Genomic DNA, 72,089 nt, shown 5'->3' on the forward strand with positions numbered 1-72,089 from the left:
TCAATACTCGATGTTAACAAATTTCTCTTCTTCAGAAACGCTTTCCTTGCCATTGCCAGTCTACATTTTATATGCTCTCTACTTCGACCATCATCAGTTATTTTGCTCCCCAAATAGCAAAACTCCTTTACTACTTTAAGTGTCTCATTTCCTAATCTAATTCCCTTAGCATCACCCAACTTTGTTCAACTACATTCCATTATCCTCGTTTTGCTTTTGTTGATGTTCATCTTATATACTCCTCTCAAGACACTGTCCATTCCATTCAACTGCTCTTCCAAGTCCTTTGCTGTATCTGACAGAATTACAATGTCATCAGAGAACCTCAAAGTTTTTATTTCTTCTCCATGGATTTTAATACCTACTCCGAATTTTTCTTTTGTTTCCTTTATTGCTTCCTCAATATACAGATTGAATAACATCGGGGAGAGGCTACAACCCTGTCTTACTCCCCTTCCAATCACTGCTTCCCTTCCATGCCTCTCGACTCTTATAACTGCCATCTGGTTTCTGTAAAAATTGTAAATAGCCTTTCGCTCCCTGTATTTTACCCCTGTCACCTTCAGAATTTGAAAGAGAGTATTCCAGTCAACATTGTCAAAAGCTTTCTCTAAGTCTACAAATGCTAAAAACGTGGGTTTGCCTTTCCTTAATCTTTCTTCTAAGATAAGTCGTAAGGTCAGTATTGCCTCACGTGTTCCAGTATTTCTACGGAATCCAAACTGATCTTCCCCGAGGTCGGCTTCTACTAGTTTTTCCATTCGTCTGTAAAGAATTCATGTTAGTATTTTGCAGCTATGTCTTATTAAACTGATTGTTCGGTAATTTTCGCATCTGTCAACACCTGCTTTCTTTGGGATTGGAATTATTATATTCTTCTTGAAGTCTGAGGGTATTTCGCCTGTTTCATACATCTTGCTCACCAGATGGTAGAGTTTTGTCAGGACTGGCTCTCCCAAGGCCGTCAGTAGTTCCAATGGAATGTTGTCTACTCCGGGGGCCTTGTTTCGACTCATGTCTTTCAGTGCTCTGTCAAATTCTTCACGCAGTATCTTATCCCCCATTTCGTCTTCATCTACATCCTCTTCCATTTCCATAATATTGTCCAGAAGTACATCGCCCTTGTATAGACCCTCTATATACTCCTTCCACCTTTCTGCTTTCCCTTCTTTGCTTAGAACTGGGTTTCCATCTGAACTCTTGATATTCATACAAGTGGTTATCTTTTCTCCAAAGGTCTCTTTAATTTTCCTGTAGGCTGTATCTATCTTACCCCTCGTGAGATAAGCCTCTACATCCTTACATTTGTCCTCTAGCCATCCCTGCTTAGCCATTTTGCACTTCCTGTCGATCTCATTTTTGAGACGTCTGTATTCGTTTTTGCCTACTTCATTTATTGCATTTGTATATTTTCTCCTTTCATCAATTAAATTCAATATTTCGTCTGTTACCCAAGGATTTCTAGCAGCCCTCGTCTTTTTACCTACTTGATTCTCTGCTACCTTCACTACTTCATCCCTCAAAGCTACCCATTCTTCTTCTACTGTATTACTTTCCACCATTCCTGTCAATTGTTCCCTTATGCTCTCCCTGAAACTCTGTACAACCTCTGGTTCTTTCAGTTTATCCAGGTCTCATCTCCTTAAATTCCCACCTTTTTGCAGTTTCTTCAGTTTTAAACTACAGGTCATAACCAATAGATTGTGGTCAGAGTCCACATCTGCCCCTGGAAATGTCTTACAATTTAAAACCTGGTTCCTAAATCTCTGTCTTACCATTATATAATCTATCTGATACCTTTTAGTATCTCCAGGGTTCTTCCATGTATACAACCTTCTTTCATGATTCTTAAACCTAGAGGATTTTTATTCTTTTAGCTATTTGTGTTGGAATTGCAAGTCATGTACTGCGACGTCACACATTGTAGGAATTCACCATACTGCATAGCAGAATTTCACAGAACAGCGTTTTTAATACACAGTTAGTTTTCGATTCACTCTGGTAAAGAAAATTAAAAATACAGTTTCACACAGTTTCGTCAATTCATTTATCAGGTAGTGTTTCAGTAATTACACCATTTGCATTGTTCAGTATCACAACAATGACATACGAGTTATAAACAATAGCAGCACACCTTAATCCATTTCCTGTTTACAAGCTTTGTTAAACATAGAAAAGTTGCGTCGGACTGATACCGGTGCCTACTTTATCTGCAAAGAAGTAATGGCCTTGTCACTGTAAGAGGCGCCACTGCACACCTTAAAGTGTCTTTAGCACTAGGTAACTGACACTGGTGAAGCACAGCACGATTTGTTTGTTATGTCCAACTTCGTGAAAGTGGGCTTCGTCCGACATTCGAAAATATTCGGTGCAGTTAGCATCCTCAGTGTTTTTAGCCAACAGGCTTTCACAAAATGGGACATACAATACAAAATCATATGATTCAGTTGTTCAACAATTTGATCTTCCAATGATGGAATTGAAGGCTGTGTAGTATTCTTTGCACGCCCCGACATCCGGGCCGCAATGATTAGATAGTTATTCGTACCTACCGACAAGGAATTAAGGAAAGAAGATTTGGTTTAACGTGTCGTCGACATCGAGATCATTAGAGATGGCTACCGACAAGGACTCCTTGCCACTGCAGCATGCACCACGTCGAAGTTTTCTGGGGTATGTACACACAATACATGAGCACTATTTTTGTTTTCAAAGCTGAATCAGTTTTTTTCAAAATTACGAACACACTTTTTGACTGCTTGTGAAGAACGGACGTGAGTGCCGCCGAAATTCTTTGTGCAGCTGTCACACTATCATCACGTGGGTAATACTGTCTTATGGCAACTGCTTGCCCTGCACTGCACGATTGCTCCACCACAACCACATCTACAAGGCTGGCTACATCAGCTTCAAATGTTCCCGTCCCTCCGCGCCACCCTGTGTTAGAAAACAGTGGGAGAACACAGTGATGGCTGGGAGCGCATTACGATATGAGTTACTGCAAAAAAAAAAAAAAAAAAAAAAAAAAAAAAAAAAAAAAAAAAAATTAAAGGATAAACCCAGAGGACAGCATGCAGTTACGAAGTTCCTTTACCACTGAATTCTTCCACGTACTTTCTGCTGCTAATCACCCTGCATGCCAATCTGCAGCAAGTCCTCATGGATTCCATCTCTTCAGCGTTGTTTTTTCTTTTTTTAAAAAAAAATCTTCCTAGTGTTCTCGTCCCGCGAGGAGTAGACTCTGTGGATTTCAAAGATCATGGATGTTATCCCTCCGAGTTCCGAGTTACATGACCAGCCCTTACAAGCAATTTGTTAATTATCCGGCCCAAAATACTTGAGCTGTTGTTGCAGGTCTGCAGCTCACGACTGTGACCAGTCCCCCATTCCACAGTGATCTCATTTTGTACCTGACCTTAGGTCTTCCCTTATTCCCCTCGGAAACGAGGACATCATACATTTTTTCCTAAAACACCAAGTTTTGCAGTCATACAGTTCTCCGTGTTGGATTGATGTTTTGTGCAGATAGAATTTGAAATTTCTTGAGATATTGCGTGATTTGAGTGCGACGGAAAACGAGCGCTTTGCTGCTTGGATCCTCGCTGTGAAGTCTGCCTCACTCGACTCGCACCCAGTAAATATCACCACCAGGTACTTAAAATTACGAATACATTTGTAGGATCGGGTTCCCACAACCAGCGGCTGGACTTGGTCTCTTGAATAGGCATCAGTTCTGCTCATCACCAGACAGGCAGTCTTAGAATCATCCCAGCGGTTCCGACCTTGTTTGCTGCTGCTTTCACGCTGCCGTTCATCCGCAACTGTTGACGAAGTCGGTTTATTCACCAGGGAGAAATAGGAACAGTTTTGCAAAGCCGTGGGTGCGCGCATGTGCAGTAGAAGAGATCTGTGCGCCCTTGCGTAGAACGTAGCAATTCGAGCGGGCTTTCTGCTCGTTACCGATTTGGTGCTCTGAGCACTATGGGACTTAACATCTTTGGTCATCAGTCCCCTAGAACTTAGAACTACTTTAACCTAACTAACCTAAGGACATCACACATCCATGCCCGAGGCAGGATTCGAACCTGCGACCGTAGCAGTCGCGCGGTTCCGGACTGAGCGCCTAGAACCGCTAGACCACCGCGGCCGGCGTTACCGATTTCGCTTGAGGTCAGCATACGAGAAATACGTGAGCTCTTGTTGACAATTTTACAACTGCGCGAGATATTCTGCACATTTTTGACGAGTAATTTTTTATAAACACAGTACTGGCTTTGAGAAATGCTATAGCGGGCACTACTTGCTTTGTAAATAAAACCGCCTTTTCCTGCTGCCACTTAATTTAGTTCTCACAGACGCGTTTCGCCTTTTTCTTGTTCTAAGGCAACATCAGTGGGATCTATAACGATACAGTTCTGTTATTTTTAGAATATCAGACAGTTCACGTAGCGACTTTTTCTTTTGTAAAAAAGTAATTACTTATGATTTGCTGCTCTGCGTTTCCTCTCATCTAGTGTGGAGGTCGCACTACCACTTTATTACCGGCAAACAAGCACAATTTTGAGTTATGACCTTTTTCACACTGTCCACCATGTTTCTCCCTCTTTTTTGGTGTACTATTTTACTTTTGCCACTCCATATAACTATTTCTTCGGACACTGTCCTTTTAAAAACGTAAATATTGCAACTCCATAACGTGCTTACCAACTATGTCATTTTTAGACATATTAAAAAATAAATGTATGCCTTTTTGAGTTGGAGTAAAGTATTTAAATTGTACTTATCCAGTAGTAATAATAGATCTGCAAAAAAATACGTTTACAGTATTTTATAAATCACATTGTGTTCGTTGATTTACAGAACGTATGATATTTTTAATGAAAATACTTTCAATGCCTTCTGCAAATGTAGCAGTTAAACATATTCTACTAAATAAAATATCACTCATTTATAATATAGTTTCAAAATAAGAAGTTTTTTATGTACAAAGTATTTCTTGAGTAGTAAACCCATAATTTGGTCATTAGTTAGTAAACCCATAATTTGGTTATTAATGTTCGTCGCTGCCGAAGGCACGAAGTAGCACTATGTGGCGGCCGAGACGTCACGGCCGAGGGTCGGTGTGTGGCTGGGAGTCGTTGGCAAAGTAATCAGTTATGTAAAAATGTCCTCATTTGTATTACAAATGAAGTTGCGAGTAGGTATATTAGAGGCAGCGTTGGAGTGAACAACGATTGCAGTCAGTACCTAATGAACAAATGCTATAGTCATTGGGCTGAACAGTGAAGCATTTACTTGCAAACAGTGGCGTCTATAAGACAAAGGTATTTATTATATTACTTTAATTAGTGCGCTTTATCTCGGAGCGATACAATGAGTTCGTCCGATTCCAACAAAAGTAATAACAGTCTTTCATTACTGAGCGATGAATCGTTTCCTCAGAGACAGAACATTTATAACCAAGCCGTACGTCGCTTAATTTTTGAAAGTGATAGTGATGGTGACGAAGAACTATCTCAAATTCGTAGTAGAGAATCTGATGACGAATTTAATCGTCGTTGTGCAGACTGGGCCGCATGTATTAACGAAAAAGTACCTGTATCTACAAGAGACTTGCAGTATGGTGGACAAACAATAGTATTAAAAGGTTTGGAATGGCCAAGCTGTTTATATGACAACGCTGTAATGAAATATGTACCAAATACCACTTATAAATTACTTACTAAAAACAAAGAATTTGAAAGACATTTTAAGTGGAGTGCTATCGATTTTAGAATATATGATCATTTTATGTGAATTTATTCATTAAAAGATAAAGATTTAATAACGTGGACACGATTTGATATTTTATTTTGTAGAATATGTTTAACTGCTACATTTGCAGAACGCATTGAAAGTATTTTCACTAAAGATTTAATAATTTCTGTAAATCAAGGAACACAATGTGATTTATAAAATACTGTAAATGTATTTTTTTACAGATCTATTATTACTACTGGATAAGTACAATTTAAATCCTTTACTCCAAATCAAAAAGACATGTTTATTTTTAATATGTCTAAAAAGGACATATCATCAGAATCTTCTGACTATTCAGATGATGACGATACAAGACCAACGTCAACAGCAAAAGATATAGACACAGGATGTAAGAGAAAAACTTCAGAAGAACAAAAAATGGTAATTCCCCTTAAGAATGCAAAAATAACAATTTTAACAAATGACAACGATTATACTGACAGACTAACAATAGACGTAATTGAAATTGTAAGTCTATTAGTTAAATTTATTAATTTATTTGACTATCCTCAAGAATGTCTTACTTCATTTGATGGTTACGTTCTCACTTTGAAGGGGGGAATGGGAAAAATCACCTCAGAAAACATCATTAATTACTTGTGTATCCAATTTAGAGAATTGGATTGGACACACTCTGTGTTCATCCAAAGCCAATACTCGAGGTGTTATAAAGACATTACAAATTGCATTACATTCTTTAGCAAACAAAATCAAAGACACAGATTTCTCTTCATCCTTGCAGAGAAATCAGAAACGAACTCAGAGCACATCCACGTCGTCCATTGATTGCTGTAACAGACGAAATGCATGGCGCAGATGTTACTTCAGAACATACTTCACTAATAGAGTTGGGAAGTCAGAATATACAACAGTCTTTAACACATCCAACAAACAAGGCTAAAGAAATTTATTGCAGTATTTCAGTTCAAAAAAACAATGCCATTGCATCCTCTTCATGGATTGAGGACGAACAACCATTTTATATGATTGCTCAATTTTATTCAACTCCAACAATAAAGCATATCAACAGGTCTCAATTGTGGAGACACAAAAAGAGGGAAATGAAATTATATGTAAATTCGGATTCAAGTAATTCTACCTTGAATCAAGCTGTAAGGAATCTAATAGTAACATCGCAACAACATCTCGACAGACTTACAAAAAGTGGACAACAAGTCACAAAAAAATTCCTTTGAGGAACTCATACATGTAGTAAAAAATAATTTTACTGTGCCAGTTAATAAAGTAATAGAAACTTCCATATGGAGATCCAATACAACACTTTGTACACTTAGTGATTGAGTGTTATCAAATGTCATTAAGCATATTCAAATTGAAACAAGTCGTTAAAGTGTACTTCAACTTTATGAATATATACGTAATGCTTATTGTGTATATTTTGAATCTTATGTTTCTAATTTCAATAATTTCTATTATGATGAAAATGTTAGTGGAGAAATTGTAAAATATCTCTTACGATACCAATTTGAAGATGACGAAGAGGTTATATGACACTTTATTGTTACATTATTTCATATACTTAATAGAAGCGATGGAAAAAATAATTGTGAAAATTTATAGGAGAACCAATCTCATTTAAAACCACTTTTGTTCAAATGGTTGCATCAGCAATTTTAAATACTGGTTGGCGTAATAAAAATAATAAACATGCATCAGAAAAATGGTTCAAATGGCTCTGAGCACTATGGGACTTAACTTCTAAGGTCATCAGTCCCCCAGAACTTAGAATGACTTAAACCTAACTAACCTAAGGACATAACACACGCCCATGCTCGAGGCAGGATTCGAACCTAAGACTTTAGTGGTAGCGTGGTTCCAGACGGTAGTGCCTAGAACCGCTCGAAAACAAATATGTATCATTTGGATTACAAGAATGTGCTAGAAAACGATTAATTGTCATGGATGATCCAAATTATGATCCTGGATGCTTTGAACAATTGAAAACAATATTTTCTGGGAATCATACAAATATACCTATTAAGTTTGAAGGAGATTATACACTAACTAAGACTCCAGTTACTGTATGTTCAAATTGTGATTATTTTAAAGGTCATGTATGGGATGAAAGAATTGAGAAAAATTATTGCAAAATCGTGGAATACAAGAACTGTAAAAGAATTAAATCCTTATACTTTGTATAATTTGTTTATTGAATATGAATTGTTACAATGAAAATATATACAATAAATGTTTGTAGAACATTAACGATGAGTATCTTTATTTAAATCCTCTATTTCTATACTTTCCACATCTCTGTTCTCATGTGTTTGCCTCTTCTTCTTTGGTACGTCTAATACAATACTGACAGTACGACTTGTACCTGCATTTATAGCAGTTGCTACACCTGTACCAGAGTCAAATGGTATGCTACTGTAAATTCAGGTTATATTTTCACTGTCGCCTTTCCTGTAAAGCTCTCCAGAATAGTCTAATGTTTCTATAGAGAATCCTATTTCAATTCCTGTAGTCATTTTTACAATCATTTTACAACTGACATAACTATTTGAATCTGCTGGTGCATTATTAGTAACTGGATTAATACCTAATGTAAACGAAGGCATTAATTTAACAGCTGTAGGTCTATTCAAATGACCAACAAGATGATACTTCTCAATAACTTGATCATAATTAAAATAATACAAATGAATAGACAAGGGCTTTGCAGTTTGTTGTGCAACTTTTTTTAATACTTATTACATAAACGTCCAGGGTAACCATGTGTTCCTAAATAGTATTGTGTTCCATTACCAACAAATCCATGAGCACATTTCCTACTTTTAGTTTTACCAATAGTTGGATCATATTCATAATTAAATGATACATTTTGATCAACAGCTCTTGAAGCAAATAACTACTTCATGAAATTTATGTAAATGATGAACTCCAAATACTTCATCTGTAGCAAATAAATTTCCATCATCATCAGATTTACCATGCGGTATTATAAAAGAATAATAAAATGGCCAGTTACGTGGAACAGTTAAACATGTAGAATAATCATTCATTGAACTTGAACCCCATCAAGTATTTTGTATATGGCCTTTTGCTGCCATACCACTAATACACATAACTTTATCTGGTTCATGAGCAATTGCAAGATTTGCACCTTTATTATAAATTAACATTGGAACATGAGTAATACTTCTGCTTGCACTTAATGTAGTTCATGTTTGAAAACTGGCTACTAAACCAACAGGAGTTAACGATATCTATGATTTCTTTACAAATGAATCAAATTGTGCTTTACTGCAAACTGACTTAATTCTTTGGTCATAAATTGAGCTCCGGATGTAACTAATCTTTTAGCTACAACTTTGTTATTATTATCAGGAGCAACTACATCAAACCATTTAAATGCATAACCCCATACAAAAAATACATGTGTAGTAATAATTATAACACTGTTTTGTTTAATTTGTTCTACTGTCTTCCATAACTGAAATGCAGTTAATTGTCCAGAACTTGTACCACCACTTGATGAATCAGTATTACTAGTACCTCGCCGTAATTGTTGAGAAGATCTTGGTTGTTCTTCTACTTAGAAGTACTGCGAATTTGTAATCCTTGCTCTTGAAACTCGTTGTCTATTATATTAGGTTGATTATCGGGGCTTGAAGATGGTCCTATCACAACGGAACAGTATAGTGTGACTGCAGCGTTCCACAAACAGAAATCCTGGCAAAGAAGAGTCATGGTCATTGGGAGGTTACGATGGCATGTTTTTATGATTGTAACTAATCTTACCAACCCATTTCAAGAGCTCTGGAAGTTAACAGCACTTGGTCCTCTTACTTGTTGAATTAGCTGATTGCGTTTACTCGTTACAACTGTACGAATCTGTCGCGAGAAATATTCACTTTCTTATAGAAATAGGCAAGGCATAGACTGTAAACGTCTCAAAATTTTGGGGCTCAGATGCTTAGGAATCTGTTGAAATACGTTACACGGAAAATCGTGCCTAAAGTGGCGATGGTCGATTGAATATGTAGTAGGACGTATCGTTTCATTATTCTCCTCTTAGTGTTATGATTCTAGGGTAACGACCGGCGGCGTTTAATTTGATGAATTTTAGCAGCACCTCTTAAACACGAGTGCGCCATCCGACAGAAAACGTGCGTCGACCTACAAAGCTAGACGCACAGTTCGACACACAGCGGTCACGCAACCGACACGCGGTCACCCCCGCTGGCCTTACCAATTCTGTGACGCACCCGCCTCCAAAGCCGCCGCCCGGACCACGGAATTCGACTTAAGGGATAGCTGACTCGAATCCTAATGGTGGAAGAAAGTTTACCGCCTGTATTTGGGCAGCTGGCGTAAGAGAGGTCTGTCATGAAGTTGCTAATCACCAGTCAGTACTTGAATAGTCTTGGTTACATTCATAACCTCTTTGCATTGTCTCAAGAAGAGTCAGTGTCGCACTGTAGTGGGGAATACTCCGTCCGATGGCCCCTTGGTGCAATTAAGAAGGAGCATCCCATGCCCATCTTTGAAATTCAGCCTCTCCCTTCTCTCACTGTCATGACGCCGCGCTATGTACATACCCAATACAGTCACCTACACTCAACATAATTAAGACCACGCCGAAAGTGGGTATTGTGAGTGGATGATGAATATCCTTTCCGATTAGGCAGCTAAACAACTCTTAGGATTTTCCCAGCCAGTAATGCAGCACTGCTCTTTTTCGATGCCACACATAACCTGCTACGAGCTTGTGTCTCACCTCCAGTCCAACAGCCGTCAATCCCCACCACGAGCAAAAATCAGTTACGTGCCTTGGCCATAACCTTAAGAATTAAACTGGACAATTTCTCCACCAAATCCATACAAATCCTTCCAGCTTTAATTAAATATTCCTTCTCCACATTTTCCCTCCTTTTCCAAAGTCTTGATTTACGCTCTTTCTTCTCATTTTTTTCATCCCACATACTTTCTAAAACATTCTCCTTCAACAACCCCCCCCCCCCCAATCCTACAGCTAACTTCCTGGAATTTAGTGTAGCGATGTGAAGTCTACGATTTTTTTTTTGTATAAAACTAGACTCTTACTTTTTTGAAGACAGCAATGTTTTACTTACAGTCTTCTACGCACAACCACTCGTTGTAATACTTTCATATTGAAGTAGCTGTTTTACTATTTTGTTTTTCTTGAAGTGTGCACGCAACACCTTACGAATGCTCCACGCTGAAGGGCGACAATGTACCGATACCAATGGAGCCTCACCCTGACGGCCCAGCTGAATGAATCACCAGTAAAGGAAAAAAATAATATTCTCCAACCCACAAATCAACTCCCCACTTTCATCTTCCACTTTCCTTCTCGTGTTCTACATGTCCGTCTGTTTCTACCCACGTACCACGCAAGCCACCGTACTTCGCATACAGGAAGGTAAGTTGTACCATTACTAACTATTTTGAAAGTTTCAACATTTCTAAGAGTGCCTTTATCAGAATTTAGACATTGAAAGTGGTTTACAACTTAATTAAAATGTATGGAAAAAAATTTACATAAAAATGTGGAAGTACTGATTAACAATACCAGACAATACCAGAGACTCCCATGTCAAGTATAAAGTAAATAACAAGCCAGAAGGGCTTTAGTCACAAAAAATTCAAAAGGAATGTGTGAAGGCGAGCCTCTAAGGGCTTCTCATACCCGTACAGCCACAGGTTGCAACGGATTGAGGCGTCCGCGTTAACAGGTGCGGCAGATGAACATGAGAAAACAGCGAGAGCGTCATCTAGTAGCCGCAGGTACAACTTGGTTACTTAACATTCAAATGTAGACAAGCGAAAATTATAATGACTACTGTTCAGTACATAACATAAAGGCCAATATTTCGTTTAACAGCGACAGATACAGTAACATTTTGCCTACATCAGATCTTAGAAGTGCAGCTTGGTTCATAAAAACGTCATCTTGGAAAACACAGAAAGGGCTGAATAGCACAGCTTGTAGAAAACGATATAACATGAAGTACACCCAATAAACCTTTTAACAAATGAAAAATTATGCTATGACTTAGATGGAAAAAAAACATTTTGGTGAACTGCACTAGGAGACCCGAAATTAAATTTCAAGTAACGGCTTTACACCGTTAAATAAATTTTTGTAACGCAACTGCAGCTGCTTACTGAGAATGAGACCATCATTTCGAGAAATATTTTTAAATATCTCTAATTCTGCAAGAATATCTAATTTACACCCCTTCTTTGCGGTGTGCAAGATGTTGCTATCGGAAACGGCTTTAGGCGCGTGACCTGTAGTCAGAAGACGGTCAGCAAAAGAGGAATTTTTGGGGCTAGTGCCATTTTTTGTACCTTTGGGTAGCTGCAGTGACAATAAAGAAGAAAAACGCTAGCTGAAACAGAGTGAGATGGTGACTTCCTCTGGCAGTAATGCAAAAACGTAATGATATACTTACTCTTCATCTCCTTATTCTTACTGAATAAATTCTGTGTTATAACATTAACAAAGGCACCTGCTTTTGAACAGTTTAAGCAAGAATTTTCCCAACTATGGCACTGTGTGAAGCTCGAACAAAAACTTGTGGGATCCTGCTTGAGATCGATTTGACATGTCCTTGCTAAGTTTCCAGACATATGTCGCAGTGGATGTCTACACAGGGGGCAACCAACTCCCGTAAATCCATGATCGGTAGTTAGTGGACGTGGAGCTGGCTTCCGATAGCGTCCCAGATGTGTTTCATCGGATTCAGATCAGTAGAATGAAAGTGAGTTCACTGTCATGTACCTCAAACAATTGCAGCATGATTCCGGTCTTGTGAGTGGACAGTTGTCCTAAAGGAAGCTGCCTTCAGAGAAGCCCGTTCCCGTATACTGCGGCGTAACAATTTGCCCTTTGTGGACGTCGCTCTGCTCCTCTCCTAGGTTGTCCTTACCGCCTAAGGTGACGCGACGCCAGCACTCAATCTAGAAATGGCCACTGGTCATCATGCTTCCGCTCATCAGCGTACGTTTTATTACGCTGCTGTTGTTCTACGGGTGTATTTCTTGTACTTGTGTCTACACCACTAAGAACACTGTGCAGGACACCACACAAATAGTTCAATGGCTCTGAGCACTATGGGACTCAACTGCTGTGGTCATCAGTCCCCTAGAACTTAGAACTACTTAAACCTAACTAACCTAAGGACATCACACACATTCGAACCTGCGACCGTAGCAGTCGCACGGTTCCGGACTGCGCGCCTAGAACCGCGAGACCACCGCGGCCGGCGACACTACACAAACTGGTCACAATTACATGCACCACGTTATTGCGTATAGTTTTCTATAGTGTTGCTAACTGTGCAAAGTTTTACGATATGTCCATCGTCAAAAGCGTGCCTGTACGTGCATTCCTGTCGCGTACGTGCGAGTGTGATGCAGGAGCGCGCGCGCGGGTGTGTCTGTGTGTGTGTGTTTCTGTGTGTCTGCGTGTGCGCGCGTATGTGTGTATGTGACCAGGTTTAGTATTGAGTTGTTGCTGAAGTGTTGTTTGTTATTTATCTGTTGCGTTTTCCGTGCTAAGGCTTTTTGGATAGTTTAGTCGTTTTCCATTGGGATGAGATATTCAAATAGCTTCAGCAGATAAACAGCGAGAACACACGATACATTTCAACTGTAAGTAATGAAACATTTCGACTGAACAAGGAAGATCCAGAGCCTGACTTGTGTGTAGCTTATATGAAAACACGCCGAACAGAAAATTCGTGATCCCTAGAAGACCTCACCCAAATGCGGCGCAACACCGCCTCTAGCCTTCATATTCACTTCATTTTGGCGGGGGTCAGAAAACACGAGTTGTCTCTTGTATGTCACATCCAGCTGAAATCTCTCATTCGTGATCATATCCCACTGAGCTAGCAAATTTTCAGGGACGTTCATTGCTATGTTCACCTGTTGTGCGAAATAGTTCCGTACATATATATATTGGATTAAGATCCATTCTTTTTGGTGTTGTTTGGCCCACTGAATGCGTGCAGCTTTATATGCTGCTGTGGAAAATGCCCTTTTGCGACGTACATGACTCCAAACTTCCATTTAACGCATTTCCCTTTGTAACATTCGTTCGGAAGCTAATTGAGACGAAACTACCTACATTCACTGACAGCTGTCGTTATTGTCAACTTTGAAACCGACTGCCATTGTCAAGGTTACGATGTTTTTACGACCACTGCTCTTACGCCGTGTTTCTCACCTGTTAGTGATACAACAATCCTTGTAAACACTTTGGCCAGAGCGCACTGACACACCAACAAATTGTGTAACTACATTCTGATGCCGCCATTAGAACGCCCAAACGCGGCAGCTTCTTGCTGCCAAGTCTCCACGTTCCTGCATGCTACTGCGCTCGTTCCATGCAACCGACTGGCGCGCGCGCGCACACACACACACACACACACACACACACACACACACACACAAACACCGCTTTATTGCCATGATTAATGTCAGCTGTGGAGGATGAAGTGACCGCAACGTTACTGTGCTACACCATCAGCAGCGCTCCAAAGCACCCAGTGCCCACTTCTGAGGGGGTGACGTACTTTGTCTGTTGAGCTTCACAACGTCACAGTTCTTGTGTAAGTAGACTGTTTAGGCTTTTATATTGGTAACGCCACGTAGCGCTCTATACGAAAATCACTGGCTGTGCTGTGTGCAGTCTGTGGCTAGTTTGCATTGTTGTCTGCGATTGTAGTGTTGGGCAGCTGGATGTGAACAGCACGTGGCGTTGCGCAGTTGGAGGTGAGCCGCCAGCAGTGGTGGGTGTGGGGAGAGAGATGGCGGAGTTTTGACATTTGTAAGACTGGATGTCATGAACTGCTATATACATTAAGACTTTTGAACAGTATTAAGGTAAACACATTGTTTGTTCTCTATCAAAATCTTTCATTTGCTAACTATGCCTATCAGTAGTTAGTGCCTTCAGTAGTTTGAATCTTTTATTTAGCTGGCAGTAGTTGCGCTCGCTGTATTGCAGTAGTTCGACTAACGAAGATTTTTGGTGAGGTAAGTGATTTGTACAAGGTATAGGTTAATGTCAGTCAGGGCCATTCTATTGTAGGGATTTTTAAAAGTCAGATTGCATTGCGCTATAAATACTGTGTGTCAGTTTAAGCACAGTAATTCATTAATTTTTCTAAAGGGCCGTTTCACTTCTTGTCGTCGTCGTCGTCGTTCTTGTACAATCCTGAGTCCGAAGGCTGAATTGGTGCAGCTATCTCTCCACAGTTACCGTACCTAAATCCATTTGAAATTACTTACTTAAACTTTGGTCTCCTTCTATAGCTATAGTTTCCCTCCCCCCCCCCCCCCCCCCACACACACACACATACACATACACACATATATAGTTCCTTCCTTTACTAAATTGACGACTCCTTGATGCCTCAGTATACAGGGTGAGTCACCTAACATTACAGCTGGATATATTTCGTAAACCACATCAAATACTGACGAATCGATTCCACAGACCTAACGTGAGGAGAGGGGCTAGTGTAATTGGTTAATACAAACCTTAAAAATGCACGGAAGTATGTTTTTTAATACAAACCTACGTTTTTTTTTAATGGAACCCCGTTAGGTTTGTTAGCACATCTGAACATGTAAACAAATACGTGAACAGTGCCGTTTGTTGCATTGTAAAATGTTAATTACATCCGGAGATATTGTAACCTAAAGTTGACGCTTGAGTACCACTCCTCCGCTGTTCGATCGTGTGTATCGGAGAGCACCGAATTACGTAGGGATCCAAAGCGAACGGTGATGGATCTTAGGTACAGAAGAGACTGGAACAGCACATTACGTCCACATGCTAACACCTTTTTATTGGTCTTTTTCACTGACGCACATGTACATTACCATGAGGGGTGAGGTACACGCACACACGTGGTTTCCGTTTTCAATTACGGAGTGGAATAGAGTGTGTCCCGACATGTCAGGCCAATAGATGTTCAATGTGGTGGCCATCATTTGCTCCACACAGTTGCAATCTCTGGTGTAATGAATGTCGTACACGCCGCAGTACATCTGGTGTAATGTCGCCGCAGGCTGCCACAATACGTTGTTTCATATCCTCTGTGGTTGTAGGCACATCACGGTACACATTCTCCTTTAATGTACCCCACAGAAAGAAACCCAGAGGTGTAAGATCAGGAGAACGGGCTGGCCAATTTATGCGTCATCCACATCCTGTGAAATGCCCGTCGAACATCCTGTCAAGGGTCAGCCTAGTGTTAATTGCGGAATGTGCAGGCGCACCATCATGCTGATACCACATACGTCGACGCGTTTCCAGTGGGACATTTTCGAGCAACGTTGGCAGATCATTCTGTAGAAACGCGATGTATCTTGCAGCTGTTTGGGCCCCTGCAATGAAGTGTTCGTTACAACACGCAACTGAACGTCGGGGTTTCAAGCGTCAACTTTGGGTTACAATATCTCCGGATGTAATTAACATTTTACAATGCAACAAACGGCACTGTTTACGTATTTGTTTATATGTTCAGATGTGCTAACAAAACTAACGTGATTCCATTTAAAAAACGTAGGTTTGTATTAAAAAACATACTTCCGTGCATTTTTGTATGGTTTGTATTAAACAATTACACTAGCCCCTCTCATCACGTTCGGTCTGTGGAATCGGTTCGTCAGTATTTGATGTGGTTTACGAAATATATCCAGCGGGAACGTTAGGTGACTCACCCTGTATATCCTGTCAACTGATCACTTCTCTTGGAGAAGATGTGGTACGGATAATTTTTCCTCACTTCGTTTCTGTACCTCACGATCAGTTGTTTCATCTACCTACCCTATCTTCAGCAGTGTGCTGTAGCACCACAGTTCAGAAGCTTCTATTCTCTTCTTATCTGAACTATTTATCATCCATGTTTCGCTACCGTACAGTGTTGCATCTTCAAAATTTACATGACCCTTTCTCTAGTCATATATGTAATACATACATACGTTATAATGGTGTTCTGTAAGTATATTTGGCAAAATGTTTAAAAATGTATGACATTTTTAGTGTCGTATAACAGTAATAACAATAATAAAGGGAAGGAAGGCTTCTTTGTCATCGGGCTTCTGACTCGTTTAGTGCCACGAATTCCACTTCTGTACCAATCTCTTTATCTCACTGTAGCACTTGCACCCTACATCCTCCATTATTACTTGGATGGTCTGCTCCTTAGCTGGGTGTCAGCGTGTCTGGGTGCCATGCAGTGGGCCTGGCTTCGATTCTCGGGCGAGTTCTAGATTTTCTCCGCTCGAGGACTGTGTATTGTGCTCTCCTCGTCATCAACACGCATGTTGCCCAACGCGGCGTCTCCTGAAAGGACTTGGCTGCCGAACATCACAATGCCATCAATTCCATAGGATGTATTCCAGTCTCTGTCTTTACATACAGTTTTTAGTGCTCAGAGCCATTTGAACCATACAGTTTTTAACTCTCTGTATTTCGTTCTAGTAACATCGAAGTTATTATGTGATGCGTAAACACATGTCCTATCGTACTGCCCCTGCATCCTGACAGTGTTTTCCGTATGTTCCTTCCCTAGCCTATTCTGCAAAGATCCTCTCTTTTTCTGAACTTGTCAACCCACTAACTTTTCCAAAATCTTACCATAGCACCACAGACTTTTCGATTCTCTTATTTTCTGGTTTTCACACAGTCTATGATTCACTACGATCAATTTTTTATTCCAAACGCATATTCTCAAAAATTGCTTCTTCATATTAAGGCCTATATTTGATACTAGTACGTTCCCTTTCACCAGAAGGGGAGCCGCTATTCTTTATAACTCGGATATCTTTGTTGTGATCCTGAACAATGCGACTGGTGTAATTACTGAAACACTACGTGATAAATGAATCAATGAGACTGTATGAAACTGAATTTTTAATTATCTTTACCAGAGTGATTCAAAAACTAAATGTGTATTAAATAACCTGTTCCGTTACATTACCCCACAAGATAATTTACTTCTGAATTAATGAATTTAAACGTGGTCGAGCAAGCATCAAAGACAAATTGCACTGCACTGCACCCGTCCAGTTGACATCACAACAAAGGAAACCATTGGCAAAGTCCATGATATGGTCATGCAAGACTGACGAATAGCAATTTGTGAGATTACTGAGACTGTAGACATCTCAACTGAGCGAGTGCATAATATATTGCTTGGAGAATTGGCTGTGGAGAAACTATGTGCGAGTTGGATGTCGTGATTGTTCACAGTGACCAAAAAAGCTTCTGGGACAACATTTCAACTCGATGTCTGGCGATGTCACCGTTGATGAAACCTGGATCCATCATTACACACCAGAGTCGAAACGGCAGTCAGAACAATGGACAAAGGCAGGTGAAAGTGCACCGAATAAGGGCAAAACCATATTGCTAGCTGTAAGGCGTTGGCCACTGTTTTTTGGGATTTGCAAAGAATAATTCTCTTAGATAACATGGAAAAAGGCAGAAGCGTAACTGGACCCTATTATAATTCATTTGTGGAGCCTTTGAATTTTGCGTAGGCTGAAAAAAGACCAGAACACGATGCCAATCCTGAGTGGTCCATTCGGCATGTTACTGGGCCCATCTGTACCGCGTTGCTTCGTGTCGCGGTTGCAAAGACGGACCTCACCATGGAAGTCGGAAGTGAAGTTGCGCATCATGCAGCCCATTGCACACAGTTTGAGGCGTAACATGACGTCCTGTGGCTGTGCGAAAAGCATTATGCAACATGGTGGCGCTCCTGTCAGCTTTCGTCCGAGCCATAATCCGCAGGTAGCGCTCATCCACTGCAGTAGTAGCCCTTGGGCGGCCTGAGTGAGGCATGTCATCGACAGTTCCTGCCTCTGTGTATCTCCTCCATGTCCGAACAACATCTCTTTGGTTCACTCCGAGACGCATTTATACTTCCCTTATTGAGAGCCCTTCCTGCCACAAAGCAACAATGCGGACGCGGTATTGATCGTCTAGGCATGGTTGAACTACAGACAACACGAGCCGTATTCCTCCTTCTTTGTAGAATGACTGGAACTTATCGGCTGTGAGCCGGCCGAAGTGGCCGAGCGGTTCTAGGCGCTACAGTCTGGAACCGCGCGACCGTTACGGCCGCAGGTTCGAATTCTGCCTCGGGCATGGATGTGTGTGATGTCCTTAGGTTAGTTAGATTTCAGTAGTTCTAAGTTCTAGGGGACTGATGACCTCAGAAGTTTAGTGCTCAGAGCCATTTGAACCATTTGATAGACCATCAGACCTCCTCCGTCTAAAAGGCGCTGCTCATGCAAGGTTGTTTACATCTTTCGGCGAGTTTAGCGACATCTCTGGACAGTCAAAAGGACTTTGTCTATGATGGAATAACCACAGTCAACGTTTATCTTCAGGAGTTCTGGGAAGCGGACTGATGAAAAACTATTTTTGATGTGTGTATAATCATGCAGCACTTCTCGCCTCTAGTTCACAAGATGCGTACCCTTCGCCTGCTAGCAACCAACTGACTCATGCCACAAAGGTGCCTTGTACTTTGACCGCCAGATCCACCTTTTCTATTCCCGCCTAGCCAGTTCCATTTCGGGGGGACTTCCATCCAAGTTTTATATGATTACAAACCTACTTTCCCTATGCTTGACCAGTATTTTTTGCAGAATATTACTTTTGAAATCACGGTCATAGATTAATAACATTTGCAGAAATTATCATAAACAATGAATAAAATATTAATATCGATGTTACATCAAAGGCGCGGTTATACAGGAATCACATAAGTAAAAAAACAGAGAAAGATGTTAGATAAGACCATGACAGGTAATATCAATAATAGTGTTACAATTCGTTGCAGATGAAGTTGTCAACAAGCATGGTCATTCTGTAATTACATTACCGTACCAGTATTGTCAAAAAAATGGCTCTGAGCACTATGGGACTTAACATCTTAGGTCATCAGTCTCGTAGAACTACTTAAACCTAACTAACCTAAGGACATCACACAACACCCAGCCATCACGAGGCAGAGAAAATCCCTGACCCCGCCGGGAATCGAACCCGGGAACCCGGGCGTGGGAAGCGAGAACGCTACCGCACGACCACGAGATGCGGGCCAGTATTTTTACTTTAATGCTATAGAGCTCATATGGGCCAAAATCAAGGGGAACTCACGCAAAAACAAGAAATTCACGTTTTCGGGAGCGGAATCACTATTACGTAAAGCTGTTTCTGAAGTAACTCTGAAGAACTGGAGCAATGTTTTAGCACATACAACAGGTGTTATTTAGGAAGCGTGAAAGAACGAATGAGTTCTGGAAAATAGTTTCTCTGAATTAATTTTTTTTTTTTTCGTTTGGCATCAAGGATACATTACTTGAATTGAACAGCAATGATGTTACTGGTAACACAATATGCATATACTAGAAATAAAATAGATTAAATTCATTTATGGTAATAAAAGTCTTAGATTAGATCGATATATCAATAATAAACATATGGATAAAAACACTAGGATGAGTTACATGTAAAAGAGAAAATGTGGTTTTTATAAACAGTAATATTGACAAACAGACCTTCAAGTTGTAATAAAAACTATAGGTTAATATCTAAAGTATCCAGCCAAGAGATTGCTTCCTCAGACACCTCATGTATGCTGGTCAGAGTTCCAGCATATTTCTGTAGGGGACACACTGTGACTATGTGACGTATTGTTTGTCGTTGGTGTCCGCAATCACACTTGGCACTTTCAGCGATTCCCCACTTATGCTTCAAGTCCTGGCATCTTCCGTGCGTGGTGCGTATGTGATTTAGGGTGGTCCACGACCTCCTAGGTAAGTGGAATCCAGGAGGGACTCGTGTAGCATCAGCAATGAGGCCTGCAGAATCGGGATTGTCTGCGAACCATTCTTCCCGCCATGCTGTTTCTGGTTTGAATCCTTCAGAAGTAAGCCTTTTTCCAAGTCTCCAGGAGGGTTTCCTGGACTTAAGGCGTTGCTTTGAGTGGCATCACAGTCCTGGTGTAGCAGTAACTCGGGATTCTTGGAGCATTTCTCTCATTCCCTTTTCAACGCTGCTTGACGTCGTAACTTCGGTGGTGCAATATTAGACAGAACAGGTATCCATTCTGTGGGTGTGGATTTTATTGTCCCGGATACGCTTCTCATGGCTACCTTCATCTGCGTGTCTGCCATGGCTGCATAAGCGCTGTTCAGCCATACTGGGCTGCAATTTCCCCAACAGAGTATACAAGTGAGAGGGCAGTTGTTTTGAGTACTGATGCCTTAGCTCCCCAGCTTGTTCCGGAGAGTTTGTGTAATATATTGTTTCTGGTTCTCATTTTTAAAGCTGTTTCAGTTAGGTGTTTTCTATATGTTAGCGAACGATCCAAGGTCACGCCGAGATATTTTGGGAATGGGTTATATAACAGCAACTGATTTCTAAAGGAAATTTGCGGTTTATAGCGAGCATTCCTATTACTCAGATGGAAGGTGGAGGATTCAGTTTTATTTCTTTTTACTTTGAGTCGTCATCCATTAAAAAATTCATCTAGAATTCGCAGATCCTGAGTGAGAGTCATTTATGAAGCTGTGAAATCGTTAGCCTGCGTCACCAAGGCTATGTCATCAGCATAGATAAATGTTCTTGCTTTAGTTTCTGGCAAGTCAGTGAAATATAAATTGAAAAGTAGGGGGGCCAATACTGATCCTTGTGGTAGTCCGTCATTTCAGTTGTATACCTTGCTCACTTGACCTTTTAGGTGAACTTGGAATTTCCTGTTGGACAGCATGTTCTTGAGTAGTTGTGCAATGGAATTAATCTTAAGAACTTAAGAAGCATGCCTTTTCGCCACACTGTATCATATGCTGATGTTAGGTCAATAAACACGGCCATTGTTTTCTTGAGGTCTTCGAAGCCCTTCTCTATGTATGTTGCCAACGCTAGCACTCGATCGCTACAACTGCGGTCTTGTCTGGAGCCAGCCTGTTCTACAGGAATGTGTTTCAGGATAGTTGGTGCAATTCTATTATAGAGTACTCTCTCCAGCAGTCTATAGCAGACACTTAGAAGTGCAATGGGTCTATAGTCTTCAGGATTGTTACCAGATTTTGACGGTTTCAGGATGGCAATTATTTTAGTTTTCTTAAAAAAATTTGGCATTCTTCCTGTTGCGAGAATTTCATAAAACAGTGCAGTTAGCCACTGCACTGCACCTTGGCCAGCATGTTTAAGGAACTCCGGGTATAACCATCACAACCAGCCGCTTTACCAGATTTCAGAGTATCTAGGGCTGAAACAACTTCGGCTGCAGAGATTTTCTGTGCAAATTCGGAAGGCTGTGCTTGAGGCATTTTAGACTTTAGCTCATGTTTTATTTCTTTGGCTTTCTGTTTGTTGCTGTTGCTTGGTGTTCTTGTTATATTAACAATCCTGGCTGCTATTTTGTTAGGATTTATTTTATCTTATAAGATATTAACTTTTGTGGCACTACCAAGCTTTCTTAATAAATTCCACGCTTTCTTACTCGAGTGTTGGAAAGACATGTTTTCAGTTAGTTCCATCCATTTCTTTTGCCTAGCTGAATCTAGGACCGAAATCAATTCATCTGCTACCTTGGTGTCTCGAGTCGTTTTAAATTCGTCTTACAATTCTTGACATCTAGGGCTCCATCCAGGAATGTAGTTCTCTCTGTAGCCTCTTGGAATATGTTTTCTGGCAATGGAATGAATTAGTTTAACAAAGCGGTCGTAGTGCCTAACTTTAGGTGGAATAAACTGAATAATATGATCAACCTCTTCAGAGAATTTTTCCCATTTGGCTTTTTGGAAGGTCCATCGTGGCTTTGGTATAGACTTCACAACTGGGATTTCGAGTCCAATTTTCACCAGTACAGGTCGGTGTTGGCTTCTAGGGAAATCACTGAGCACCTTCCTGCTGCTCTGCAAGGGTAATCTTTTGTTGTTAGTGGTAACGAAACGGAGATCGGGAGTGTAGTCCTGAGCCCATCTAGCTGAGCAGAATGTCCCTTTGTCCTTCCCGTCAAATAGTAAGAAAAGGCGTTCCATTTCAGCCCATTCGTGGTTCTGTAGCCCCATTGTGTGTTATGGCTGTAGAAGTCTCCAATTACTATTCCTGGATGTTTTGAGCAGCTTCATTTACCCATGGTTGTGCTGGGGGCTTATAGATGTTCACAATCTCTGTGTTGGCGACTTTCAGCCTGATGGTGTGGATGGTATTTTCCGTTTTTGTTTGGACATCTGTCGCCTCTTCAACATCATTCTTGATATATGTTGCAGATCCGCAACTTGCATGGTATGTCGCAGCAGCTAACGTGTAGCCAGCAAGCTTACACCTGGAATGAAGTTGGGTTTCGTCTGAGCAGTGGGTTTCCTGTAGTAGAACACCGTCCACCTTGTTTTCAATCAATATTTGAGTGAGATACTCACTTTTTGCTCTGCTTGTTCCCTCTATGTTTAGCTGTAAGAGCCGGAGGGTATTCCCTAAGTCCCTTGTCAGGTAGCTCTTGGTAGAACTGTTTTGCTTCATTGCTATGTATCCTCTAACAGCTGGGACATCCTAAGGTAATTTGCAACCACCAGAGGTCCAGCAGCCAATATCTGTAGACTATTTAGCCGTAACTTAGTTACGTTGCCCGGGGTACACCACTTGGAGGCTAGTCTACTTTGTACCCCTGAATTAATTATTACCGACGGGGAGTCATCTGAAATTTCGAGTGACACAGATACAAGCGGCATTTTCCAGCCGTCGAACACAGATCACGTCGAGTGATGATAAGTCACAATAAAACTTGTACCTTTTGATGGTGGTGGGGGTTTCGTCGTCTTGATATTCTGAGTTTTACGGTTTACTGCGAAATTCGTAGCATAAGATGAAAACGTAACAGTAACCCTTCCTAGGCTGTGGTAAAAGAACTGGTTAGCGTTAAGCTCTTTCAGCACTTCAGCGGCACCGTGCTAGCAGAAACATACACACAGCGACGGGTGGCACCGTTGCACGGCCGCTCACTGAAATGTCAAGTACAGATCAGTTTTAATCGCATTATACAGATTCGGCAGCTCATAGAGACGGCAAGGGAATGTAATATGAGAATGTTCATGTGCTTCGTGGATTACAAGAAAGCTTTCGACGAGGTGAAGTGATCAAAGCTATGGACGATTCTCATCGATATGGATACGCGAAGAAGCTGGGTGTGCTTTTCGAACACAGCGACAATAAGAATCAATAATACCTGCTCAGACATCTTTTCTAGTAATGCCGGCTTGAGACCAGGTTCCACTTTCTCTCCACTACTGTTCGATGCATATAGGGCTTGTAGTAAGCAAGTCACCTTTGCCAAGGCAGAGCTTCGTGGGGACCGATCATCAAGGGGCTTACCCAGGCGCGACACGTGGTTTAAAGTGTGGGGAAGGATGTGACATTTACGATTGGAACCAACCTATGCTTCGGGCTACGCTACAGATAACTACAGATCACTTTGTAACCACAGCCAAGATTTCAGGGGGGGGGGGGGGGGGGGGGGGTATCACACTCTAGCCAAACGTTTATGTGCTGTATCCTCTTTCCGTTTCATTATCAACAACTAAATAACATCAAACACTATCTCTAAGATAAAATCTATAGGTAGGTTACTTAACCCCCAAGGTCATATTTCCCGACAGTTTACCGCAACAATTTGTACTAAGAGATGTTTTTAGAGAGATCTTTATATTATGCATAACTATGGTATTTTAATTTCTAAATTTCAGACGTTTAATGTTTTGTGGTCTCAAACCGCAAAGTTTGTGAGTTAGTATGAGAAACAGTGATGTTTCGATGACGTCACGGATATTTTGCTGTGATTGACTGACATGATCAACCTGAGAAACCGCCATAGAAATTTACATCCCGAATTTGTAGTATTTATACTTGTGTAAAACAAAAATATGCATTTTAACTTGTATAGCGCACACAACCATACAATTGCATTCCACACCCTTCTGTTAAAATTGAGTGTATACCCTTGTCTGGATTTACAGCCGGCCGGAGTGGCCGAACGGTTCTAGGCGCTACGGTCTGGAACCGCTACTGTGGCAGGTTCGAATCCTGCCTCGGACATGGATGTGTGTGATGTCCTTTGGTTAGTTAGGTTTAAGTAGTTCAAAGTTCTAGGGAACTGATGACCTCAGATATTAAATCTCATAGTGCTCAGAGCCATTGAGGCATTTGGAATTACAATGATTTTTTTTATGTTGACATCCCGCCTGGACGCCCCAAGCTCCTTCACTTTCATCCTAGCAGCATGTTCCACAATTTTACCGGGTAAATTGAACACAGAACTGATATTGTGTTCTTTGCGAACTCGTGGTATGCTGCTGTTACTGGCAAGAAACACACTATGCGTAATACATTCACAAAAAGAAACTTGCTACAAACACACGTTATCTGCAGTAAGCAAGCAAGGAAACTAAAGTAAAGGGACATATTTCGCGCATGGGCTATATTTCGTACTCTACTCTGGCGAAACATTTGCAAACTTATTCCGGTTGGGGATAGAATAGCCTACGGCAGAAATGAAAAGCTGTATAAAACACTATCAAAACAATAATACTAAACGTTAATGACTCTTCAAAGCATATACAGATATACAGAGACAGGAATTCGACAGCGTGGTTTCAACAACTCTGCTCATTCCCTTCTGACCTAAGCAGTGTAACGTGAAAATTGTGTACAGGTTGGTTTATGACAACCTTGGGCTGAAACAGCAGAGTACTCTGAGGAATCCAGGTCCGCAAACCTCTGCTACACAGAGAAGCAGCCTTATCAGTAGCTACTACCTGTTCGGAAAACGTCACTTGATATCACATATCAATGGGTCCAAGAACGATGACCAGGACTGTTCGAATCCGTGTGGGAATTATGCGAAATCCTGTAATTTGTTGCTTGGAAATTTATTGTAATACAAATTTTGTGGGGAAGGGAACTGCCAATGAGGTGCAAGCTGGTGCTATACGAGACTTACTTCACACGCATACTAATTTACGGCTGTGAGACTTGGACTATGACTAGAAGGGAGGAGAGCAGGATACAATCCAGTGGGGTTAAGTTTCTGAGAAGTATGCTAGAGAAGACGAGGAGAGGCGGCGTGAAAAATGAAGATGTTAGGAAGGAAATTGGTGTGGTTGACTGAGAAAATTGAAAAGAATAGATGAAAATGGTTTGGGCACGTGAAGGGGATGGGAGAGGGAAGAATACCAAGAAGAATAATGGAGTTCAAAATTGAGGGCAAGAGGCCAAGAGCAAGACCGAGAACAAGATGTACTGATGCAATAAAGATGAGTTTAAGGAGGAGAAACCTGCTATGGAACCAAATTGTGGAACAAGAATGGTGGAAAGAGCGAGTAAAGACCATTGATACCCCAATCCGATCAGATGTTGGATAGAGGAGAAACGAAGATGATGATGATGACAACTTTTGGGATGGCTCCTACTCAGAGCCTTTAATTATGGTCCCCGCCTGGGCTACCATGTGACGGCTCTACACCTTTGCGTAGGGTTGTAGCAAAGAGAGATAAGTGTGGAACAGGTTTTTCAGAGACCGGCCTTTACTATTAAGGACTGTGTTGCATAAAACCAGTGTCCTTTATGCCTGTGTTTTAGTAGTCTACACTGCAGGCGGAGGCATTCGTAGGGCGAGACTGCAGTAAGCTCCTTAGAGCCGCACAGCAGACAACAGCAGCATGTGCTCTCACCTGCTGGCAGCAGGGACGGGAGAGAGCGCAGAGGGCCCATCTCATCACACGCGCCCCTGCGCACATTAGACGGATCCCTCCTGGGCGGGCCTCGTCATTAGACGGCCTAATCCAGCCGTCGCGCTGAGATTCCTCCGCTGCCTTTGTCGACGCTTCCACTCTGATTCCGCCACTTGTACCGGCACAATACTTTGCGCGCCCCGCATTGTCGAGACGGCCTCAACAGCCTCTGGCGGATTTAAGCAGCGCTGCGTGCATCCGAGAGCAGGCGAGAAGAAAGGATTTTATTCAGAGCGCCGGCGCACAATGGGGAACGGTGGGTGCCCCAGTCTCCCTGCAGGTCGGAGCCCGGTGACACACTTTACGGGGATTGTCTGGTGCGCGACGAGGTCGACTCCAGCGGCTGCCATTGAGCACCACTTTTGTCTGCAGGCATCACAAAGCCCGGCAACTACAGTGAAATTGCTACAGCAGGAGAGTCCACACATGTTTGCACTGGCACATCAGCAATGCGTGACCCGCCGTATTCGTTAATAGGCTGCTGTCGGGGTAAGTCAGTAAGTATTACACAACCTTCTGAATCAGAATAGCCGGCCGTTGTGGCCGAGCGCTCCTAAGCGCTTCAGTCTGGAACCGCGCGACCGCTACGGTCGGTGGTTCGAATCATGCCTCGGGCATGGATGTGTGTGATGTCCTTAGGTTAGTTAGGTTTAAGTAGTTCTAAGTTCTAGGGGACTGATAACCTCAGATTTTAAGTCCCATAGTGCTCAGAGCTATTTAAACCATTTTTTTAAATCAGAATAACAGCCTACTGGTCAAACAGTGTGAGTTGAGAGTAAAGGGTTCAAATGGCTCTGAGCACTATGAGAGGCGCGCTGCTCTCCGTTGGATCTTCTCCATCTCTTCTATCAACCCTATCTGGTACGGATCCCACACAGGTGAACAGTATTCAAGCAGTGGGCGAACAAGCGTACTGTAACCTACTTCCTTTGTTTTCCGATTGCATTTCCTTAGGATTCTTCCAATGAATCTCAGTCTGGTATCTGCTTTACCGACGATCAACTTTATATGATCATTCCATTTTAAATCACTCCTAATACGTACTCCCAGAAAATTTATGGAATTAACTGCTTCCAGTTGCTGACCTGCTATATTGTAGCTAAATGACAAAGGATCTTTCTTTCTATGTATTCGCAGCACATTGAGATTCAATTGCCATTCCCTGCACCATGCGTCAATTCGTAGCAGATCCTCCAAAGAGGAGAGTTTCTGTGAAGTTTGGAGTGTAGGAGACGAGGTACTGGCAGAAGTAAAGCTGTGAGGACGGGCCGTGAGTAGTGCTTGGTTAGCTCAGATGGTAGAGCACTTGCCCGCGAAAGGCAGAGGTCCCGAGTTCGAGTCTCGGTCCGGCACAAAATCTGTCAGGAAGTTTCATCGTGTGACGAAGTGCGCCGCTCTTCGTTGGAGCTTCTGTCTCATCTATTGATCGTGCTTCACAAGGGTCCCAGACCGACGATCAGTATACAAGAATCGGTCGAACAAGCGCTTTGTAAGCCACTGCTTTCATCGATGAATTACATTTCCTTAACATTCTGCCTATGAATCTGAAACTGGCGTCTGCTTTTCCTAGTGTTTGTTTTATGAGGTCATTCCTCTTTAGCTCTCTCCAGATCGTTACTCATAGGTAATTTACAGTAGTTATTGTTTCCAGTGATTTGTCATCAATAGTGTAATCGCACAATACGCTACATTTATTTACATCCAGGATCAGCTGCTGGTTGCTGCACCAATCATCGATCCTCTTCTGTAGGTCATTATGGATTCTGCTATAGTCTTCAGGGATTGCTATGACTCTATAGTCCATTGTCTTACACGCGAGATTACCTTTACATTTGTCTATTTTTTCCGTTTAGAGCTATGTGTTGAGCTCTATTTGCAAGGAAATCATGTATCCAATCACGAATTAATATATCTCTGTGACAAAATGTTATCTATTTACTACGTTTTTTTGCTGTGAACAGGAAAAAGAATTGCTTAGAACAAAAAGCTTTCGCTTCTCGTACTGCGTACTGCTCATTTTTCGTTAGACTGAGAGAGTAAATAGTAGTTCCCTCTTTTCCAGTGTGTACCGCTTGTCCTTGGCTAATACCACTGCCAAGTCACCAGTTAGTTTTCGAACATCATGACGAGTGGCTCGAAGTCGGTAATGTGTCAAAATCACTTAACTTTATATCGTAACTGTTTCGCCACTTTGTTTCCTCTTTTAATGCAAATAGTGTAAATTTAGTTTTTTTACACGCAGTGACAGAGAAATATGAAGAAAAACAGCTGTTTCGCTTAAAGTGAAAATAGATATCTTGGGTGTAGGTGATGTAATACCGAAGATGAAAATAGAAATCTGTCAATATCAAATTTTGACAATGTCTGAGCGCAGAGCGAAAGAAAAGGTATGAAAACTACTATACATGTAGATGTACAGACTACTATGCTTATTTCTCTCTAACAAACTAGTTTTCAGAATTCTTCAAAATGGAGAGAGCTGATGGACTTGGTAAACAAATAGGGACGGTATTTAATGTTCTGGTTGGAACCGTTCTACAAAAGGGACCATATAGTGTTTCGACATGTGCGTTTCTCCAAGAACCAGATTCTTTGGTGCTATAAGATATAGAGATTACTGAAACTGAGCCATGTTTAATGAAATATTTATCAAAGTTTCTGTATTGTTAGATCGTTGTACAGTACCATTGGTTGAATTTATTGCGGTCGATAATAATGTGTGCACACAGTGATTATGACAGACGACAATATTATGGAGGTCGTGGAGAGCTGAAAAGGTCGCATCGGTTTAGATGACGATGACCAAATTGTCAATAGTCAGCACTGATGTTCCTGTTCCCCTTACATCAGAAATGTAGAACATCGTGAAAAGTGTGCGCAACTGTTTAGCTGAGCATTCGGACGTGGAATGAATAAAAACATGGATGATATCGAAGAATCTATCGAAAATTTTGTGCTATAAACAGTACTAAAATATTATTTTCCTTTAAACAACAGCAGTATACGCTATACAGCATTTCAGCGAACAGCATTTACCCAGAAGAGAAAATTTCAACAAGTAATTGTATTACTGTGTCGTAATGAAATTTGACGATTTCGAAAATGTATTTTTTCGCATTGCAACATTTGACAATAAAATATATTTCATTGCCATCACTTCCATGTTCATCGTATTTCGTTGCATTTTGTGTAAGACGTTCCACGACCTTAGAGATTTGCTCCTCAATTTGGTCCTACGAAACATGACTTATAAATAAGTAAATAAAAAAACTAAGGCAATGTTGTCTGTCTAGGTGGTGGACATGATGGACGACAGACAGTTAAACTCGAACAAAAGACTCTTGAAAAGGTGGATGGGCTGTTGTAAGCATAGATTGACATGTCATGAATGATTACGACAGTATTTTCATGGTCTGACATTCATGAATCATGTGGGAAGCATATACTGCAATCTGCCCCTAAGTCCACGTGGCCGATAATAATACGACACACTACAAGAAAATTCATTAGTCGTTCTACATGTGTGACAACAATGGTGTCAACAACTGTACCCTGGTTCACTGTATTCATTGGGCAGCATTCTAATGTATTAAGGCTGGTACAACACCCATCAATTCTGAAGCCAACAGGCTCAGATGCACTCGTCGGATACGCACGGTAACAACGCATTTAAAATACACATAAAGTCTCATGTTTGTTTCTGTTTACGTGTACGTTCTCAACAGACAATCTCGAATAACCTTCTTGGCAAGAGAAGTCAGTATATGAGAACTCGAAACATAATGGGTGACAATTACTGAAGTATATGAGAAAAAAAGGTAAATTTCTTACAAACTAGCCGGCCGGAGTGGCCGTGCCGTTCTAGGCGCTACAGTCTGGAACCGAGTGACCGCTACGGTAACAGGTTCGAATCCTGCCTCGTGCATGGACGTGTCTGATGTCCTTAGGTTAGTTAGGTTTAATTAGTTCTAAGTTCTAGGCGACTGATTACCTCAGAAGTTAAGTCGCATAGTGCTCAGAGCCATTTGAATTTGAACTTACAAACTAGAGTGTTCACATACTTTATTCAACATGTAAATGTTACAAAAAATACTCGAATTTGCGTTATGAAATGTTCGATATGCCTGCCATCATTGGCGATGATGTGGCGCAGACAGCAGAATTCTGCATGACTCGCTTAAGTGTCGGAAAATCGATGCTGTCGATGACCTTCTGAATGGCTTGCCTCAGGTCAGCAACGGTTTTGCGATTACTGCTGTACACCTTGCCTTTAATATAGCTCCACAAAAAGGTGCCGCATGTGTTGCACATCAGGAGAATATGCCGGACATGCATGTGGCCTCTGGGTACCCAAGAGCCAGAATGCGGTCCCTGAAGTGCTCCTCCAGGACCTCAAACACTCTCCTGTTTCAATGGGGTCGAGCTCCGTCTTGTATGAACACCACCTGTCGAAATCGGAGGCTCTTTGGATAATGGGGAGGAAATCATCTTCCAAAACCATCACGTACCGTTCGGTAGTCACCGTGGCGTCAGGGAATGTCGCACCGATTATTCCGTTAGTGGACATTGCACACCACACGGTCACCCGTTAAGGGTAAAGAGACTTCTCGATCGCAAATGAGCCAATTCTGCTTGTTTTCACGAGTAAATGGCCGACAAGGACAAGGCGCAAGTTCATGCACTTACTAACTCCCACCATGTCACGCAAACAACCGCGCAGTTTGAACGTCCTAAACCCTGTAAATAGCATCTGGGTGTGTAAATGTCTATCATAGCAATTATAGACTACGGAGCTTTAACTCTCCAAAGCATGGGAGTTAACAGATGAATAATTGGAAAATTTAAGCTTGCACGAAATATTAAGTGTTAGTGGGTTAACTGGCATGGTTTCATATTTTCGCGACCATGAGAACCTTCGAATATCTCAGGGACATCAATATTGTTCACACTGGCGAATCGGACTACGCAAATTAAATAATAAGCAGGTTCTGAACAATTACTATCATCAGTAGCTATCTCAGTGAGGAGGCCAGAATGGCGGCAAAGCCGGTTATTTCGGTTAATACAATACGAGACTCTCCACATTTACACTAAAATACTTGTTAATAGCACATATTGGTTATTATTAGTAAGACATAAAAAAGTATTTCACAATGTGTGGCATTAATTTTGTTGTTACTATTGTGACAACATACTTAAATTAACGTACACGTCTTAACATTACAAGGCCACGAGGAAGAAAGGTGAAGAAGATGGTGACAGGTAAAGGATGTCAGACAAAACTCGAGTATGAATTTGCAGAGGCAGTCCGTCATTCCACACTTGCCTTCGAAATTGTAACACTAGCATTCTAGGACTTTATGTTTTACACACGTAAGCCCTTATTTTCTTATTTGTCATTGCAAGTAATACAGTTCGTGTAGCAGACTATTATACCTGCAGACAATAATTTCACTCAAACAAGAAAATACTAAAAAAAATATTATCATGTCTCTATAGAGCCCACGTAGTATTTCTTTCGCATGCGATGTAAAAATTCAGTGTAACGGAGCAACTTAGGTCTCATAATAAAGGCAAGCCTTCCGCTTCATATTGTATTAGATTCCTTTAGCAGTATGTTCATGAAGTGGCTCAAGCCGTGGCAGTCGCATAGTGCTGGTCGCTCGGTCAGTAATTCGTACCTAAAACTGCAAGTCACGTAGGTTATACAAATAGACAAGAGAGGAAGTAGAAGTAGTCCACTGAATTATATGCCTGTATCACTGACATCAATTTGTAGTAGGATTTTGGAACTTTTACTGCGTTTCTACGTCATGAGGTAGTTCGAAGAAAAATCTCTGTTAACATGATCAGTAAGGATTCAGAAAATGTTGTTCTTGTGAAACAGAAGCGGTTCTTTGTAGAAGCTGTGACATGGTCGCGAATAAAACAGTGACCCGAATACAGAGTAAATTTCCTTTTCTTCATGTCGATGGCCACAAATTTTTTTGTCATCATACTACCAGTTTCGGTCTGTAATGACCATCTTCAGATCTGTTGTATAAAAGCATGTCTTAATATACTGGTGCCACAGCTGCATCTTCAAATTTTGAACACAAAGACAGCACCGGCATCGTCAAATATATTTTAATAACAGCGTATGCAAGAGTCATCTTGTCAGTGAACCCTGCTGACAAGATGACTCTTGCATATGCTGTTATTAATATATATTTGACGATGCCGGTGCTGACTTCGTGTTTAACATTTGACGATGCCGCTATGACTCCCGTATATAAGGAAATGCTTTCATAGTCCTGAAGATAGTCATTATAGACCTAAATCGAAAGTCTGATGACAAAAAAATTTGTGACCGTCGTAAAGGAACACAGAAAGTAATGGGTGCTATCGACAGGGGATCTCAACTCGAGTTCATTATTCTAGATTTCCAGAAGGCTAATGCAACGTTCCTCGCAAGTGGCTTTTAATCAAACTGCGTGCGTGATAAGTTTCGTCAGCTGTGCCACTGGATTCGTGATTTCCTGTAAGTTCACAGTTCGTAGTAACTTACGGAAAGCCAACTAGTAAATACAAATTTGTATCTGTGATTCACGAAGAAAGTGTCACAAGCCTTCTGCTGTTCTTAATGTACATGAATGCGAGATTATGGTAAGCTGTTCATATCTTACACTTTACACTAAAATTTGATGTTTATTGTCATTTGACTGTTACGAAGGATTTATCTTTTACATATGACACGTTATAATCCAGTTTCCCTGCCTTGTAATTTTAACTTCACCCCTTTTACAACTTGGCTCGCTCTTGATGATGCTTTTAACTACTTACTGCCGGCCACTGTGACCTAGCGGTTCTACGCTCTTCAGTCTGAAACCGCGTGACCGCGACGATCACAGGTTCGAATCCTGCCTCGCGCATGGCTGTGTGTGATTTCCTTAGGTTGGTTAGGTTTAAGCACATCTAAGTTCTAGGGAACTGATGACCTCAGGTGTTAAGTCCCATAGTGCTCAGAGCCATTTGAACTACTTACTGCCCTAGTCTTGTTGGCCCACAATACGAATGCATGTCAGTGCATTACTGTTGCTAGCGATGATGTTTTCATTGTTTATTCAACTCGTTTTTTTACGATTTGACCGGTAGATCGCTGTAAAAACAATGACATATTACCTGTGCAGCACGGTTAAGTAGATTTGTTACAGGTTCACTGCCGCAGTTCAGTCCCATACTAGTCACTGTACTAAAATAAATAAACATTCCAGGTGGTGCCCATTTTATTTCACTAGACATCACAAACTATATTCCAGTACCACTGTTAAAGAAGCCATTGTACTAATAAAGAAAAACTTACTAAAGCACAAAAAATGTTCACAAACTGAAATTATTGAATTTACAGAATTAATAGAAATAATCCTCAACTACAGTTACTTTGTATTGAATGGTAAGCAGACGGGTTAACCATGGACTCATCTATATCTGATACATTTTCGTAAACCAACCAGAACAGAAAATATTCAGCAGCCAGGAACCATACTTAAAAAACACAGTATACTACAAGATATATTTAGATGAGATCTTAATTTTTCTCAGTTTTACTTAATTTTACCAGTAACATCGTCAGTTTGTTTAATAATGCACACAAGCAAATAGATTTCACAACAGAATACCAACAAAGTAATAGCATTAATTATCTAGATCTGTGCATAGAAAACAAAACCAACATACACAGATTCGAGACGTACAGAAAAAAAAAAATTCAGCAACTCAATCCCTGCCACATCATAGCACACAGAAGTACATAAGAAAACGACGATGAAGAACACAGCAAGCAAAATTCCAATGAACAAAGCGGACAGTGAAAAGGAATCAGACATTATTAAACAAACTGCAATGGCCAATGACTTCCTCAGCTCAATGATAGTATTCAGAGACAAATAACAATAAATTTCTCACTCTTTAGTACGAACCAATAATACAGTTAAGTGTATAGATGACATATCTTACGTAGGTAACGTTTCTCCAAAAATAGCAAAACCTACTTAGATCACTTAAAGTGAAAGTAGCTTTCTCCACAAACAACAAACTACAACAGAAGTTAGTTCCACCCTTAAACAAAAAAAGGTAAATTCGCAGACTCAGGAATATAGAAAATAAAGTGTAACACTTGCCCAAGCTACTAAACAGTACAAACTAGCAGAAATTTTCAAATGAGATATACTGAACGCATCAGATTTTACACACCTAACCAATTCACAAATTAACAATAGCAACACATACAAGCAACATAGAAGAAGACCTTAAGATACTCTATCATTTCCAAAATCTCATACAATGGATTGTATGGATGAGTTTTATATCTTTGTGCACTACAGAAAGCTATGGGAACAAATTCACATTGACAAACTACATAGTGAACCACTTAACGTTTCCAGATGTTTCTCCTACATACGATAACTGCAGTTATTTTCATAAATGTGTACTTTCCTCACTAAAAAAATGTCTTCGATAATTCAGTAGTCAGTAGCGGCAAAAATACATTTTGTAAGTGACGAACTTTAATATTATTACTTAAAAACACAGTTACACCTCTGACTGCGTACAAACTCTTTGTGAAACCACAGTGTCCAAATTTCTTTGCAATATGCTTCGATTACTAAAATAAGCAGTGTGTGTGATATTCTAAAAAAAAAACAAAATACTGCGTTTCTGAAAGTAGCAATTAAAAACACTGAAAGGTACATTTCGTTTGGTTTTACAACTGCAACAGATCCTCAAAAAAAGAGGCAGAAAATAACACATGCAAACATTGTCAAAAGTATTCATTTAAGCAAATACACTAGAAAATGAGAATAAATTCTCGAAACGCGTTGTGCTAAGCATGACAAAATAAGTAACTGGCGCAGTTTTCCTTATTTAAATCATGTCCATTTTTACAACTGGAGCTGGTTCTCATATATTTTGTTCGGTTGTTATACAATTTTCTAAATGGTGCTTCACTACACAAATTTTTATAGGCTATTTTTTCCTCTGCTTGATTACAGAGCTGAAGATGGTTGTAGAAAATAACCGATAGCAGTTATCATACTTTAATCGTGTAATGAAAAGTGCGGTCCAAGCAGTAAAATGTTCTCACATTTAAAATAGTTACTTAAGTATTAACCGCACTGTAACATTGAGAAGTAGGTTTAGCTGTAGGTGTTTGCGAATGATGAAACCGTAGGCTGTCAAGTTCTATGATTCAAAATGACCTTTACTGCACCTTGTATACATCACTGTCCAGTTTAAAATATATTTGCGTCGGTGATCTGTGTGTGTGTGTGTGTGTGAAATTTAAAACCTGTTTAGTGCTACATGAAAAACGACACGTGTTTGCAAACAAGCCCATCGAAAGTCTACGTTTATGGTCTTGTACCTCACAGACTATTCACTAGCACACATTTGTTTACTTCCTTGACGTATTACAAAAAGCGTGCTTGTAAGCTGTCTGCCATGTGCAAGACCATATGTGAACACTTTCGACATATGTATTTGGGAACAACGCATCACTAAACAGGATTTAAAAATGAGGCACACATTAATGACGCAAATACACTTGAAAATGGCCACAGGTCAAAACTGGCCACTAAAGTCGTATGCAGACTGTCCCACTAAGAATAGTCAGGCTCATTTTCTCCGATGTTTTGGCAGAAAACTGCAGATTTGCTTTCCGCAATGCATAGGCGGAGTCAGCCCAAAGACTACTCATTTATTTATTTATTTATTTATTTACACATGACCCCCCTTCATACGATTCGTAGTACTAACAGAAGGCATCAGTTGGTTTCCTGTTACAAACTAAACGATTTTTAAAGCGAAATTTTACGTGCTCATTCGATAGAGCAGTCCCAGATTAGTCTAGTGCGGAATTGATTTTGTAGATGTGTATTAAAAAGGACAATAATATAGGATGGATAACCAGTACTCTAGCAGTGACTTGTGTTGCCCCTGAGTAAAAATTCGCTCATATTTTATCAGCACAAGATGTACGTAGCCTCAAAATACCCGAAGTGGTTGGATAATGAATATATAAATTTTATTTGTTAAAAGGATTTCTGTTATATGTTATAGACCACACGACAAAGTGGTGGGCTAGGCTGCCGATCGCGGTGCAACAGCGATCTGGCGTCTAAAGAGAAAAAGAATGCAGAAGGCCGAAGAAGAGTTAATCACTTAAAACAACAATGATGTAAAAGAATAAGAATTTTAGTAGTATGTCCAAAGTAGGTCTGAAGTAGACACAGAGTTCGTCGTTTGTTCATGGTTAGGACACTTGTTCGGCGTTTGACGCTTAATTAATATTATATCTTGCATTAGGAGAATTTATGATCTGACTTACGTATTTGCATCGATACCTAAGGAAAGGAAAATTCTATCCTGATTGGAAAGTTTGAAATTTCTCATCACTTACGTAAAGCTCATATTTTCGATTAATGCTGAAGAAGATAAGTCTCTTTTCACTTAAGGTGAGTGAACAACCATATAAAGTTCGTTGTAAAAAAAGGAATAATTCTCCGTTGGAGATTGTTCTTATGTTCGTTGAAATGGGAAGTTTTGAAGCTAGATGCTTCCAAATGGTTTATAAAGTAAGGACTGAGCTTCCCTAGAAAACTGAACAGAGGTTCAGTGTAGTATCTGAAGTTAATTTCAGAATAAATTTTGTTTGGGGTTGAAAAGTGACGCAGCTGATTTTGGTTGAGTTTTCGTTGTCTTCGGGGTAGTAGTTCTATGGTTTATAAAGTAAGGACTGAGCTTTCCTAGAAAGCTGAACAGAGGTAAAATAGGCGAACCTTTCAATTGTTCAGAATGTTCAAATGGCTCTGAGCACTATGGGACTTAACATCTTAGGTCAGCAGTCCCCTAGAACTTAGAACTACTTAAGCCTAACTAACCTAAGGACATCACACACATCCATGCCCGAGGCAGGATTCGAACCTGCGACCGTAAAAGTCTCGCGGTTCCGGACTGCAGCGCCTAGAACCGCACGGCCACCGCGGCCGGCGAACTTTTCAATTGATGAGAAAGTGACGACAAACGTTAGTGAAGCCTGTGTCGTATATTGATTTATTTTGATGATAGGTGTCCGTATATGTATGGTATATTTGTTGGGGCTTGTGACTAATAACCCCTGTGGAGAGTGTAAACGATTGTGTGATTAAATCCTGGTAATTTCACCAAAAAATTTATATTATTGTAGTAGTTGTTCTTCCATTTCATACTGAAATAAGCAATTGTGAGTTCAATAACTGTGAGCACTTACGGTGATGACGTTACTATTGGAAAGTAAGTAAAGTGAACAATTACCGGACATAGCAAAAAAAGTTCTTATTCTACATTGCTGGAAAAAGATATTTTAAAAAGGGTTAGTAACCGGGAATTTCCAACGCCTGAAGAGGTTGAGTCTTGTACATTATTTCATACAGGGACAAAAGTGGCGGTGGAGCATAGTGATCTGTTTTTCTTTATTTTTGATTTATTATTAAATACCGAAAATAGGGATTTTTTAAAAAATCTTTTCCAGAAAAAGATCATATAACAACTCAAATTGTTGAAACATAAAAGACTGAAATATTGTGTAACGTTCCTCAAGGGCAATAAATTAACGTTCATCGTTAAATTAAAATCAAAGTTCCACTAGTGTCCGAACTTATTGTGTAGTTAGTTAATACTACTTACATTCTTCTGTCAATGTCTCTGAGCATTTTAAATGCAGATATAATGATACAAATACTTCTGAAGAGAATTATTTAGTAACGTTTTTCTCTAAAGTGAAAAGAAAAGCATTGGATTGAATTTTGACTGTTACGATATAAAGTTTAAGCTGTCAGAGAGGTTAACTGCCTCTGGTAGAAAAGATATATATTATCACATCGAAACAACATGCAAACAGTAGTCATTCGTCTGTCGGATCAGCTGATCGCAAAAAGGCGTTTTTGTGTCGTTATTTTTTTAACGTTGATTTAACAATCTGATGGAAATAACGATTTCTTTTACTATCTAAAGAAATATCTCTTTATATTAATCCTCTTCAAATACAGACGTAGGATTGTTTTAACGTAAGCAAACATGACTTACAGATTGAAATACTCGCGTACGTAATATTTTGTGCGTCTATGCACTGAGAGTTCCACTAGTATCTAAATTGGTATTTATTTGAGCGGAAGTTATAAATAGGGCAGTATTTTGTGAATTTGTGATTTGCCGACTTGGAATTACAACGTTGTGAGTTTTTATTTGGGTGTTGAATAGAGGTGGAGCTGGACATCTTCTGAAAAGAAAAAAAAACTATTTATCCAATGTGTCGGTGTCAGATTAATTTCAGATTAATTTTGTTGCATATAAAGTACGCGTACAGGTTGCCTACTCTTTTCAACACTAACAGCTTAAATAAAACTGTGGTGTTACATTACTGAAGGAAGTTGTTGTTACCAAAGTGTAGGCCCAACGAACATACATTAGTTTAAGGAATCCATCTCTAAAGATTCTCCGTAGTGTACTCAGAAGTTTTCTTATATATTGTGGATTGATTTACGATATTGATTTTGAGAGGTCACAAATGCACATCAATATATTTTAACACCGCTAATCGTTTTCACTGATTACACAAATAAGAAGGTAGATTGTATTATGTTGTGATTGCCTATTGAGACAATTCTTTGAAAATCTGTTTGATACGGTTGTCGGGTAGTGTCGTCAATTTATGGTGTTATACCCTGTCAGTTTCTTCTCTTGATATCTTCCCCGGAACCTTCAGATACGTCAGTCAGGCAACCACAGCTCAGAAATGGTATGCTGTTTTCCTCAGAATTGATGTTGTACTCTAAAGTGGTTATCTATTGCAATCCTCTTTGGGATATTCTGTTGAACACTGGCCGGTAATAATGTTTCTTCAGGGGTAACAGTTCAGACTGAGTGGCACTGATGCAAGGCAGTAGCAGTCAGAGCTGCGCTGTGCTGTACCTGCTAGAGCACTGGTTATTCCTCCTATTTTACTGTCCGTTTTAAGATGTATAGATAAAGCGAATATCACACTACTGGAATTTGAGATCGATCTGTCGAATGGACACGGAAAGTTCTGCGTTAAAGTCGTTTAGTTTGTAACCGGAAACAAAGAATCAGCCTTCAACGATTACTCCAGGAATATACTACTACGACCTATATATCGCTTCCAAAGGGATTTAAAGGTAGATGGATAAACAGACGATGTACGTCGACACAGGGGCACACCTGAAAGATACAAGCAGTTTTGTTTGGGCTCAATCCAGCTACACACTGAAAAACGAAATTCCAAATATCTGCCGAAACACCAGAGGAAATGCGCTTGACGCGTCTTAGAAGAGACAATCTGTATATTTATATGCTCAATTTTGTGGTTGTTTTCTGTCAGGATTATCTGACACAATGCCTTATAAATATATAAGACTACCTGAAACCGGACATACGCTGACTTCACTCCCGAAAAGTTGGAAGAATGCCTGGAAGCTGTAAGGAGTAGGAGGATGGCACAGCTATAAGCAAAGAGTTTTTATAATATTGGCAGAGCCACTATCAAGAGGAAACTAAAAAAAATCAACAACCAGGGAGACCGGGGCACCCGAGAGTTTTTACGGATGAAGAGGAGCTTACGTTTGCTACCCACCTCCACATGCAGTGTGACTTTGGGTTCCAGTGCGACGAACTTGATTTTAGATTTGTCATAAAAGCTTACTTAGGTCGACAGGGACGTATCATTGGTTGCTTTAAGAATAACTTGCCTGGAAGAGACTGAGTTAAGTCCTTCCTACATGGGCATCCCAATCTTTCAGTTCGATTTGCAGCTAACACAAGAAGAACAAGAGCGGCCGTCGATGAAAAGACTATCACCGATTAGATTCAAAATGTGGGAAAACTGCCCCTCCTCCTGAAAATGTCTACAACTATGCATTATAAATGTTGACAACCTACGATCGAAGAGGAAGAGGAAGCCGTCTGTTAGAATTTTGCACAGAGCATAACTTAATCATAGCTAACACCTGGTTCAAGAATCATAAAAGAAGGTTGTAAACATGGAAAAATCCTGGAGATACTAAAAGGTATGAGATAGATTATACAATGGTAAGACAGACTGGAATACTCTCTTTCAAATTCTAAAGGTGGTAGGGGTAAAATACGGGGAGCGAAAGGCCATTTACAATTTGTACAGAAACCAGATGGCAGTTATAGGAGTCGAGGGACATGAAAGGGAAGCAGTGGTTGGGAAGGGAGTGAGACAGGGTTGTAGCATCTCCCCGATGTTATTCAATCTGTATATTGAACAAGCAGTAAACAAAACAAACGAAAAATTTGGAATAGGAATTAAAATCCATGGAGAAGAAATAAAAACTATGAGGTAGGCCGATGACATTGTTATTCTGTTAGAGACAGCAAAGGACTTGGAAGAGCAGTTGAATGGAATGGACAGTGCCTTGAAAGGAGGATATAAGATAAACATCAACAAAAGCAAAACGAGGATAATGAAATGTAGTCGAATTAAGTCCGGTGATGCTGAGGGAATTAGATTAGGAAATGATACACTTAAAGTAGTAAAGGAGTTTTGCTATTTGGGGAGCAAAATAACTGATGATGGTCGAAGTAGAGAGGATATAAAATGTAAACGGGCAATGGCAAGGAAAGCGTTTCTGAAGAAGAGAAATTTGTTAAAATCGAGTATAGATTTAAGTGACGGGAAGTCGTTTCTGAAAGTATTTGTTTGGAGTGTAGCCATGTATGGAAGTGAAACATGGACGATAACTAGTTTGGACAAGAAGAGAATAGAAGCTTTCGAAATGTGGTGCTAGAGAAGAATGTTGAAAATTAGGTGGGTAGATCACGTAACTAATGAGTAGGTATCGAAGAGGATTGGGGAGAAGAGAAGTTTGTGGCACAACTTGACTAGAAGAAGAGATCGGTTGGTAGGACATGTTCTGAGACATCGAGGGATCACCAATTTAGTAGTGGAGGGCAGCGTGGAGGGTAAAAATCGCAGAGGGAGACCAAGACATGTATACACTAAGCAGATTCAGAAGGATGTAGGCTGCAGTACGTACTGGGAGATGAAGCAGCTTGCACCGGATAGAGTAGCATGGAGAGCTGCATCAAACCAGTCTCAGGACTGAAGACCACAACAACAACAACAACAACCTACGATGATTTAAAGTGGCTTCATCGTTTGAAATTTCACCGAGGTTGTGGACCGATACGTAGTAGGTCAAATTTCTGGCTGAAAGATAGGCAGATCTTCAGTACGCTTCTAATGCTAACAGTGGTTACAGTGGTTCATGGAGCAACCTGGAAGCGCGCATGCCCTCTTCTCGGCAAGGCCACATAGGAACGGGAAAAACCGATCAGTTAAAACCGATACCGGTATTTTAGATTTGAGTAACCGGTATTTTTCGTTACTTGTTCGGTCTCGATAATAACAAGCGTTTTTTTATTTTTTACTAATACCCGAATAAAAAAACGGAGCTACCAGTTAGCCATAGCAGCAGCGATAAAATTCTTCGTTTTTCAAAACACACTTTCCAGACAAAAGTAGTGGTTTCTTTCGTAAAATATGCGTTGGTTTGTAATGCGATCAGTGCTGCTTTTAATAATAACACCGACAGAAAAGACCAACAAACATATGGTATAAATTCTGGTAAAGCATGTCTGAGACAATGATGTCCCTGTTGCCATTGGTCGTGGCTTGAGGTAGGCGTATATGAGCAGCGTGCAAGATTTGGCCCAACCTTGTCTGTAGCATGTTTCTCGCGGTCGTCGCCGGATTCGTTGTATTGCAGAAAGGCACCAACCTAGTCTGGAAATATTTGTATGAAGTGATGTAGAAATGATCTATAATGCTTCATTTGCTTTAAAACGTTAAAAGTTTGTCAGCCATTTCTACGAAATTATGAAAGAGGAAAGAGGTTATGGTAACATCAAAAAACTTAACAACGATAGGGTACAATGAGAATAGAAAGTAGCTGATCTGCTGGTAATGCCTAGATAGCATGCCCTTATCTGCTCGTAGCCCTTTAAAATGGACAAACTAGGACGAGAAAAAGAATTCTTCACTCTCGGTTTTCACTTCGTAATGCCCAGACCCTGATTGCAACATGAATTTGGAATAGAATTTCAAAAAATTAGAATGAATGGTAGAATACCGGTATTTTGTGTTGTTCAACCACTTATCACTTTTCGAGGAAACCATCGACTAGTGGTCGGACTAAGTTCTCTTTTATTTGCCTTTTTTCATTTAATACCCTACTGGCCATTAAAACTGCTACACCAAGAAGAAATGCAGATGATAAACGGGCATTGGACAAATATATTACACTAGAACTGACATGTGATTACACATTCGCCGGCCGGAATGGCCGAGTAGTTCTAGACGCTACAGACTGGAACCTCGCGACCGCTTCGTTCGCAGGTTCGAATCCTGCCTCGGGCATGGATGTGTGTAATGTCCTCAGGTTAGTTACGTTTAAGTAGTACTAAGTTATATGGGACTGATGACCACAGTAGTTAAGTCCCATAGTGCTCAGAGCCATTTGAACAATTTGATTACATTTTCACGCAATTTGGGTGCATACATCCTGAGAAATTAGTACTCAAAACAATCACCTCTGCCCTTAATAACGGCGTTGATACGCCTGGGCATTAAGTCGAACATAGCTTGGACTGCGTGTACAGGTACAGCTGCCGATACAGCTTCAACACGATACCACAGTTCATCAGGAGTGGTGACTGGCGTATTGTGACGAGCCAGTTGCTCGGGCACCATTGACCAGACGTTTTCAATTGGTGAGAGATCTGGAGAATGTGCTCGCGAGGGCAGCAGTGGAACATTTTCTCTATCCACAAAGGCCCGTAACAGGACCTGCAACATGCGATCGTGCATTATCCTGTGAAATGCAGGGTTTCGCAGGGATCGAATGAAGGGTAGAGGCACGGGTCGTAACACATCTGAAATGTAATGTCCACTGTTCAAAGCGCCGCCAATGCGAACAAGAGGTGACCGAGACGTGTAATCAATGGCACCCCATACCATCATGCCGTTGGCGATGATAAATACACACTTCCAAAGTGCGTTGACTGCGAAGTCGCCAAACACGGATGCGACCATCATGATGCTGTAAATAGAACCTGGATTCATCCGAAAAAATGACGTTTTGCCATTCGTGCAGCCAGGTTCGTCGTTGAGTACACCATTGCAGGCGCTCCTGTCTGTGATGCAGCGTCAAGGGAAACCGCAGCCATGGTCTCCGAGCTGATAGTCCATGCTGCCTGCAAACGTCGTCGAACTGTTCGTGCAGATGGTTGTTGTCTTGCAAAAGTCCACAACTGTTGATTCAGGGATCGAGACGTGACTGCACGATCCTTTACAGTCATGCAGATAGGATGCCTGTCATCTCGACTGCTAGTGATACGAGGCCGTTGGGATCCATCACGGCGTTCCGTATTACTCTCCTGAACCAACCGATTCCGTATTCTGCTAACAGTCATTGGATCTCGACCAACGCGAGCAGCAATGACGCGATACGATAAACCGCAATCGCGATAGGCTACAATCCGACCATTATCAAAGTCGGAAACGTTATGGCACGCATTTTTGCTCCTTTCACGAGGCACCACAACAACGTTTCACCAGGCAACGCCGGTCAACTGCTATTTGTGTATGAGAAATCGGTTGGAAACATTCCTCATATCAGCACGTTGTAGGTGTCGCCACCGGCGCCAACTTTGTGTGAATGCTCTGAAAAGCTAATCGTTTGCGTATCACAGGATCTTCTTCCTGTCGGTTAAATTTCGCGTCTGTAGCACGTCATCTTAGTGCTGTAGCAATTTTAATCGTGGTAGTGTACTTTGATTTTACGTCTCTTGAAAGTGAGAGAGCCAAAAATTTTCAGTCTTTGTTCGTTTTCTACGTTTATTACCGTATATCATAGAAATAAATACTGAAAATCGGTCACTTCAGATACTGGTTACTTTGAGCGGTTTTGAGCCTCGGGCTAAATTGGCAAGGGAAAAAACCGATATAGCCGAAAAGCGGTCGTACCAGCGCTAACCGCCACCCCTAGGCGACAGTGTTCTCCTCCCGCTGCCTTGAGCGAGACGGAAAGCCCGGCGCTGCGCTTGCCACGACCTTGGCGGGCCGTAGGACCAGCGCGGCTGCGAGCCACGGCCAGGGAAGCAGCAACAGAGGCTGCCGGCTTCCTACCCTGCCTTAGCCTACCCTATCCCAGCCTATCTGGCGGCGCGTCGCTCCGGCCGGACAGCCTGCAGATAGACATCTGCCGCAGTTAATTACGCCCGCGGCCGGTAATTGTGAGCTGGTCGCCAGACGTCGGTAATGTATGCGCAGAGCGGCGCCAATTAAAGCGAGCGCGGGTAGCCATTCCCAGGCGCTGCCCGCGATTCTTCTGGACGAGCCCCAGCTGCACGCACAAACAAAAGAGTAATAGAGTGTGGGTGCGTTAACTGTCGCCCAGTCTAAAATTTTACACAAAGCATGGATATCGCATACACAATCAGCTCAAAAGTACCCAGACACCTGTCAAGGTACAGTTCCGGATTCTGGCCTTGGATGGGCCGCTCAGTTCGACCGACCGTCATGTCATCCTGTGTCAGTAGCGTTATCTGATGCGGTACGGAGGGATATAAGGTAGCACATTACTGTCCCAGTCGGTGTCGGGTTTCTTGACCTTCGAATTTATGACGGCTTGAACTCTGCTGTGACACTTTCAGTGAGGTGTCTGAATGTCTGTCATGAAACGGCTGCCCAGTTTTCCTCAGGAGCCATGAATAGGAAGGTACTGATGTTCGCGATGGGGTCTGTAGCGAAGACGATGTTCTAACTCGTGCCAAAGGTGCCCCACTGGGTTCAGGTCGAGACTCTGAGCACACCAGTTTCTTTGAGGAATATTATTGACCCCAATCCATTACCTTACACATGCTGCCTTATGACAGGGTGCTTTGTCCCAACTGTCCCTCTCATGTATGCAGCTCACAATGCTGTAAAATACAGCCATTTCTTAAGCAGAATGATGGGACCACAATCTAACCACGAAAAACACCGCCAATGCATCACTTCTACTGTACTGGTTTGTAGCCCAGTTTTCTGTTAGATTTCATGTAGTTTTTCCAATGCAAGTTTGGCTTCTTCTCTATTCTATTTTTCGTTAGAACGGCAAGATCGTCCGCAAAAGCCAGACACTTCACCCTAATTCTCTGCTCTTTGTTAATCCCAAGCTGAATTCCTTTTATTTCCTTTTCCTGTTTATGTGTGTGTGTGTGTAGAAAATCCTTTCAGAGCCCTCATTAAATGTAAGTGGCAATTGGAGCTTAGCAACGTCTGCATCGTCAGCAGGATTCTGACTGTTAGAACTGAGGTGTGAATCTGATTAAGTGGGGTTCTGAATAATGAACATTCTAATAATCAGTTTGTGATTAGCCCTAAGTTGACAAGCCATTTTTGTACAATAGAACTCATTTTGTTATATCCCCTTGGAGAACTAATGTATGTGGTGGTGAATTTATTACGTTTAGCTATCCAGTTTATTTATATTAGACTATATTTATTGATTACAAACAGTACACTTAAGTGCGACACTTGTGATTAGTAAAATTAAGTTGATTAGACTCATCAGCTGCAAAAAACTAATGGAAGGCCATTATAATTTCTGTTATTCAAATAAAATTTATCTACTTTTCACCTCAGCTGTACTGATTGTAATTACCCTATAGGAAGTTACTTAATAACTTCCACTAATGAGAGAAACTGTTACTTTCACCTGATAAGTAATGTGTTTGTCTACTTTTGGAAAACAATACAGCAGCGATTTTACATGGCGTGGATTCTATAAATCCTTTGTAGATCTTCGGAGGTAAGTGTAGCCAGATCTCTAAGGGGACAACATTTTAATGCTCTCTTGTATCGGTAAGTTCAGTTTTTTCCAGGATTATGTTTAGTATATGCCATGAATTATGATACTGGCATTGCACTAGAGATAACTGCTCTCGATCTCTCATTGAATTTGTAACCAAATGAAGGATTACTGACAATATTCTCTCGTCGAACCTCTTTATGTTTCCACATATCGGTAGATCAACACAACATCTTAAAAATAACAGATGGACGTATTGATATTTTACAAGGTTAACAGACTTGTTACACTAAATGCTATATTTATTTCATCGGCTCCTTACTGCGGATGCATCTCACCATCTTGCATCAGAGATGATGTCGTCTCATCATAATGTGCACACAAGGTGTCACTTATCTACACTGACGGAAAAAATCGCAGCAGCACTAGATAATAATTAACGCAGAGTAATAAAATTTCTGGAATACATTTGAAATGTAATGAAATTTCCGGATTACATTTGTGTAGGTAACATATGTAATTTATTAGCGTCGTAATTTGACAGGTTAATGTAAGCACTTGATAATCCATTGCAAATGAGAGTTCCTGGAACATTAATAACCAGTGTAACAGACAGAATTTTGAAATCAAGGGTGAAAACGTGCGTGCAGTGTGTTGTAGAGGTGCCGGATGTCAGTTTGTGCCATAGGGTTCCATGCCTGTTGCACTTCGTCGTCAATACAGGGACGGTTAATGCCATTTGTGGATGACGCTGGAGTTGGCGTCCGATGATATCCCATACGTACTCGACTGGAGACAGGTCTGCTGATCGAACAGGTCAAGGCAACATGTCGACAACCTGCAGAGAGTGCTAGTTTACAACAGCGGTATGTGGGCGAGCGTTATCCTGTTGGAAACACCCCTTGGGACGACGCCCATGAATGGCAGCACAATATGTCGAATCACTAGACTGACGTACAAGCTATGAAGTCAGGGTGGGCGGGATATCCACGAGAGTGCTCCTGCTGTTGTACGAAGCCGCACCTCGCACAGTATCTCCAGGTATAAGTCCTGTGTGTCTAGCAAGCTGAAATTCTGGTTGCAAGCGTTCAAATGGCTTCCTTCCTAGTGACATACGACCATCACTGCCACAGAGGCAGCTTTCATCACAAAAAAATTTTAAAAAAGGAAAGCTCTACCTTACAATGCGCGCTTGACGCCACTGAAGTCGCTGATGGCGGTTATCGGAGGTCAGTGGAACGCACGCTACAGAGTGTATGGCTCGGAACTATACTTGAAGTAACCGATTTGTAACAGTTCGGTGTGTCACTGTGGTGCCAACTGTTGCTCAAATTGCTGATGCAGACGCAGGACGATGTACCAGAGCCACGTGGGCATCGGGAACAAGCTCTCATTGCGTCGCTACATCCTCGTGACAACCACTGCCATCAGTCATCTACGGTGGCTAGATCCCTTCCAAGTATTCCTGCAATATCGCAAAAAGAACATCCAGCTCCTCGAAGTCATATTACACTACCTCGTTCAAACTCAGTGAGGGGTCGATAAAAGCGTCTTTGACGCCTTATAAAGACATTCTTCACTGTCGTCAACTCACAACGTCCAATCTCAAAAGTAACAAACGCTCATTACGTTTACAGCGACTATTTAAGGCAAATTCGATTTGAAACTTCCTGGCACATTAAAACTGTGTGCCGAACCGAGACTCGAAGTCGGTCCGGCACACAATTTTAATCTGCCAGAAGTTCCATACCAGCGCACATTCCACTGCAGAGTGAAAATCTCATTCTGGAAATTCGGTTTGCATCCTCACACTGGCGCTACTAGCACCTATCTTATGCGACTAGCGCGAAATTTGAATAGACATCCTCCGTCTTATTTAGAAACACGCCTACCAGTTTTCATTTATGTTGCGCAACTTCTTGTTGGTGATACCACACAGTGTACGAGGGGCCTTTGAATATCCCGTGCAAAGCTCGAGAAATGGCACCAACGGCACATATCGAGATCATATTTAGTTAGTAGCACCTTTGGAAAGAACGCACATCAAGTTTCAGCCATGTTGGTCTGTTTATTCACGTTTGGAATTCGTGGGAATCAAGGAAGTCGAGTGACTTTCAAAAAATGGACGAAAAACAATTTCATGTGGTGATTAAACATCACTTTATGAAAGGCAAAACACCTCAGGAGACTAAAGAGAAGCTTGATAAACATTACGGTGACTCTGCACCTTCGATTAGAACAGTTTATAAGTGATCTCAAAATTTTCGGAGTGGCCATTTGGTCACAGGTGGTGCTGAGCGTTCTGGACACACTGTGGAGGTTACGACTCTAGAAATCATTGATAAAATCCATGATATGGTGATGGATGACAGAAAAAGTTAAGGTGCTTGAGATTGCTAGTGCTGTGGGCATCTAGAATGAACGTGTACATTTGCATAAACATTTGGACATAAGAAAACTATCCTCATGATGGGTTCAGCGGTTGCTCACGCTTGACCAAAAACGGAATCCTGTGAAGAGTTGCAAGGATGGTTTGCAGCTGTTCAGGAAGAATCCGCAGGACTTTAACCGTCGTTTCGTCACTGTGGATGAAACATGGATACATTAATATACTCCTGAGACCCAACAACAATCTAAACAATGGGTTACCAAGGGAGAATCTGCACCAAAAAAGGCGAAGACAATTCCTTCGGCAGGAAAGGTTATGGCGACTGTCTTTTGGGATTCGGAAGGGATAGTCCTCATCAACTATCTGGAAAAGGGTAAAACTATTACAGGTGCATATTACGCGTCGTTATTGGAGCGTTTGAAAACCGAGATGCAAGAAAAGCGCCGGCGATTGGACCGCAAAAAAGTCCTTTTCCATCACGACAATGCACCAGCACACACCTCGGCAGTAGTGGTCGCAAAATTAATGGAAATAGGATTCCAACTCGTTTCACATCCCCCCTATTCTCCAGACTTGGCTCCCTCGGACTATTATTTCTTCCCCAATCTGAAGAAATGGCTGGCGGGACAAAGATTTTATTCAAACGAGGGGATGTTTGCAGCAACTAATAGCTATTTTGGACAATTCCTATTATTCGGAAGGGATCAACAAATTTGAACAGCATTGGATGAAGTGTATAAGTCTAAAAGAAGACTATGTCAAAAAATTAGAAAAAAGGTTTACCCAAGACACGTAAGTAGTTTCGGTAGTGGCCGCAACGTCGGTAGTTTTACATACTGACATTGAGGTCACAAACCCAGAAAATTTTTATTGATTCCGAAACTTCTTCTCCGCATCTTCGGTCCGCCTCTGGAGCAAGTTACGCTGCACTATGCACACAATTAAATATTCTGCTGCTTTTAAGAAGTAACTGAAACCTTTTCTGCTATCACTCTTTTAGACCTGCAGTTAGTGACTTCCGGTTTCGGATGCATTGTCCATTTCTTTGCCATGACGGTGACTCGTCACGTTCCGGAAAGAAGACGTCAGGCTCGGGAGTGCCGCCCCAGCCCCGGCTGTCCCGCCAGGTGGGATCGGCGTCGCAGAGGCCCGGCTTTGTCCCCGGAGGCGAGGCGGCGCGTCTCAAGAGGACGTCCGGCTCTTTTATCTGGGGCGCGTCGCGGCTGTCCCTCACGTAGCGGCGACTTGCCTCCGCATACGTAATGCCGCTAAGGAAGCCGCAGCCGCGCGCCCTCCCCTGGAGGAGCAATCCAATTAATTAACGGCGGGCGTGGGCGCCGGACAGGGGCGACAGGCGGCCAGCCCGCAACGCACGCCAGCCGGGGACACGTCCACTCCGCTGTGTCCTCGTCGGCGAGGGCTCTCCACTACCGACTCACAGCGCAGCTGCCGGCGTTGTCGTGGGTGGCACAGCGAGGCGGAATCTATGCGACAGTGAATATTTCTTTGCTTATTGCGAATTCCGAAAACGTACACTACTGGCCATTAAAATTGCTACTCCAAGAAGAAATGCAGGTAATAAACGGGTATTCATTGGACAAATATATTGTACTAGAGCTGACATGTGATTACATTTTTACGCAATTTGGGTGCATAGATCCTGAGAAAGCAGTACCCAGAACAACCACCGCTGGCCGTAATAACGACCTTGATACTCCTGGGCATTGAGTCAAACAGATCTTGGATGGCGTGTAGAGGTGCAGCTGCCCATACAGCTTCAACACGGTACCACAGTTCATCAAGAGTAGTGACTGGCGTATTGTGACGAGCCAGTTGCTCGGCCACCATTGACCAGATGTTCTCACTTGGTGAGAGATCTCGATAATGTGCTGACCAGGACAGCAGTCGAACACATTCTGTATCCAGAAAGGCCCGTACAGGACCTGCAACAGGTGATCGTGCATTATCCTGCTGGAATGTAGGGTTACGCATGGATCGAATGAAGCGTAGAGCCATGGGTCGTAATACATCTGAAATGTAACGTCCACTGTTCAAAGTGCCGTCAATGCGAACAAGAGGTGACAGAGACGTGTAACCAATGGCCCCCCATACAATCACGCCAGGTGATACGTTAGTATGGCGAAGACGAATACACGCTTCGAATGTGCGTTCACGGCGATGCCGACGAACACGGATGCGATCATCATGATGCAGTAAACAGAACCTGGATTCATCCGAAAAAATGACGGTTTGCCATTCGTGCACACAGGTTCGTCGATGAGGACACCATCGCAGGCGCTCCTGTCTGTGATGCAGCGTCAAGGGTAACCGCAGCCATGGTCTCCGAGCTCATAGTCCATGCTGCTGCAAACGTCGTCGAACTGTTCGTGAAGATGGTTGTTGTCTTGCAAACGTCCCCATCTGTTGACTCAGGGATCGAGACGTGGCTGTACGATCCGTTACAGCCATGCGGATAAGATGCCTGTCATGTCGACTGCTCGTGACAATGAGGCCGTTGGGATCCAGAACGGCGTTCCGTATTACCCTCCTGAACCCACCGATTCCGTATTCTGCTAACAGTCATTGGATCTCGACCAACGCGACGAACAATATCGCGATACGATAAACCGCAATCGCGATAGGTTACAATCCGACCTTTATCAAAGTCGGAAACGTGATGGCACGCATTTCTCCTCCTCACACGAGGCATCACAACAACGTTCCACCAGGCAACGCCGGTCAACTCCTCTTTGTGTATGAGTAATCGGTTGGAAACTTTCCTCATTTCAGCACCTTGTAGGTGTCGCCACCGGCGCCAACCTTGTGTGAATACTCTGAAAAGCTAATCATTTGCATATCACAGAATCTTCTTCCTGTCGGTTAAATTTCACGTCAGTGGCACATCATCTTCGTGGTTTAGCGATTTTAACGGCCAGTAGTGTATAATACACGACAAAGAAAAGTTAAGCACACAGAAGTTATCGTCTGATGTCACTGTACCTTCGTACATACACACTGAAGAGCTGAAGAAACTGTACACCTGCCTAATACGGTGTAGGGCCGCCACGAGCACGAAGTAGAGCCACAACACGACGTGGCATTGACTCAACTCTGAAGTAGTGCTTGAGGGAATTGAAACCATGAATCCTGCACGGCTGTCCATAAATCCGTATGAGAACGAGGGCGTGGAGATCTCTTCTGTACAGCACTTTGAAAGACATCCCAGATATGCTCAATAATGATCGTGTCTGGGGACTTTGGTAGCCAGCGGAAGTGTTTAAACTCAGAAGAGTATTCCTGGAGCCACTCTGTAGAAATTCTGGATTTGTGGGGTATCGCATAGTCCTGATGGAATTATCCAAGTCCGTCAGAATGAACAATGGACAAGACTGGCTTCAGGTGATCAGACAGGATGCTTAAATACGTGTCGCCTATCAGGGGTCCAGTATAACTCCAGCAGCTTGAATAGTCACCTCCTGACAAAAAAAAAAAAAAAAAAAACAAAAAAAAATATCTCTGTGCACTATGGGACTCAACTTGTAAGGTCATCAGACCCCTAGAACTTAGAACTACTTAAACCCAGCTAACCTAAGGACATCACACGCATTCATGCCCCAGGCAGGATTCGAACCTGCGACCGTAGCGGTCGCCCCGTTCCAGACTGCAGCGTCTAGAACCTCTCGGCCACCCCAGCCGGCCCCTGCTGACATACAGGGTCTATGGATTCATGAGATTGTCTCCCTAACCGTCCACGTCCATCTGCTCGATACAATTTGAAACGAGACTCGTCCAACCAGGCAACCTGTTTCCAGCCATCAACAGTCCAATAACGGTGTTGACGATCCCAGACGAGGTGTAAAGCTCTGTGTCGTGCAGTCATCAACGGTGCACGTGTTGCCTTCGGCTCCGAAAGCCCATAACGATGATGATTCGTTGAATGGTTCGCACGCTGAGTCTCGTTGATGGCCCAGCATTGAAATCTGCAGCAGTTGCATTTCTGTCACGTTGAACGACTCTTTTCAGTCGTAACTGGTCCCGTACTTGCAGGATCTTTTTCCGGCCGCAGCGATCTTGTAGATTTGGTGTTTCACCGGATTCCTGATACGGTCAACTCATGAAATGTTTATATGGGTAAATACCCACTTTATCGCTACCTCTAAGATGCTGTGTCCTATCGCTCGTTGCCGGCCAGTGTGGCCGTGCGGTTCTAAGCGCTTCAGTTTGGAACCGCGTAACCGATACGGTTGCCGGTTCGAATCCTGCCTCGGGCATGGATGTGTGTGATGTCCTTAGGTTAGTTAGGTTTAAGTAGTTCTAAGTTCTAGGGGACTGATGACCTCAGAAGTTAAGTCCCTTAGTGCTCAGATACATTTGAACCATTTTTGAACCCATCGCTCGTTACCCGACTGTAACACCACTTTCAGACTCACTGAAATCTTCATAACCTGCCATTGCAACAGCAGTAATAGATCTAACAACTGCGTTAGATACTTGTTGTCCTATATAACCGTTGCCGATCGCAGTGCCGCTTTCTGCCTGTTTACATATCTCTATATTTGAATACGCATTTCTATACCAGTTTCTTTGGCACACACACACATATATATTACATACCGTCCCACGCCGTGAAATTTATTTTCATTTACTCCTGTCCTCCCCATGAAAGATGTATGTAACGTAAAATGATGATTTAAGTTTATAATTACAAAGTGAAAAGGATTGCCGGTCGTGGTGGCCGAGTGGTTCTAGGCGCTACAGTGTGGAACCGCGCGACCGCTACGGTCGCAGGTTCGAATCCTGCCTCGGGGATGAATGCGTGTGATGTCCTAAGGTTAGTTAGGTTTAAGTAGTTCTAGTTTCTAGGGGGCTGATGACCTCAGAAGTTAAGTCCCATAGTGCTCAGAGCCATTTGAACCAAGGAGGTAGAATTGCTTCTACTTCCTTTTTAACTATTTCACCTTACTGAACGAATATATTTATACACAGTTACACTGACGAACCAAAACATTATGATCACCTGTTTAAAAACGTATTGGTTCTCCTGGGAACAAAATAGATCAGCGACAATGCGTGGCATGGATTAGACAAGTCCTTTGCAAGTTTCCGCACATATCTGGTCTAGGAACAAGTGATGTAATATCTGCAAGCTATGGACTGATGAATGTGGAAGCGGAGGAGGCGCCAGATAGCGTCCCAGATGTGGTCCTTCTAGTGACCAAAACATTAATGTGAGTTCGCTAACATACTCCTCAAACCACTGCAGCAAGATTGTAGTCTTGTGATACGAACAGCTATCCCGCTCGAAGATGTCATCGTTGCAGGAGAAAACTTTGTGGAGGAACAAGCGCTGTATCATTTGAGAGATACTTACCCCTGTTCACTGCTACTAGCGCCACATCATCATAATGCGCCTGTGCAGAGCATGCAAAGTATTTCACCAGAATCTAAGAATAAAATTAAAAATTGAAGTAATTTTTCCAAACTTTGTCGACATATGCTTCTGTATATTAATGTTTGGATTGTTAAATCTCAGAATGAACAGATGAATATACTTCGCCAAACATATTGTTTTAAGAAAAAATCAAGTAGCGCTAAACCTAGAAAGCTTAAATTGTTCTCCGCGCGGAGAGGCCGCGCTGTTTGACGCCCCGACATCACGGATTGCGCCGCCCCTCCCGCCGGAGGTTCGAGTCCTCTCTCGGGCATGGGTGTGTGTGTGTGTTGTTCTTAGCATAAGTTAGTTTACGTTGTGTGTAAGTCTAGGAACCGATGACCTCAGTAGTTTGGTCCCATAGGAATTCACGCACGTTTGAACACTTTTCTTACAATTGTTCGGTATGTGCAAATGTATGTTACAATCAACTGTTACAAGTCTCAACTTGATCAGAACAATAATTTGGTCAAAATCGGAGCTCTTACGGGAACTGGAGGCGCTTAATGTTAGACTCGAAAAGATGGAAATTTGTATGAAGCTTCAGTTAGACACAAAAATATTAACTATGTGACCCCATTAAGCTAACTCCAATAGAATTCGAGTAATTTACTAAAAACTAAATTTTGGAACAAAAATACCTTTATTTATAATACCATATGTATTATTTACATTAACGACAGAAAGTTCAGATTACATCCATTAAGTAGTAAAACTATACCAGGTTTCGAGACTTTAATGTAAATAACAATCAACACAAGGACTGTTGAAGAAGTAGTTCAGAGGTCATGTTCTATTGTCGGTTTAGTTCTAAAAACCCTAGCCGGGAAAGTTTAAATGCTGTCGAGCTAAAACTTTTTCTATAATTAGAGCCAATTTAACTCCTACACATAAGAATTACGAAGATTGTAAATTGATACACAACATTTATTAAATAAGATGTGTCCAAGCAAGTGGCCGTTTCGATGCAAGTCCTTAGATCGATTGACGGCAGGTGTTCGTTCGGCCGTCCTCTGTGACCGTATATAAATACGGCCAGAGAGGCAGTGAGGACACAAAATGGCTCTGAGCACTATGGGACTTAACTTCTGAGGTCATCAGTCCCCTAGAACTTAGAACTACTTAAACCTAACTAACCTAAGGACATCACACACATCCATGCCCGAGGCAAGACTCGAAGCTGCTACAGTAGCGGTCGCGCGGTTCCAGACTGTAGCATCTAGAATCGCACGGCCACCCCGGCCGGCAGTGAGGACACACTTCGCACCCAGCTATCAATCGGTCCGCGTCAAAGCTTAATCTGTGGCTGGGATGACGTCACAGCCAGGCTGCTACTAAATGTGATCACAGTACGCATAGAACGTAAAATCACGAGGACCGTACACCGTCCTGGTGAGATTTTTTTCCACTTTTGTAGCGAGCAATTAACTTTGATGATTAGAAGTCAGAGTGAAAAACAGTTTTAATTGAAACTTACAGTAGAGGTTGCCTCTGAACTGTGCCGTTTATGACAGGGACATTATTATTATTTTCAGGAATATTATTTTGTTTGTGCGCGTGAACGTTTACTGAATATTTGAATCAGTTAGAAATCAAAACTCTTATTTATAGTCGTAGTTCCTGATCTCACTGAGTGAATAGGAAGTAGCAACAATTCTTTCAGTGCGCACAAGAAGTATGTGGACTTGTAGACTGCAAATTATGGCCAGTATGTTTTCCATCGCTTTATGGATGACTGCAAAATAGTTTTCAGGCTCTTGTAAAAGACGGTAAATCTTTATTTTTCTAATTAATCCGCCAACCCACAACGTCAAGCATGAAGAGTTGAAATTGGCCAGTATAGTTCATGTACTTCCATGAAAGCCTGTGTCCGTGGCAATGTGCAAATTTCAAGTAGCCGCTCGCATTGATAACTGCATATCTGGACATGATCATCGACCTCATGCAACAAGAAACGTGATTCATCCAATCAGGCGACAAGTTTCTATCAGTCCTTGGTGAAATCTCTATGATCCTGCACACACTGCAACCGTAATTGACTGTTCCCCAAGGCAGCTACTACTATCCGTATCACAACGTGTGAAAGCCTTATTTCCTTTCGATTTGCCTCCAAAGCGATGGTTTTGTCGCTGGTTAGTCACATAGGCCACCATGGTCCTGGGGTTTCTGTCACCGAACCTATTGACAGATGAGGCTAAATGAACAGTACGTCAGCGTTCATGACAGGCACCTGTGAGCAATGGAGAACCAGCATGCGTGGGGGGCGGAGAGATCAAATGCGATCGCCTCGTGGAATCATTCTATAATGCCTCACAGGTGACGCATGTCTGCACTTCTTACGAGTGTCCCTGCCTCCCCTTCTGAAAGACTTATCTTTGGTGGTATGAAGGAAGATGTGGCTACTACATGAGGGTGCTCCACCTCACTGCCTCTTCAGTGTGGAACTAAAACACTAGTTCAGACAGAACATTGCAACTTGACAGATATGTTCTTATCTGTGATTTCAGTAATTGAAACGTTCGTTGCCAAAACCTTTTATCTCCACCTTCATGTTGCAGTACCGCCCTTGGAATGCATTTTCGATCGTTAGTCCCCATCATCTCAGAGATAGATTCCTGCAGTTTTTCCCTAATTAGCGAAATCACCCTGTGGATTAAAAACAAGTTGATTGTAAGTTCACTGTTGTAGTAACTACGAGGGCTATTCGGAAAGTAAGGAACGATAGACAGGCCGTGAAATGGGAACCACAGTGAAAATCAAAACTGTTTCATTTTCAACAGATAGCTACAACTTCCAGCAACTTATCTCAATTCTCCATAGTCGCCGATCCGACTTAGACATTTGTCTTAGCGTTGTATCAACCTTCCAATACCCTCATTACAGGAGGCAGTCGCCAGTGCTTTCCGTCAATTCTCTACGCTGGCCTACAGCTCGTTGTCTGTGCCAAAATATTGTCTTCATAGCCAGCGGTTCATGTGAGCAGAGATGAAACTCAGAGGGAGATAATTATGGGTTGTATTGTGGGTAATCAAACATTTCTAACTGAAAGTGATGCGGGAGCATCTTCATTGCCCCTGTAGAATGCGGCTGTGATTTGTCTTGAAGAAGAAAACACACGACAGTTATGTAATGTTGGCTGCATAGCTTCAGGCGAAATTTCTCACCAGGCCCTCTTACATGGCGGGAGACACTACTGTTCTAGGTATCTTTATGTGCTCCCTGTGTGCTCAGAACTAAAAAGAACGACGTAATGCGATCGACGAGCATTCTACAGACAGTGACCAATACACCTGTGCAAAACGTCATGGATTTCCACTGTGGTTTCCATTTCGCGACCGATCGTTCCTTACTTCCCGAATAGCCCTCGTATCTCATTACTATAATAAATATCTCAGAATCACCTTCTTGAGTGTTACTTGCTATGTTGAGAAAATAACAACAACTTTTGACTTTTGGTGGTAGACTTTACTAACATGTTTTCATGCACATCATTGTCAAACACTACATGGATACTGTTGTGATGCTGGTTAACTCAAGCTGCACCTGCGAGATGGCAGCATATTGGGGTGCTGATTCTTGCTGTTTGGTGGCTGCAGTTCAACAGGAGCACTGACAGGGTATCCAGCAATGACTCTACACGATCCTTATAAGAATCATAACTTGCTAAAAGGGCTTAAATCCAATTTTAGCTTTTGGTTAGTGAAGTATGCTTCCGGGATCTTGATACAGAAATAGATATGTTAATAGGACCTCTTGCTAATCCTTGACCAAACACCAAGGGTTCAGTCTTTTCATGTAGTGCCACTAGTAATAAATCCAGGACTTAAGTCCTTTTAAAACTGAACTCTGTATGTGAACAGAATGAAAGAAATTACACACTGAAACAACAGACTAATCTCTGACCACAGAAGAATCTGCGATGGTCTTGGTTGTTATTATTGGTGAATGTTTCAGAGTTTTGTGATGGTTGACTTAAAACCATTTGAGAAGGGGAAAAAGGGCTGAAGGTCTGAATTAAAGTTTGTGGTAGGGAGGACGTTAGACATAAGCTGTCCTTGCAGCTGTGTTACCTACACTGCTGTGGTAGTGTAATGACTAACATATCTGCCTAGTATGCAGGACAACTAGGTTCAATATAAGGCTGGTATCTGTACAGATATCACTGGTGATTAATTTATAATGAAATCTAGACCTTTAGCTGCTTACAGGCCTGATCGGGGCACCCATTTTTCAGCTATCCCCGTCGATATTTATCAACACCTGTAAGCAGCTAAAGGTCTAGATTTCATCATAATTTCATTCCCCTAGGTTCAAGTTCTGGTCATGCCACAAATTTTAATTCATTTCTTCAGGTTCTGTCATTTGTTGAAACTGTTAATGAAACAACAAAAAATATAGAAAGGGCAAGGGTGTGCGAAACGACACTTTGTTTTCAAGGAACATGATAATAGGAGGTCGTTTAAAAGGACAAAAATACATAAACAGTCAGAAGAAACTTTGAGAATGATAGAATCATTTGGTGTATTGAATGTTAATATCTGGTTGCCACAATACAAAAAGAAAACAAGAGTACCAATGGAGTGGACGAAATGTTGGGCACCCCAGCACGAACAAGACCTGTGAGTATATGGAATTTAAATACTCTTCGGATCTGTCATACATTTAAGCTTTCATGTCCTAATAATATGAACGGTGTACGTTTTCTTAATGCTTTAGCATATCCTGAAGGCAGTGGCCCTGTCAGAACCAAGAAAGCAGTGGGCGATTAGTATGTACTCTCACACATTCCCCTTGGAGGAGAATGGAACAATTTGGGTGGAGCAGATGATGTCAATGGCGAAGACTGAAAGATTAGTACGTGTGAAATCAATGATGTCATGACAGGTTTGAAAACCACTGTTTATGTTTTGTTTATTATGTATTTGGATGTTCTTGAAGTATTAAATAATATTACTTGTGGAATATTGTTAGGTATCTGCAAAAATGTGAGAGATAAACTGTTTCAGATAAATTCAAAGATAATCCAGGAAAATATATTCAATCACTGTTGAGAGTTTTTTAATAATGCTTTCAGGTCAAAAAATATCATTTTAGTTGAGGATAAAGATATAAAAACCATAAGAAATTTTTTTGGAATATTTTTACAAACAAATTGTTAAATGGACTTACATCCATGAACTATGAACAACTTAAAAAACGTCCAAATTGCTTCCAAAATGAAATATGCGTTAAAAACATGTCCAAGAATAATAGTGGCAGCAGTTAAAGTAGTTCGAATTGAAGTCACACAATTAAACTAGATGGCACACAGGTTTTTTTCCCTCAAGAGGAGTGCAATGGACTTTAGCCCTTTTAACAGGCCATGATTTGTATATTCTTGACAAAAGTCTTGAGCAACCCCAAGCAGATATTTGACGACCTCCTACCTGAAATAGCAATGATGGTGACATACTACTCATTCACACATTTAGGAATTTCCTGGAAGGTTGTTAGGCTGTTTAGCTATGTGCAAGCTGTCTTGGGGCTACTTACGAAGCTGACGACCAATAATGGTTCTGCTTCAAAGTCTAAAAAAAGAGTCAGAGGAGTAACACGTGATGTGAATTTTCTGTGGATGTGAATGATTGTGAAATCAAACTGTATACTACTAAATTAGAAAATATATTCTACATTCTCCACATTAGTCCGTAAGCTGATCGCTAAAGCGCGCGTTAGCTTGCCATCTGTGAGTGGAACGTTTCGACGGCAGTGAGCTCTTCTTCGTAACTTGCCTGTGAAATGCGCATAACTCGCAGTGAGTGGCATTCCACTCGGAATATCCCCAGTAGCGTTGAGACTAAGCTGAACGAATCGCCTCAAGGTCGGAAGCCGCGTCCACTATCACCTGCGTCCGCCGTAATTATCAACGAGCATTTCAGCCGGGAGTTCGCCACGAACATTTAGAGCCTCGTAAAAGCTAACGCCCCGTTCCGCTTCAAAGGCGCCGCCTTTTGCTTTCGGGCGGCCCGAGGAAACTGTCCCATCTGGTGTGTAAAATTATCTGCTCGACATTGGATTCAGGTGGAAGCGACCACACACATTTTTTTACTATTTCCTCATACTTAACTGCGGTTTGTATCCGGCAGGCTGATTCAGATTCATTATTGCGTACCACTGTTTATAATTTACAAATTCATTTGTTATTACATGTATTGCTTTCATAGTACTGTTTCGGAGCACTGAAATTTTAAATAGGCATACTGACAGGGATAGAATGGTTAATACCCTAGTCTCGGAATCTGGAAAATCGGAGTTCAAATCTTGATCTGTTCATCCAGACTTAGCATATCCATGGGTTCTCTGTGTAACCTCAGGCGGATACCAAAAGATTTCGTCAAGGCGGCGACTGAGTTCCTTCGACCGTATTGTCCAACAGAGTTGAAACTCCGTCTCTAATAACTTCGAAATCGACCGGATGTTAATCTTTAACTTTCATATCTTTTGCAGTGGAGTGAATCTGGCCAACATAAATATTAATAATTGCTTAACATTCTCATACACTTAGTGTCCTCGCTGCTGAAGATATAATTAAGCATTTCTGAATTGTTTTTTCCGTGTAAACTTTATGCATGCTGCTAGTTTCGTTCTTAAAAACGATTTCAGTCAACAAATCGAATAGTATTACATTTTTCCACAAAAAATTGATAGTATTATATACTCTTACTTTACAAAAACTGCATATCAACCTCAAGAAATAGTGATGGGAGCAGGAGTTACAATTTCTTGAAGCTACTAACAATGACTCACTATTACAATAATATTTGTCGATAAAAGTAAGCAAAGCATGACAGAGGCGTATAACGTGCATTTCTAAAAGCCTAGCCAGATAGCACTAATGATTGTTCAAAGTTGTCGAAGCTGACGATCAAAGTCAGTTCTCGTCAAGAGAGTCAATCTTTAAGATACTCTTTTTCACAACCCAGCACGAATTAGGACGTCGTAGAGTTTTGAAGGCGATCCATGAAGCGAGCAACATTCGAATGTATAACTTTTTGGAGCAATCACTACACAATCATTGACTAATAAATTGTGTGGCAGAGAGTCATATTTCCTATTAAATGGTCATATAGTTCAAATTAGAGCTTTAGAGTTGCATGCCGTGGCGTCGGTCTCTTCTTTAATATAATAACTTGTGTAAAATGGCTAGAAACGAGTAATAACCTGAAGCGCCAAGAAACTTGTATAGGCATGCGTATTCAAATTCAGAGATACGTAAACAGGCAGAATACGGCGCCGCCGTCAACAAAGCCTTTATAAAACAAGAGTCTGGTGCGCTTGTTAGATCGGTTACTGCTGCTACAATGGCAGGTTATCTAGATTTAAGTGAGTTTGAACGTGGTCGGCTCACAAGCGATGGAACACAGCATCTCCGAAGTTGCGATGAAGTGTGGATTTTCCCGTACGACCATTTCACGAGTGTGCCGTGAATATCAAGAATCCGCTAAAACACCAAATCTCCGACATCGCTGGGGCTGGAAAAAGATACTGCAAGAACGTAACCAATGAAATCTGAAGAGTAACGTTCAACATGACAGAAGTGCAACCCTTCCGCATATTGCTGCAAATTTCAATGCTCGTCCGTCAGCAAGTGTCAGTGTGCAAAGCATTCAACGAAACATAATCGATATGGGCTTTCGGACTCGAAGGCGCACTCGTATAACCTTGATGACTGCACCACACAAAGCTTAACGCCTCGCTTGGGCCCGTCAACTGTTGGACTGTTGGACACTTGATGATTGAAAACACAGCAGATGAGCGTCGTTTCAAATTGTATTGAGCGGCTGGACGTGTACGGATATGGAGAAAACGTCATGAATCCATGGAATCCATATCGGCAGGGAGCCTTTGAAGCTGTTGGAAGTTCTGTAATGGTGTGTGGCGTGTGCAGTTGGAGTGATATGGGACCCTTGATACGTCTAGATACGACTCTGATAGGCGAAACGTAAGTATGCATCCTGTCTGATCACCTTCATCCATTCATGTCTATTGGGTAATTCCAGCAGGACAATGCGACACCCAACACATCCAGAATTGCTACAGAGTGGCTACAGGTACACTCTTCTGAGTTTAAACACTTCCGTAGGCCACCTATCTCCCTAGACTTGAACATTATTGAGCGTATCAGGAATGCCTCGCAACGTACTGTTCGGAAAAGATCTCCACCCCATTGTACTGTTACAGATTTCTGGACAGCCTTGCAGGTTTCGGGGTATCAGTTCCATCGAGCACTATTTCAGACATTGGTCGATGACACGTTGTGTTGCGGCACTTCTGCTTGCTCGCGGGGCCCTACGCGATATTAGGCAGATGTACCAGATTCATTGGCTCTTCAGTGTATAGTGGAAGTGTTACGGATATACACTTACCTTTAGCTGACAATTTACCAAAAAATATCAATACTACTCTTTTTAAGAGCATAAAATTTGTCATAGACACATTTCATAATTTAAAAATGCCAAGACACATTTCATAATTCAAAAATGGCACGCAACTTACTGTTTCTAGTGTTATTAGCGGCTCTTGACACACAGTACGTATCAGGATAGAGAAAGAGCGTTCCACCTCCAACTTTATCATTTCTGTGGTAACAGCCAGTTTCCAAATTTTACTAGTCATGCTGGAAAAATCCTTCAAATTTGAAACTCCCTGCCAAATTAAATCTCTATACCGGGCAGAAACTCGAACTCGGGAAGTAAGGTTTGGAAGGTAAGAAACGAGATACTGTGAGAAGTTAAGCTGTGAGGATGGGCTGTGTGTCGTGCTTAGGTAGCTCAATTGTCAGACACTTGCTCGCGAAAGGCAAAGGTCCCGGTTACAAGTCTCGGTCCGACACACAGTTTTAATCAGCCAGGAACTTTCATATCGGCGCACACTCTGCTGCACAGTGAAAATTTCATTCTGGATGCTATAAATTATTTTCGTACAGGAACTGGAGAGATGGAACGGTATCTGTGACAGTTCTTATATATTTGACCTGAAGCTTCGTCCTCAGCTCGTTGCATTCAAGGAAGCGAGATATTTCTCAAGACCCCTACAGTAATGTGTAAAGAAAATGACGCGCACACATTACAACTTCTTCCACAGCTAAATAAATTCACAGAGGCGACATGCTCCTTGGAGCTAACCCGAGGCATAATTTTGTCACACACTTTTCTCCTGCACAGTTTTCAGAATTCATTTCTTCGCAAAAAGCAGCAGCTCTGTGCACTCGGAAGTTACGTTGATGATGCAGCCTCGGTTTTCCTGTAATTAGAGTCTCTTATAAATTCTGTACTTAATTTTTAGTTTTCTTAGTTATATTAATTTCCGACGTTGGCATCTCTCGGTCTAACTTCAAGGAACGGGAAAGAGAAATTAAGTTCACTGGACAAAATATTAGTTACCCCTTAAAAGAGTGTTGAAATGGTGCGGTTCCGGTAGTAAGCGCTCATGTAACCTTACACTGCTGTCTAAACTCGTGGTAGTGAATTCGTGTGTATCTGCCAGCCGTGGAGACGTGACACTCTGGCGGAAAAGAGCTTCCTACTTTGGACGCTCCCGTAACCACATCGCGGTATGTTAGTGTAGCAATGAGAACGGTCCAGCACGGAGTGCTTGACCCAATCTCATCGACATAAAATCGCGGCTAAACGTTGCCAAGTGGTATTAAATGAAACGAGCACGTAAGGTTCATTATAGGAAAGCCGAATTGACGACTTCGGTGTGTTGGGAGAATTCTGGTGAAGCGTGGCTCATCTATAAAAGAGATCGCGTGCAGAAAACACTTGTACGGCACATACCTGAGTATCGCCCGAGTGTTTGGGATTCTCACCAGGAATAATGGAAGACGCTGAAGCAATTCAGAAGCGTGCTGCTAGATATGTTACCTATAGGTTCGATCAAGATGGAGATTCTCTTTGAACTCCAGTGCGGATCCCTGGAGGGAAGAAGCTGTTCTTTTCGAGGAACAATAATGAGAAAGTTTATAAAATCGGGATTTGCGACACACTGAAGAACTGTACTGCTGTCACCAACGTACATCTCGCATAAGTATCACGAAGAAATCACGACTCGTATAATAGCATGTAGAAAGTCGATCCATTTGCCAATGAAACAAAACAAGAAATGATGAAGTATCCTTGAAGGTACCCTCCGCTACTCATGGTTCAGTGCCTTCTGGACTGTGTAATATAGGTCGAATGTGATTCTGTGCTGCTTTGGGGGTATTTTTTGTGCCCTGAGTTGCGTCCAGTCATTCTGGTTACTGTGAACATGAGCCCCAAATTTAATTTCTAGTTTTTCAGTGGTCCTATGTTATCCTTTCTGCTACACTTTAATGATGAGTATGCTGTGGACAGCCCCGTCTTCCAGGATGGCAATAGTCGTATTTACAGGGCTATCCGAATATGTTTATGATTTGACGAACACTGAGGGACCCCTATCGGACATCGATTGGTCCGGTAAATCACTCGACCTTAATCCCACAGCAGACGCCTGGAACTATTTTTAACAGTAAGTTGAATACGGTGCTAATATCCCTGTAATTTGGTAGCTTGACGCGTCTAATCATTGGTGTGTGGCTTTGGTTGGATATGGCATACCTGAATAAACTAGTTCACACTCTTCTTCGTCGAAATACGTTTATCAAAGTTAGAGCCGGTGTAACACGATATTAGCGGGATTTAGCTTGTGGGAGACTACTTGTATTGTCTGGAGTGCATATAATTGCTTACAGAAACAATTTACATCATAGAAATTATCAGTTATGGCATAGTGTGGGTAGGATTGACTTAAAAATCTGCTCTTTAAGTGTCGGCGGAATGAATGAATTTCTCCAATGCTCAGACTAGGACACTTCCTGCCATCACACCCATTTTCGCCCTTTACCATGGAATTTACGAGTGGAGACTGGGATATGGACTTTGGAGATACACACGGAATTTTGAGCCTGGGTTGATCTGAGCAGCTAAGAGTTCAGCCCCAAGACCAAATATGATTGTAACAACAGTTTGTTATGCAGATTATTTACTAAATACTTTTCTGTCACAGAGGTAGGTGAACGACTGAGTTAAAGTTAAAACTCTCTATCATCTGTAGAAATTACTCATACTTGGACATTGAAGTGGGGCTCACTGCTCCATTGCGCCATAGGACGAGACGCCACTGGTGCCTCAGGATCACGCAGTTTCAGATATTCTGTAGTTTCTCTGAACCGTTCCAGATGAATGGGACAAAGATTTATTCAAACCTGCTAAAGTTCTTTGTCCATTCCTCGTGTGTTTGCCGCCTTCAATACCTGCTGTATGCACCAGACGTTAAAATCCACTTTATCCCATTCCTTTTTTTTTTTTTTGGGCAGCTTTAATACGTTAATAATCCAGCTCTTTTCTTTTTAGGATTTCTGGCATTCTTACTTTGATAGATTCTTTACAAACCTCGACAGTTGACTTACAATATGGGGATTAAACGAACATTACCAGGTAACTGTATACACCAGATAATAGTTGACTGAGTTGGTTGTTAGTATCAGCCATATCGTCCCCATTCCCTGCATCCCTTCTCGACTGTCGTTTGAGTCTATCCCCATCTGCAATAGTTGTGGTATATACTCGGTTCTTAGAGGGCTCGATCTTTCAAAGATACTGTTCGACAAAGATTGAGTCTCACTTCCTCTATCTACTATTAAATCAGCCTATCTAAAAGACTTTTTCAGTATTTGCAGCCTACTTTTAAAAAAAGTCAAAATACCGTGCAGTACTACTTGTACGTATGTAATGTTCAAATAACGATTAAAAATTTATAATGATATGCATTTGCAAGCTTCCAACTTTCTTTTGCTATCAGGACTTCAATAAAAATGGCAAAGGTAATCTTAATCAGAGCACTGGGAGGAGTTGTGATCTAAATAACAATAGATTTATTTATTCTTAACATCACAAGACAAAAAAATAGATAAAGAAACTGCACACACACATTTATTTTTTAATTGGACGAATGCTTTCAGTGATATGCGGTCTACGGTGAACAAAGTGATCAGCAGGGGATCAATACACGACACTAATCAGAACTAATCGCTTTACCTGACTTCATACACGTGAATCCGTGGTATGGCCCAAAAACTACGCTACTATCAAGCATCTGTAGTCTGCTAGCCCATAAAGAAAAATATGGTTCTAAAAAGCAGGGTGCCGAGAAGCATCTATTGGAGCGCTATGCCATAGTAGCGAATACTGTACCCTCTTGCACGACAAACCACGATGCACTCGGCGACTGGAGCCAAGTACGGCAGCAATCTGTTATCAATGGCGCACGCCCGAAAAACTGCAAGTAAGCGGTCTCGCGATCGGCTAATTTGGAGCAGGTTCTTCCCTATGAGCCTCTGAAACCCCAGTGGATTCCAGTGTGAAGGTGGACCCGTTTGCTGGTTTGCCAAACCAACTTGACTCTGTGCCACACCTATGCGTGACAGAATATGTCAAATGTTTAGATGGCCGATTCAAGACACGTAAGTACACCCACACATCACTCGCTGTGTGCGTGACGCTAGTAGCAGTACCTCTGGCGGGTGAGATGGTGACTAGCACAGGCTGTAAGTGGCACTCTAGCAAAGGACACAAGTATCACCATTTAGGTAAAGACCTGCAGTTCTTTACTAGCAAAGTACAAGTACAAGAGTGTTCTCATACCTTTCTCTAAGCTTTCCCCTCCAGCTCGATAGCATAGCACATTTCATCTTAGGCTAGTCTCACTTTAGCAAAAGCCAATCACGAGCTGGAGCGCGGTATTTGAAGCTGGGAGGCTGTTCCTTGCTCTGCGTACACAGATTTGAACAATCAGCGACATTAAAGTTAATTTGGAGAAAAGGAAAAAAGATTCAGCTTTGCAGCATCTTTCCAACGCGTTTACGCCATGTCTATGCTAAAGCATGGCCTGGATGGAACCACAGCCTTCCATTAAAAGATCGTTATCTCCCCTGTTACGTCCATTTCGAACTTTTCAAAGAACAGCCTTAAACTCGCTAAAAGCCTCATGCCTTCACAAATATGTTTTGTAGCAGAGTCTGAACGTGTGGGCGCCACTGACCTGTCCCACGGCAATTCGCAGAAACACGCAGCCGTCTCATCGGCTTCCTGCCTAACAGCGGCCCATCCTCTGCTTTATTGCCGGTCTTCATTGCTCTGCCCATTGCAGCAGTGACTCCTCGACGCTGGTCAATCTACTTGGACGCCACTGCCGATCGACCGGCGCCGTCCAACGTGTCTGCACAATGAGACCACAGAACATGGCAGTCCGCAGATGTTTTGTCCCAGGTTCCACAGAAAAAATGCTCCCCTCGTCCCTCAGCTGCCGTACGCTTTTACTGCAGTCGTTTATAACGGCACCCTCTTTCTCTGAATGCAGGTGCAGCTTACCGCTATTCCTTCACTAGAGCACACAAGCAAGAGCGTTAACTACTGCCAACCATTTCATCATTTGAATGACGCCAGATCATATCCAGTATAGCAACCATGTAATAAAGACCATCTTCCCTAAGAACATTACGCAGCATGACATCTTATCAGAAGTGAGAGGGCCCTGCAATCTCTCACAGTGTCTTTTTCCTCTCTGTTGATAATTTTACGAACATTTCAACATATTTCATCAAAATGAATGTAGAAAGCTAACGATGATACAAATAATGATTGTCGAAATAGAGAAAAAAACTAAAGTGTGAGTGCTTTATAAAAAATCTGAAGAATGTATTACTAGGAATGTACTTTTAACGATATTAAACAATGTGTCAAAATCTGGCCAGTGCAGACCATCAGATTATGGTCACTGTGGCATCACTGTAACATCACTGTAGCTTTCACATGCCCATTATAATCTGAGATTTAGTCCTTTCTGGATATGACGTGATGTCACATCGTGAGCTGCAGGGCCTGATCACAGAGTTAATTTCTTTCTGGATACTGGAAGCCAACGTAACATCTTTTACACCATTCCAGCTCATTGCAGACAGCGTCTATCAATCGACACAGACAGGTGTTTAGGCAACACTGTGCAAGGATGTACAGGTCGTTGTAATTATATGAACGAAGAATGAAACAAATCCTTGCAGCAAAGTTTATCCTGGAAGAGGCGGAAGACATTCAGATTTTAAAGAACAGAAAACGAAAATGGAACATTTAATGTGCTTCTTAGACAATTCTGAGTAAAAGACCCTTAAGAATACGTTAACAAATTGATAACGTAGGAAAGTTAATTTTGTTTTCTCCCTGTGTCATTCAGAGATGCTATGCAGTACTATGAAAACTGCATGCAGTACTATAGTTTCTTGCTGCTACGAATAGTTTAAAGAGTTGTTTCGATTAAGGGATGAAAGTTTTTTCATTTTTCTAACCTGATGGTTTCAGTTTTCTATTTGATAACCTTTTCTCGAAATCCCACAGTGCTTTCAGGCTCAAGGATTGTAGGTGCCTAATTTTTTTTTTTTTACAGGAAACATTTTAAACTCCACAAGCTATCCTGTTCTAGTCAAACTGTAACAATTTTGACAGTTACATCATCACTCCACCGAAAACTATTGCCGATCCACGACAAACATGTTACTGAAAGCAATGCGCGTAACATAGACAGCCTACTGATGCAAGCTGCACAACAGTTGGTGTTTACACCTCTTCAGTGGAGCATGAAGGGTGAGGTGGAGTAAAGAAAGCTATTTGAGTGACTTCTATCCAGTTTGCTGGAGCTGGCTGAACACACCATTTTACTGAAATCCTTGACGAAACAGTTGTCCAAACATGTGTAGTAACTAAATCACTCGCCACTTGGCCTAGTGTAAAGCAGCATTTAGGTCACAATACTTGGTACAATAAGCACTTGTATTTGCATCAAAAGCATGCCCAGTACGAGGAAAAAGTATCACGGTATAACAAACAAACAAATCCAGGGCAGGAAGAAGGTCAGCATAGGTCGTAGTATCGTGTATCATCTGTCTTTTTTCTTGCTGATCTAGATTTGAAATAATAGTGCAGCTACCATGAGTGTGTTAGAGCTAGTCATGTAGATCCGACTAATTTTAGCAACACATATCTGAATATAACTTAGAATGTACCAAGCATTAGTTCAGTTCCCATGGAACCCAACAAGATGAAAACAGACTAACCGGATGAACGTATTTGTTCCACATCGAGACTCATTCGCATAAATGCTGGTATTGTGTTCTATGATGCCGGCGAAGCATACTGGTATTTTCTTCTGCGCCTCTAGCCTATTTCGTTTCAGTATTTTCATCGAAAGTTCATTGAAAAAAGCACCTCTCCACTGACATAAGATGCACAAGCAAGAACTCTTCAGCTTTGATCACTCATTGCTTGTAATCTGCTCGACACGTGTTCTGGCTTTTTATTTATTTGGATCTCTCTTTGTGCACGGTGCAGCTTTCATAAACATTAGTGTATTTAACAACGCGGTTCTCAGCTGGTCACTTGGTAATATACAGAGAATGTGTATGGACATCCACGTATTACTTTCCACTATAGCGGCACTCTCCATCAAGGTCTAAAAGAATTCAGCTGATGTCATCCCTGAATGCTTCACCGCAGCTGCCGGACCTGAAGTGTATACACTGCGGGTGCACTGCACGTTGTAACAACTGCGTTTGACAGCTGAGTTATCTGATCAGTTGCTGATCATCCTGTGATAAGTACGCATATGTTTGTCGCTTGAAGACTAAATTAACGGGAAGTTTCTTTAACTCAAGACATAGCTAGCTTTGGTAGGTAATGTAAATTTTGCACTAGTCGGAAAGCGTGTATGCTGACAGTAGTTCTAAGTGTAGTATATAGTTTGATATCGTATACGGGACGTTAAATGTCCCTACAATATGATACATGTTATATTTTTATCACTTGAGTCCTGTTTACGTTCACTGGAAACCGACACTGATAATAACCGAAAAGATACCATTATATGTTACTTAGTAAAAAAACAACAGTCTGTGTTTTTGGTCCCTACTGAAAACACGGGGCGAAGGAGCCAGCAAGTTTCGTCTTTCGTGCCTCGCTTCGAACACTTTCCTCTGTCGCGGTGCTTCTCTTCTGCAAATTGCGTCATTACTTCTCGACTCCCCGCTAACTGCGTGCTGTGGATCCATTACGCACCTCTCTCCAGCGGCCGACTCGATTTCTCCAGGCTGGATATTCCACAGGCCAAGTATTATTCCACTTGCTTTCTTTCAGAATAATATTCGTCGGGGAAAATTGAAATTTCTCTTTTCAAACTGTTGTTGCACGTGGAACATCGAGATACAAATAAAACACCGCCTCACTCTTGATAAACGCACTCATTACGAACACCTGTTGAGGGCCGCTAAGAGATTTTTCTTTGGGAGTTTAAGGACTCCATTGGGATTCTGATGAAAAAATTGCTTTTCACAGCCGAACAGCATCACATCTGTGTCTCTATCTGAACGAACAATTTATAGCATTTGGATTCATGAGACTAATGCTTTTGTTACTCTCCCTTCCTGATAAAACATATTTGCTGGTCATTTCATTTCGGTATGCAAGACTGTAAGCTAAGGCAATCCGCATTAATTTCCCTTTCTAACGGAATAAACACGTGACTTTAGTACCTCTAGAGCGACCTGTAGAAATCTATGGCGAATCATTCCTACTTAAAAGTGTTAGCGCTAAATACAAAAAAAAAGTTGTGGTCATGATAAGTCCTCTTGTTCATTCGTTTTTATTTCCGTTTTACGTCTCATCGATGACAAGGTCGTCATTGGACCGGATTGTGGAAAGGCTGGAGTAGGAAAACAAACCATTTTCTTTTCAAAGGACCTATCTTGGCGTTTGCTTTAACTAGAGTTGATATCTATCAGACCTACGGCTCGGCAGTTTTGGTATACTACATAAACGACGTAGTAAATGGTAGTATTGGTAGCACTAATAGGGAAAGAAACAAAATGAATCTGTTATAGAGAAATGGGAAGCCGACGACTTGTTTGTTTCGCCCATAAATACCACCACATATTTTTGATTGTTAGTCCGTTGTTTATTTTATACCCTAAAAAAAGATAAACTGCGTTTTATAGGTAATAAAAATTGTTGATCGTGTAATATCTGCCCTTTAATGCAAGCAATACAATTACTTTTGATGCAAGCACGCTTCTCATGCACAAACATAAAAACAGTATAATTGTGGTTGCTGTTTTGTACTCAAAAGAACGTTCTTAATCATGATCAAAGACAAGAGTTTTCTATTGTTATTGCCTTTGATCATGATTAAGAACGTCCTGTTGAGTACAACGATCTTAATTGACCAAGGCTACTAGGAAAACTACGGTTTTTCACGCTTACTTAAGATACGCTAATTTAGCCAACGGTATAACCGGTTTAGGGAAACGGCAGCAAAATCTAAACCTAAAAGACTGGTAACGAATTCGAACCACTGTGTCTCTGAATGCGACTCAACTGCCCTAACCTCTGGGCGGGGAAGGGGTTGGGGGCAGTCTAATTCTGAAAATATCTTAGCATATAACTGCTAAAGAAGCATCGTTCTGTAAGTCTACCACTTGTGTCTACTATATTGTTTCCATTTATGAATGCAGAATGTCATTGATGGTTGTAGATATTTTAGAACATATCGATAAATTAGAGAGATACAAAAATGCAAAGGCAAAGCTTCAGAAAGTTAACAGATTGTGACATTAAATACATTTTAAAATACACTGTAAAAT

Source organism: Schistocerca gregaria, chromosome 7, assembly GCF_023897955.1.
Source record: "Schistocerca gregaria isolate iqSchGreg1 chromosome 7, iqSchGreg1.2, whole genome shotgun sequence".
Taxonomy (NCBI): Eukaryota; Metazoa; Arthropoda; class Insecta; order Orthoptera; family Acrididae; genus Schistocerca; species Schistocerca gregaria.